Raw genomic sequence first — 68,836 nt, 5'->3', positions numbered from 1 at the left:
ATTTATGCCCCCAACTTGGAAAAATCCATATATATATATATATATATATATATATATATATATATATGGATTACAATATACAATATACTGTGTACAATAATACTAGGAGACTTTAACACCCCACTGACAGCAGTGGACAGATCATCTAAAAGGAAAATCAATAAGGAAACAATGGTTCTGAGTGACACACTGGACCAAATGGACTTAATAGATATATGCAGAACATTTCATCCTAAAGCAGCAAAATATACATTCTTCTCGAGTGCACATGGGACATTCTCCAGAATAGATCACATACTGGGACACAAAACAGCCCTCAACAAGTAAAAAAGATTGAGATCATACCATGCATATTTTCTGACTACAATGCTGTGAAACTTGAAATCAACCACAAGAAATAATCTGGAAAGACCACAAATACATGTAGGTTAAAGAACATCCTACTAAATAATGAATGGGTTAACCAGGAAATTAAAGAAGAAATTTAAAAATGCATGGATGTAAATTAAAATGAAAACACAAAAACCCAAAACCTTTGGGATGCAGCAAAGGCCGTCTCAGAGGAAAGTACATTGCAATTCAGGCCTAACTTAAGCAGTAAGAAAGGTCCCAAATACACAACCTAACCTTACACCTAAAGTAGCTAGAAAAAGGAAAAACAACACCTAAAGTCAGCAGAAGGGGGATAATAAAGATTTGAGAAGAAATAAACAATATAGAAACAAAAACAACAGAATAGGTCAATGAAACCAGGAGCTGTTTTTTTGAAAGAAGTAATGCAGTTGATACACCCCTAGCCAGACTTATCAAAAAGAAAAGAGAAAGGACCCAAATAAGTAAAATCACAGGTGAGAGAGGAGAGATCACAACCAACACCACAGACATACAAACAATTATAAGAGAATATTATGAAAAACTATATGCCAACAAATTGGGCAAGCTGGAAGAAACGGATAAATTCCTAGAAACATATAAACTACCAAATCTGAAACAGGAAGAAACAGAAAACTTGAACAGACCAATAACCAGCAAAGAAATTTAATCAGTCATCAAGTATCTCCCAACAAAGTCCAGGACCACATAGCTTCACAGGGGAATTCGGCCAAACACTTAAAGAGTTAATACCTATTCTTCTCAAATTGTTCCATAATATAGAATAAGAAGGAAAACTTCCAATTTCATTCTCTGATGTCAGCATTATCCTGATACCAAAACCAGACAGATTCTCCACTAAAAAAGATAATTATAAGCCAATATCCCTGATGAACATGGATGCAAAGATTCTCAATAAAATACTAACATACTGAATCCAACAGTACATTAAAAATATCATTCACCATGATCAAGTGGGATTTATCCCTGAGCTGCAAGAGTGATTCAATATTCACAATCTATCAATGTGATACACTACATTAATTAAAGAAAGTATAAGAACTACATGATCCTTTCAATAGATGCAGAAGAAGCATTTGACGAAGTACACCATCTATTCATAATAAAAACCTTTGAGGATTGGAGGGAACATGCCCCAACATCATAAAAGCCATATACAAAAACCCCACAGCTAATATCATCCTCAATGGGGAAAAACTGAGAGCTTTCCCCCTAAGGTCAGGAACACAACAGGGATGTCCACTCTCACTACTGTTGTTCAACATAGTGTTGGAAGTCTAGCCTCAGCAATCAGACAACAAAAACAAATAAAAGGCATCCAAACCAGCAAGGAAGAAGTTAAACATTCACTATTTGCAGATGACATGATACTCTATGTAGAAAACCCAAAAGACTCCATTAAAAAATTGCTAGAATTGATACATGAATTCAGTAAAGTCACAGGATACAAAATCAACATACAGAAATCTGTTGCATTTTTATACACCAATAATGAAGCAGCAGAAAGAGAAATCAAGGAGCCAATCCATTTACAATTGCACCAAAAAAAAAATATACCTAGGAATAAACCTAACCAAAGATGTAAAGGACCTGTACTCTCAAAACTATAAAGCATTTATGAAAGAAATTGAAGAAAACAGAAAGAAATGGAAAAGCATTCCAGACTCATGGATTGGAAGAACAAATACTGTTAAAATATCTATACTACCCAAAGCAATCTACATATTCAATGCAATTCCTATCAAGATAAAACCAGCATTCTTCACAGAGCTAAAACAAACAATCCTAAAATTTGTATGGAACCAGAAAAGACCTCGAACAGCCAAAGCAATCTTGAAAAAGAAAACCATAGCTGGAAGCATCACAATTCCAGACTTTAAGATGTATTACAAAGGTGTATTCATCAAGATAGTATGGTACTGGCACAAAAACAGACACTTAGATCAAGAATATCCAATGGAGGGGCGCCTGGGTGGCGCAGTCGGTTAAGCGTCCGACTTCAGCCAGGTCACGATCTCGTGGTCCGTGAGTTCGAGCCCCGCGTCGGGCTCTGGGCTGATGGCTCAGAGCCTGGAGCCTGTTTCCGATTCTGTGTCTCCCTCTCTCTCAGCCCCTCCCCCGTTCATGCTCTGTCTCTCTCTGTCCCAAAAATAAATAAACGTTGAAAAAAAAAATTTTTAAAAAAAAGAATATCCAATGGAATAAAGACAGTCTTCAGCAATCGGTGTTGGGAAAGCTGGACAGCAGAAGAATGAACCTGGACCACTTTCTTACACCATACACAAAAATAAACTCAAAATGGATGAAAGACCTAAACATAAGACAGGAAGCCATCAAAATCCTAGAAGAGAGAGCAAGCAAAAATCTCTTTGACCTTGGCCGCAACAATTCTAACTAGACATTGTCTCCAGAGACAAGGGAAACAAAAGCGAAAATGAACTATCGAGATAAAAACTTCTGCACAGAGAAGGAAACAATCAGCAAAACTAAAAGACAAATGACAGATGGGAGAAGATATTTGCACATGACATATCAGATAAAAGGTTAGTATCCAAAATCTATAAAGAACTTATTAAACTTAATAACCAAAAAAAAAAAAAAAACAAATAATCCAGTTAAGAAATGGACAAAAGACTTTAACAGACACTTTTCCAAAGAAGACATTCAGATGGCAAACAGACACATAAAAAGATGCTCAACATCACTCATCATCAGGGAAATAAAACTCAAAACCACAATGAGATACCACCACACCTGTCAGAATGGCTAAAATTCACAACTCAGGAAACAACGGATGTTGGTGAAGATGCAGAGAAAGGGGAACCTCTTGCACTGTTGGGAATGCAAACTGGTGCAGCTGCTCTGGAAAACAGTATGGAGCTTTGTTGGAAAACTAAAAATAGAACTACCCCACAACCCAGCAATTGCACTACTAGATATTTATCCAAGGGATGCAAACATCCTGTTTTGAAGGGGCACATGCACCCCAATGTTTATAGCAGCACTACCAACAATAGTCACGTTATGAATAGAGCCCAAATATCCATTGACTAATGAATCAACTGAAGAAGGTATGTGTGTGTATGTATGTGTGTGTACACACACATACACACACACACACACACACACACACATACACACACACACACTGGAATCATATATACTCAGCCATAAAAAAGAATGAAATCTTGCCATTTGCAGTGACATGGATGGAGCTAGAGTGTATTATGCTAAGTGAAATAAGTCAGGCATAGAAAGACAAATACCATATGATTTTACTATGTGAATTTAAGAAACAAAATTGATGAACATAGGGGAAGGGTGGGGAAGGAGAGGGAAAGATACCATAAGAGATTCTTAAAGACGGAAAACAAACTGAGGGACGATGGAGGGAGGTGGATGGGGGATGGGCTAGATGGATGATGGACATTAAGGAGGGCACTTACTGGGAGGAGCACCGGGTGTTATATGTAAGTGATGAACCCCTGGGCTCTACTCTTGAAACCAATACTATACTATAAGTTAACTAACTAGAATTTAAAGAAAAACTTAAAGAAAATGATTTGTGAACCCAAAGGTGAAAAGGGAATTCTCCTTTTCATTCAATTAGAGTGGATGGGATACTATACAACCCAGCCCCCACCCCATCTGGCCAGGGAAAGCAGACTGAGAAGCTCACACAAGCAGAGGACAACTTTATTCCTGCAGATCCTCATATCATTGCTGTGGGTGCTGCCTTTCTGACACTTGGGATGCAGCCTTGGACGTTCCTAACACCTGCTTTTCTACAGACTACTCATCAGGGTTAGCGCTCCTTTAGTTACTACTCATGCAATGTCCTCTTGCCCTACTTCCTCAGGGTTTCAAAGTAGTCTGTAATATGCCAAGAGTGGATTAAATAAACCTCAGCACAATGTGAGCTACTGGTATGATCATGAAGTAGCCCCCGTGAAGAACCCACTAAGATCACAATGCATACCTGTTTAAAGCTGGGTAGTCCTTGAGGGAGGATAATATCCAGGGCCCTGTGTCTTTCTTAGGAACCATGCAGATAGAGCCCACAGAGATGTTGCACAATGTAGACAGGCTAGACGGTTAGCCTTATAGCCTCCAATCAGAAAGAAAAAGTGCCCCCACCCTCCTGATTAACCTGACTAACCTCTTTGGATATCAGAGGTAAAACATCCCATGAATCGGGCGCCTGGGTGGCGCAGTCGGTTAAGCGTCCGACTTCAGCCAGGTCACGATCTCGCGGTCCGTGAGTTCGAGCCCCGCGTCAGGCTCTGGGCTGATGGCTCGGAGCCTGGAGCCTGTTTCCGATTCTGTGTCTCCCTCTCTCTCTGCCCCTCCCCCATTCATGCTCTGTCTCTCTCTGTCCCAAAAATAAATAAAAAACGTTGAAAAAAAAATTAAAAAAAAAAAAAAACATCCCATGAATCTGCACCAAATGCCTAGCAAGCAACATTTGAACAGGACCATGGTGACAAAAACTTTGGAGGTGCCCAAGCTGCTGTAAAACAAGGCTGCCATTGGGGTCCCTGTCTCCTTCAGGAGATTTAAAAAAAATTTTTTTAATGTTTATTTATTCTTGAGAGAGAGACAGAGAGAGACAGAGTATGAGTGGGGGAGGGTCAGAGAGAGAAGGAGACACAGAATCTGAAGCAGGCTTCAGGCTCTGAGCTGTCAGCACAGAGCCTGACGGGGGGCTCAAACTCACAAACTGTGAGATCGTGACCTGAGCTGAAGTCGGACACCTAACCGACTGAGTCACCCAGGTGCCCCCCACTTCAGGAGATTTTATTAAAATTTGTCTTAAAAAATTTTAGTAGCAAGGCAGTCACATGATTCTACAAACAGTAAAAAGTTTTACAGATACTTCTGCCCTAATGTTATGTATGTATCCCTGGGGGAAAGAAATTCACAAGTTGCAAAACGTCCACAGAAATAATAGGGTTTATAGTGGAAAATAGTGTTTTGGCAGCCAACTCAAAATCTACACACCTCTGTGACCACAATACCAACAAAATGATAACAATTCCCAGCACAGTTTGGGAAAGACGTGTTAAACTCCTAATAGATAAAGATTATAACATGAAATAAAGGGCTTTACTGATATAAAAGGCAAAAGTAAAGATCTCTTGAGAGTATGAGGGAAGAAGGAAGCTGCTGGTTCATGGAGACAGGCAGAGGGACATTACCACTTGTGTTTCAGGACAGGGGCATCTGGGTGGTTCAATGGGTTAAGTGACTCCTGTCTCAGCTGAGGTGTTATCTCAGGGTGATGAGGTGGGCTCCGAGCCAGGCTCTGTCCCCGGTGTGAAGCCTCCTTTAAAAAAACAGCTCTTTTGGGGCGCCTGGGTGGCGCAGTCGGTTAAGCGTCCGACTTCAGCCAGGTCACGATCTCGCGGTCCGTGAGTTCGAGCCCCGCGTCAGGCTCTGGGCTGCTGGCTCAGAGCCTGGAGCCTGTTTCCGATTCTGTGTCTCCCTCTCTCTCTGCCCCTCCCGCCGTTCATGCTCTGTCTCTCTCTGTCCCAAAAATAAATAAACGTTGAAAAAAAAAAAAAAAAAACAGCTCTTTGGGGCGCCTGGGTGGCTCCATCGGTTGAGCAGCCGACTTCGGCTCAGGTCACGATCTCGCGGTCCGTGAGTTCGAGCCCCGCATCGGGCTCTGCGCTGACTGCTCAGAGCCTGGAGCCTGCTTCGGATTCTGTGTCTCCCTCTCTCTGTCCCTTCCCTGTTCATGCTCTGTCTCTCCCTGTCTCAAAAATAAATAAAACGTTAAAAAAATTTAAAAAAAAAACAGTTCTGGGATAAGCAGTTGAGGTTTTGCCAGTGATGGTAGGCTCTGGCTCACCGCCTTGTGCTTGTTTCTGTTTGGCTTAAAAAAGACATCTGGGTTCATTTTGCTGTCCTGCTACCTTCTCTCCTTAAGAAGCAGCTTAGAGGGGCGCCTGGGTGGCGCAGTCGGTAAAGCGTCCGACTTCAGCCAGGTCACGATCTCGAGGTCCGTGAGTTCGAGCCCCGCGTCAGGCTCTGGGCTGATGGCTCGGAGCCTGGAGCCTGTTTCCAATTCTGTGTCTCCCTCTCTCTCTGCCCCTCCCCCGTTCATGCTCTGTCTCTCTCTGTCCCAAAAATAAAAATAAAAAACGTTGAAAAAAAATTTTTTAAAAAATAAAATAAAAAAAAAGAAGCAGCTTAGAGAGCTCCAAACACAACCTTACCCCAGAAGTGCAGTCTGCCCAGCAGCGGTCACTTCTTCCAGTGCACACACGTCCTATGCACATTTCCCGTGGAAGACAGCAGGGAGAGCTCCTGGGGGGCAGCCTAATGAAGACTTCCTGCTGCACTTTTGAGGGCCCGCACAGACTCAACTGTGGCTGCTCTCATGCAGGAAGGGTCTGCAGCAGCATATTAATACTCTCATTCCCAAAAAAGGTGCATGATGATTGGGGGGGGGGGGGGGGACGTAGTAAGCATTTCAAAATGGAGGATGTATCAGGGCTCCTGGGTGGCTCAGTCGGCTAAGCGTCTGACCTCAGCTCGGGTCATGATCTCACAGTTCATGAGTTGGAGCCCCACATCAGGCTCTGTGCTGACAGCTCAGAGCCTGGAGCCTGCTTCAGATTCTGTCTCCTTTCTCCCTGCCCCTCCTCTGCTCATGCTCTGTGCCTCTCTCTCTCAAAACTAAATAAACATTTAAAAACTTTTTAAACAGGGACTGTGTCCAAAAAGAGTGAGGAGGATGGAGGAGGGGTGAACAGCATCACACACAGCCCTGTTCTTCCGTGGCCGGCTCTGTTCAGTTGTGTTTGGTACTTTGCTGAGCTGGGACGCTTGCGTGTGGCACAGTGCGGCTTCCATACTTTGCTGACACTCCCCTACTTATTCATTTGCTGTAAGGAACACTCACTGCCTCAGTAGGGACAGGAAAGTGTCCTGCCCCTGCTCCTGTCCACCATTTGTGCAGTTCACTTCTCGTCCTCAGACACATAGCAACTTTCTTTAGTTTCTTGTGTATCTTCTAGTTTATGAGAATATCAATAGAGTCTTTGTTCCATCCTCTTTTTTAATACAAAGGTAGCCTATCATACACTGTTCCTCATCTTGCTGCTTTCACTTAGGAATGTACTTGGAGATCTTACCAAAAGTACACAGAGAACTGCGCTGAGATTAGTTTTTCATTGAATAGGATTCCATTGTGTGAATACATGAATGGGGGAGAGGTCCAAAACTGATGGACACATGGGTACATGTGCCAGGACACATGTGGGATAATGTTTATAGCACTGTTGACCATAATAGCAAAAAGATGGGGACAGACCAAATTCCAGGAACAGTAGAATGAAGAAGAAAAAAATGCAAATTGTTCATATCTGAAATACACACAGCAATGAAAATGAAAGCATCAAACCTAAATGCATCAAGATGGTGAATCTCAAAAACAAAGACAAGTCACAGAAGAACACATGCAGGGGGATTTCCAAGTACAGAAAGTTCACAAACAGGCAAAACCAGACAAGGTACTATTTAGAGTTACAAACATGTATAAAAAAGAAGCATAAAGAAAAACCAAGGAATGATGATCACACAAGTGCAGATTGATCCTTATGTCTGGGGGAGACCACGAGTGAAATACTGCTTAGGGACACATAGTGAAAGGTACTGGGAATGTCTGATTTCTTAAATGAGAGATGAATGCCAGAGCCTACTTTATTACCTTACCATTAACGCTTTAAAACCTATAACGTATTATGTATACTCTTGAACACATGGTATATTTCACAGTTTTTAACAGACTGAGAGGAAAGGAAATGCAGAGAGCAGGTACAGACAAGATTTTCAAGTTATAAGGAACAGACACGAGAGAAGGGCTGGCTGAGGAAAAATGATTGAAAAACTTAGATATCAAGGAATGTTTCTCTTAACGGGAGATATTATATGTTTATGCTCACGAATTAGTGAAAAGGTAGAAAATGCTGGAGCAGGAGATGGGATATTTGTGGATGCAGAATCTCAGAAAACAGAGGGGATGGGATCCAGCCTTGTCTGTGGTGGTGTCTCCCAAGATGGCTCCAGCCTTGTCTGTGTGGTGTCTCCCAGGATGGCACAATAGTCACAGAGGTTCTGCTGCAGGAGAAGTTACTGGAACTTCCCAGAAATCCACCGTCTTGGGTGCAGGAGAAAGCCGTTCACACCAGGAACACTCCAATATAAAGCCACCCAAGCGGGGTGCCAAGAAGCTGCTGGTGGCTGTGAGTTGCTGACCATCATGCATTGCAGACACTGGATGTTAGGGAAGTTTCTGGTGCTTTGGGAGCTGGTGCTGGGAAAGCCAGATGCCAGCTGCAGGAGCCTGGCATGGAGCACACCAGAACTAGGAAGCAAAAATCATTTTCTTCCTTCAAACACAGAATAAATAAACTGGTTTCTCCAACAAATTAATAGTGTGAACCTAAAGGATTATTATAGATAAAAAGAACATTAAAAGACATGATAATAAAATGCCATATATTGTCAAAGGATAATTTTCAAAAAGTTAAAAACAGTGGTCCTATACAAATATAAACTGAGCATGTATCAAAGTTATATTAACATGGGGACCAGTAAAAAAAAGAACTATTCCAAAGACATTTCAAAAATCAGAGCACACATGCACATTGAATGCACGTATATTATATCTCTACTGAACAATATTCATTGGCATCGCTACTGACCAAGAATCACTTGCATCTACGTCACTTTCCATGAGCTAACATCTGCCCAGAGAGAGTCCTCCAAAAATCCTGCCATGGTAAGTCCAACAGGGCTGTGCTAGAGAATTAGATCGTTGCTTTGTGGGCCTGTTGGAAAATGCTCCAGTGTTGCTCAGAAAGCATACACAGTCATCATTTTGCCCATTTCCAAGTTTGGGATTTTTTTCCTTAATAGTGTGGCCCTTATTTGCATATGGATTGAGACAACTTAATTGTAAAAAGACATCTTTGAGAAAATCAGGAGGTTTCAATATAGTCTGGGTGCTAAAAGCTATTATGAAAATATTGATTATGTGAATACTTTTACTCGGTGAGATGGTGGCATTTTGGTGATGTAAGCAAATGAAATCCCCGTGGTTAAAAGAGTTAACTTTTAGCTTTTTCTAAGCTTTTTTAGATAGCTTTTTCTAGCTTTTTTTTTTAATTTTTTTTTAATCTTCTATTTATTTTTGAGACAGAGAGAGACAGAGCATGAAAGGGGGAGGGTCAGAGAGAGGGAGACACAGAATCTGAAACAGGCTCCAGGCTCTGAGCTGTCAGCACAGAGCTCGACGTGGGGCTCGAACTCACAAACCGCGAGATCATGACCTGAGCCGAAGTCGGACGCTTAACCGACTGAGCCACCCAGACGCCCCTCTAGCTTTTTAAGATAGTCATTTATTCTGGTCCTGATGCAAAGGCATCCTTCGTATGAAAGATTCAGACAAATGCTTTGCATCTTTACCAATGGAAACCTCATATTTTCAAGGACTTTTGTTTGCAGGCCTCTTTGCAAGCACTCTAATATTCTTAAAGCCTTGAGATTTACAGATGCCACATTTTAACTCAATATATTTATACTGTGCAAAGTCAGTTTTAGAGGGGACCCCCTAGTTCTTCCTGAGGTTAAACCTGGGTTGCTCCAGGAACATACTTACAACATCCTGTTGCTTAAGATTCTCATTTCAGGGGCACATGGGTGGCTCTTTCAGTTAAACTTCCGACTCCTGATTTCAGCTCAGGTCATAATCTCAGGGTCTTGAGTTCAAGCCCTGAAGTGGGCTCTGTGCTGGGTATAAAGCCTACTTAAAAAAAAAAAAAGATTCTCATTTCAAATGGAAGTAATTATACTACACCCTTTGGCCTCCCAACACTCACCGTTCCAGAAGTTTTATATGTACTATCTTATTTAATCTTCACAGCAGCTCTGTGAAGTGGGTATAATATATATTATCTTACTTAACCCTCACAGCAGCTCTGTGAATTACCATCTCTATTTTGCAGAGAAAGAGCCTGTGGCACATAGAGTTTGAGCAACTCTCCAAAGTCACACCAAAAGTAGCTGAGAGTAGGATTCAAGCGCATGTAGAGCCAAACAGAGACTTGACTCCAAAGTCAGACATCTAATCAGCCGCATTTACTGCACTGGACTCCATCTGGTGTGAGCACCGGACCAGAAAACTGGAAGAAGGAATTTTGGCTGTGTTCCGAGAAAGGCGGGAGGCCAGTAAGTCTGAACATGCAGCAGCCAGAGAGGATAGTACTACCCTATGCTGCTACAAATCCATCTCTAACCACAAAACAAGGCCTGGAGTCAGCATTTCCACTGCTGTAACTCAGACCTGAGAAGGTATGGTGTGCTGAAGTTCATGACCAATACTGCAGCCAGGCCGGTTGACACAGCTTCAGAAAGCTTCCAGAAACGCCCAAGCAGAGATCATTCATTCAACATACATTTGCTGAGTGGCAGGCAGGTGCCCGGAAGGAGGCAGGGAACGTGTCCACTCTCATGGGACGCACAAGCCGGGCGGGCAGAGACACCGACAGGAGAGTAAGATGCTTTCCAATGCTGACACGTGCATGAAGACAGTGACAGAATGAAGGCCAGTCTAAGACGCCACCTGAGCCGCTAACAAGAAGAGGGCAGCTGTGTGAGGGGCAGGGCAGAGTGTTTCAGGCCAGACGGGTTGAAGCGCAGGGACAGAGACAGAAGTGGCTCAGAGAGATAAGTAGGGTCTTCCTGCGTCTCTAAGTGGGCAGGGAAGGTATCATATAATTTGAAGCCGGGCAGGGGACCTCTATGGCTACAGAATGGCCTCTGAGTGGGGCAAGGGTCAGGGACAGGGAGAGGACACACCAGTAGCACGGAATCACTTAAGGAGCATTTTACGCACGCTTTCTCCCACAACACCCACCACAAGACCAGGTGGCAGCAGTTTCCAGGCTGTGCTGAGACCACACCCAGAGCCCAGGCCGGCCCGCGTCCTGTTCAGAGGGTGAGGACAACACCCCTCCACCCCAGAGAGGGGCTTCGAGTGGCACCGCGGCAGAAAGGGAGAGAAGACTGCCTGGCGTGGGGGTGGGGGCGTACACGGAGGTCGAGAAACAAGGGCGCGTAGGTCTGAATGGCCCACCGCGAGAGGGCCAGGGGCGGGCAGGTGCTAGGGTTTAGGACCCCGCCAGCCACCCTCTTACCCCTACCCTGACCTTCCGGCGCCCTTAGAGGCGGAGACACGTTGGCGGCTGGTGCGGAGCCTGGGCGCACGCGCGGGCGCCGCCACGGACCCTCCCCACCGGGGTCTCAGGGACTCGAGTGTCCCGCATCCAGCCCCGAGGAGGAAGACAGCAGCCCTGAGCGGGGCCCGGGAACCCGAGCTCTGGGAAACTCGGTGTTCCCTTCTTTCCAGTGGGAACAGTAACGCCGTCCTGTTCAAGGGTATTCTGTGTACGGCCCCTCACTCGTCGCAGGCGCTTCGAAAACAGCAGTTAATTTTTGTAAACAGCGCCCATTAAGTCTGTGCTTGCTAAGGGCCTTCCGGGTTCCGGAGGCGAATTTAGGCCACATTGGGGGCGAGGAGGCCTAGTTGAGGCCGAGCGCCTGGTGCGCGCCACCCCGCCGCAGAGCCCCCTCCGACGCCGACCCAGCGCAGGGGGAGACAAGGGATCCAGTCGGAATCCTGCAAACCAGCCGCCAGGTTTCGGAACCGGGTCCAGCCATCCCGCCGCCGGGAGCGCGCCCCGCGTACCTGGGCTCCGCCCGGGCGCAGGCTTTCCCCTCCCCCGCCGGGCTGGGCCCCCCGATGCCCCGCCCCCTGCAGAGACCCGCGGATTTGCCCAGTGATCAGTGACGTAGCAGAGCTGCGGGCTCCCATTGGGAGACGGAGTTTGGCAGCAGCCAATCCGAGCGCTGATCCGAGAAATCTCGGAGCCGCGCCCGGCGGATCCCGGAGACCGCGCGGCGGGGACGCGCGGGGATCGCGATCCGGAACCGTCCGCCGAGCGAGAGCAGCGCCCCCGGCCCGGGGCTCGCGGCGTGGAGATCGGCGGTGGGGTGAGTCGGCGAGGAGGGGGGACGGTGCGCCTGGGTGCGGGGCCACTGCCCTCCCCGGCCCTCTTGGAGCCGGCAGGTGGCCCGGGGCCCGCGTCGAGGCTGCTTCCGTCTGCTCGTCCGCCAGGCGGGGGAGGGTTTAGTCGGAATGAACCAGGTTAGGCGCCGGGCTTGGAGCTACACGTTCACTCCATCCTGCAGCCGGTTCGCGCTGCCCGGTTGACTTCATACCTCGTTCGCCTCAGAGAACAGGCTGTGTCAGTTCATCCTGGAGGAGCAAGTGGCGGGGGGGGGGGGGCAGACGCTTCCAGATTCCCGGTGCGCCCCGGGTTGTGTGTGACACCGCCCGCTCTGCGTGTGCGCCCCGGCTTGTGACACCGCAAGCTCCCCGTGTGCGCCCCGGATTGTGACACTGCACGCTCCGCCTGTGCGCCCCTGTTTGTGACTTCCCACGGGTCCTAACCCTTTCCTCCCGTCTATTAACATCTTACATGTGGCACATTTGTTACTGCTGATGAACCGATATTGATACCTTATTGGCCAGAGTCCATAGTTACTCCGAGTGACTGAGTTTTCACCTAAGCACTTGTTCTGTGTCATGATCCCATCCAGGTCACGAGGTGACATTTGGTCAGCATGGCTCCCTAAGCCCCCTTGGCTGTGGCAGTTTCTCAGACTTGTTTGTGATGATGTTGACAGTTTCACTGCCTCCTGGTGATCTGTGTTCTGGGCGCCCCTCCACTGGAATCCCTGTGATGTGTTTCTCCTAAGACTGGCTGCAGGTGATTGGGTGGAGGACCCCAGAGGAAGGCCGCCCACAGTGTCAACACGATGTACGACGTGCTGTTGATTGTGACCCGTTGGCATCGTGTAGCCAGGCCCCTCAGGTGTAAAGTCACTCTACTACATTTCATACTGAACTCTCTGGAAATGAGCAACTGTGTGCAGCCCACTTCCAAGGAGGGGGGTGTGCTCCTCCTCCCTGAGGACAAGTATCTACATATATTACTTGGAATTCTGCAGGGGAGTTTAGTCTCTCGTGTTCCTTATTTATTAACTCAGTCTTTTATTTGTATCAGCATGGACTCGTGGATATTTGTTTTATACTTTGGGTTATAATCCAATACTGCTTTATTTTGATGCTCAAATTGTTGCAGCTTTGGCTTTTGGGTGCCCTGTCAAGTTGGCTCCTGTGTCCTTGCTAGCATGTGTTTATAGAGCTTCTTGCTGTTGAAAGCACTTTATGCTTCACTTGAACTTCACACAGTGCAGTGAACTTGACAAGACATTATTATTCTTCTCATGAAGTGGTAAGGAAACTGAGGCCCAGGAGCAGTGAATGACTTCTTAGATGTCACTTCCCTGCAAGGGAGCAACACACTGGTCTCAGACAAGGGCTGACCACCCCAGAAAACCCTGCAAACTGCAGAAGGAAGTCCGTAGTCCAAGCTGAGGTTTCTTGGGGCGCCTTCAGCCTTAGGCCCCAGGATCAGAACAGAAAAGATGGAGAATGGGAAGATAATGGTTTTGGAAAATAAAGGCTTAATTTGAGTGGCATCCAGGAGGAAGTACCACCTGCCAGATCGGTAGACATGAAAGGTTGACCTTCTCCCCAAGCCGGTGTGTGTCGAGGGAGGCGAGGGGCAATCTGGGAAGTGTTTGTGGTCAGAGCGTCTCATCTGAGGGGGAGGGAGGGGTGGGCAAGTGTGGGGGGAGCATGAAGAGGGTGGTGCTCGGGAGACAGTTGACAGACCTCCTGCCTTGTGCCCAGTGCTGGAGCTGAGAGGGTCAGCGAGGAGTGGTCCTTGGGCAGAGCCATTAAGCTCTGAGCACAGGGAAGGTCTCACGAGGGGCTGGCCTGTGTCAAGTCCTCAGGGATGAGCAGGAGCAGAGACAAAAGCGGGTACAAGGACCAGGGGTGGGGAGCAGGGGCCCTGAGGACACAGCTGCGTTCCTGGCTCAGGGCAGGGGGGCCAGCTTGCAGGAGGCTTTGTTTGCCATGCAGTGCAGGAGAGCCCCAGGTCGAGAGCTGTGTTAGGATGGCCCTGGTGGCCCTTTGTAGGACATCTGCTACGTTCCACCAAATCGTCAGTGCTGTCAGTTTAGGTATGTTCCACACAGAACACAAATCCTGCCAGCTGAATCAGGATGTGCTGCTGATCACACTTGAGAGACTGAAATGTGATGCCATGGGCATCTGAAATTTGACGGAAAGTTGTAAATCACTCACCAGTTGCTCAGATCCCTCCGTCGTCTGGGAAGTGAACAGTCAGGATATCTCCATCTCACTAACCCATCACTGGCTCTTTCCTGCCTGATAGCCAAATTGTGGAAAACCAGCACAGGGGACGCCTGGCCTCCATCTTTCATCTGTGCTTATTCTGCGTTGCTTGCTCCTGTTAACGGCCATGACTTTGTGTGGCACATCAGGTATGCTGCTGTGCTCGGCCAACGTCTGTTTCAGTTTGCCCTGTGAGAGGCCTGGATGTTCCCCCCGACCCCCATGTCTTCCTGGTGATACCGAGCTGTGTAGAGGTCAAGAATGTAGCCGCAAGCTCTACATCTGAGTGACTGCAGCTGGGTGAAAATCCGGGTTTGCGTGCTGACCCAGGAGTCCTCACTGTCGGCTTTGGTTAGAAGGACAGCCCGGGGTGAAAGAAGGTTTTGATGGTGTTTCCTCGCACCATCCAGGAGCCGTGGGAAAGGGCCGTGGTGGGCCAGAGCAGGCTGGAGACCTGGCTGTCCTGGCAGGTTGTATTCCACCTGTGGGGCCAGAGAGGGAACTGCTGCCCAGTGTCTGCCCTTCTCTGGATGAATAGGCTTTTTTTTTGGTTGTTCTTTTTTTCCTCACAAATGCTTTGTATAGTTCAGCCTAGTAACCTTCAGCAACTTCCTGTGCTGTATCAGTCAGGATTCCTTTTTTTTTTTTTTTTTTTTCAAATGACACACAGGTCCAATCTGGCTGGGCATAAAGGGCATTTATTGGCTCACGTGATGGCAGAACTCAAGGGTCAATCTGGCTTCAGGCACACCTTGATACAGGGTTTTACAGGATGTCCTCAGGAACCAGTTTCTCATACCTCCTCTCTGGGTTGGCTTCACTCTCAAACAGGCTTAGCAAAATTGCTCATGTAGCTCCAAACCATATGACCTCACCTCTTGCACGTTCTCGAGAAACCACAGAATCTTTTCCCCATCTAAACTAGGTCTCCTTGTGACTATCAGTCCTTGAGTCATGTTCTCACCTCTGAAGCAGGCACCGTGGCCAAGGCGACATCACATGCACTCTCTCGCTCCACCCTTGAGCTGAGGGAGAGCTCTGCCCTAAGCACATAATCCCCAGAAGGGAACTGGGAAGAGTTAGCAAAGGAAGGAAGAATGGAAGCTAGGGGGACCGCTCGCCCAAAGACCGAGCTCTTGCAGCACTTACCGCCAGGACCAGGGAGCACCGTGCTGTCGTCTGCTCTCGTCTGCTGCGGTGGGACTCCTCAGCCAGTGCTCGGCCTCTCTCATGCTGCTTCCCTTGCGCTCCGTCTTGCTTCCTCCCTCTGCCTTCAGCGTCACTCGCATATATGCACACATCACACACATATGCACACATCACGCACGTATATGCACACATCCTGTTTCCCATCCTCCACACTGGCAACAGTTTAGAAGCTGATAGTACCCGGTGTTGACAGGGCCGTGGGGCAGCATGGATGCCTGTAGCCTGCTGGTGGCAGCATACAGTGGTACAGTCAGTGTGGAAACAGTGTGGCTTGATCTGCTTAAGGATGTGTTTGCTTGCTTGTGTGTACCAGGACACGGTTGCAGAAACGTTCACAGAACCGTGTTTGTAACTGTCCCGAGCAGGAAACGGTCCAGGTGGCCATCAGAAGCAGACTACATGCATACCTGTTTTCTTTGCAGATACTGCATTATCACAAACGGAAAGTTTGAGGTAAGCCCACATCAGGCAAGGCTCTTAATGCCACTTCCCATCGGCCTTTTCTTGCTTCGTATGTTGGCGTCACATTTTGGCAATCCTCACAGTATTTCCAACCTTTGCATTATGGTTACAGTTGTTATGGTGATCTGTGACCAGCGGGGACACTTACCCTGAAAGCTCAGACAACAGTTGGAATTGTTTACATACGGTATTTTTAATTAGGGAACGTACGTTGCTTCTTAGACATAACGTGACTGCACGCCTCATAAACGACAGTATAGTGTAAACACAACTTTTTTTTTTAATAGGAAATTTATTGTCAAATTGGTTTCTATACAACACCCAGTGCTCCTCCCAACAGGTGCCCTCCTCACTACCCATCACCCACCCTCCCCTCCCTCCCACCCCCCATCAACCCTCAGTTTGTTCTCAGTTTTTAACAGTCTCTTATGGTTTAACACTCTCCCTCTCTAACTTTTTTTTTCCCTTCCCCTCCCCCTGGTCTTCTGTTAAGTTTCTCAGGATCCACATAAGAGTGAAAACATATGGTATCTGTCTTTCTCTGTATGACTTATTAAACACAACTTTTTCATGCACCGGAGAACAAAACGATTGCTTTGACTTGCTTTATTGTGATCTTCACTTTACTGTGGGAGTGTATGACTGAACCCCCAAATCTCCAAGGTGTGCCTGTTCGTCAGAGGTAGAAATATAGTGTCAAAAAGCAATGAACATGAATGACCTCAGCTCACAATCACATGAATGCACCTTACAAACATGCTGATGATACCCACCCCTGCAAGAAGAGGTACCAGCTGTAGGATGAGAGGGGAGTGATTTGTCACCTGTGTCACATATGCCACGGCATCTGTCTCCCCAGACATGGGTCTCCCTCCTCTCCCAGTGTCTACATCCCTGCAGCCAGACCCAGGCACCTCGACAGGAGGGTGCTGGTGATGTGGTCTTGCTGGTCTTGCTGTGGAGAATGTGGAGAAATCACCCCTCTCTCCCTCTGCTACTTCGCCGTCTGGGTGGAGGGGAAAGGACAGGTGGCTGCAATTGCTTGCCCTTGTACAGACATGTGGGAAGCATCTGTGTGCATCAGATGCCCTGTGCCCGTGCTTCTTCACCTCCTGGCTAGGAGGTGCTGGCACTGGGCTGGATTCTGGGCATAAGGCAGACAGTCTCTGTCCAGATGTAATGAGGCTCATTAGCCAGGACTCAGCACTGCAAAGAAGTGCAGGGCACAGCGTGGGACGCTCTCAGGCTTTGTAAGGGAAAGAGCCTGTGGTCTCAGTCTGTCTGGTCGGGAAAGAATGGCCAGAGGAGGTGGCATTCAGCTAAGCGGGAAAGGAATAGTGTTCAATGCAGAGAGAGTAGCATTTTCTAAGGGCTCAGGCAGGAGGGAGCATAGCATTTTGGGGGACATGGAGAGGGTTTTGAGTTGGCTATGCGGTCGGGTTAGGGTGGGGGTGGCAGGAAATGAGACTGCAGACAAGGGCTGGGCCTCGGTTCCTCGGCCTCAGGGAGGACTGGAAGGGGTTTTGACTTGATCCCTGGGGCACCAGAAGAAAGCCACCGAAGGGTGCTAACCGGGCTGGTCGCGTGGGCACACCTGCATCTGAACATGCGGTGGAATGTGCGTGCCGGACGGGAGGCCGGCCTGGGGGACCAGAACACAAGCAGCAGAGGCAGGAGGTGTTGGGAAACCCTGGAGGGCTGTGTATCAATCAGCTCCAGTCTCAGCTTCCAAAGGGTCACGCACGTGCATCACTTGGTTGGAGCTCTGGGAGGGCAGGGACTTTGCCACATTTGTCCTGTGCCGTATCCTCGGTGCCTGGCACGTAGCAGGTGTCCGGGACGTGGGGGAAGCGTGACAGCCTGCTACATACAGCCTGCAGTGGCACGTCAAAGCCTGTCCCATCCACCACCATGGCTGCCACAGCCCCTGAGCCCTGGGGTTTCCACTGCTCACAGAGCAACTCAGCCCAGCCCCACTGCGTGTCAGAGCACCACAGACGCCGGTCCTGTGGGGACAGTAGCCCACGTGTGACCTCAGGAGTGCACTGGCCGCACAGCCTGTGTCCCCCAACGCTGTGGCCCACCCACCAGCCACAGCCAGGGCTGCAGGACCTGAGGGTTCCATCGTCAGCCAAGATGCGGCCACTTCTCCGCAGCCAGATCCAGATCACTTGGGTTTTGCCCTGAATTCTGTCGTCTCCAGATTTATAAGGCATCACAGGTGTTTACTTCTAGGAGAATTTGCTTATTTCGGATGAAGAATTGGGGCTTAGCCTGGGGCCCCAGGAGCCCTTAAATGGGATTCCCATGGGGAATGGAGCCATCAGCTGAGTGCTTTGTGATTACAAGCAAGAAGGGGCTCCTGTTTACACCCCACGCGTGGGCTTGGCAAGCAGCCTGGAGGCCACTGGCAGCTCTGGGCCGTGAGGCCCACAGCTGGGACTTGGTGCCTTCCAGGTCCCTTTCAGTGGCATCCGGGAGCCCAAGGCAGCGGGAGGCAGGGAGGACAGTGTGGGGCAGCTGAACTACAGAGAGCTGAAGGGGAAGTTAGGACCTGCGGGGGCGGAAGACGGTTTCCATGAAGAAACAAGGGACAGTTGGGCCAGGGCAGGGGCAGAGCGAGGGGTGTGCCTGCCACCCCAGAGCAGTGGTGCGTGGCCGCTGGTACCAGGCAGGCCACGAAATGATCTCAAGTGTCAGAATTCTCACTGAGGGTAATGGGGACTGGGTGGATGGTATGGCCTGGAAGGGTTTCCAGCTCTTTCCGTGGTTCCTTCTGCCCCAGAGCAGGACCATTGCCCCTCCATACTGTGGAATCCAATGACATAGAATGTTCCAGAGGCATTGCACAAGACAAAGGGCAGAGTCTCACTGGCGTGAGCAGGTCCAGCCTGCCAAGGCTCCTGCACTGGAGCCCTCTCCGAATCTGAGCTGCTGTGCTTTTGGTCAGTGCACACACTGGGCAGCTCACAAAGCGCTTCCATGTGGATGGCCTCACCTGAGCTCCTGGCGTTTCCCAGGGAGCCAGCCGAGGAGGAGGATCCAGTCGAGCCGCCGTAGCGCTGTGCCCCTGGGCACACTGCTTGACCTCACTGAGCCTCAGTTTCCCAGAAGAGTGTCCCGAGAAGCTGGTCACCTGGCTCTGGGGCCCCAGACGTGACCCTTGGTTGTTGGACTGACCAGTTTACACATCCAGTCGTGTGTGCAACCGGCAGCGTGAGCTGTGTGTTTGGGATGGAATCTGTGTAACCGGGTGTGGGATGGTGCATGGAGACACCGAGCCTCGATTGCCTGCTCAGGCCAGGCTCACAGACATGGGGTTCGCACAATTCATGTCACCTTTGGTTTGCCCGGGCCCACCGCCTGTGTGCCCACACTGAGCATCCACAAGGGGGCAGCGGCCTTGGTCATTCCAGACCCTTGTACACATTCCTTTAAAAGTGATAGAAAACCAGAACGCCCTCCTCAGGAAATGATTCTAACTTTGTATGATGTTTCGTTGAACCATTTAAAAGTGATAGTCCTTAGCCCCAAATACGGCAGGATGAATCACCTAAACGTAGATGTTCCCCTTCATCACCTCAGTAAACACTGTTAAAAATTAATGATGATTTTTTATGATCCAGAACCCAGGCTTTTTTTAATGTTTATTTATTTTGAGAGAGAGAGAGAGAGAGAGCACAAATGGGGAAGGGACAGAGAGAAAAGGAGAGAGAGAGAATTCCAAGCAGGCTCCATGCTATCAGCTCAGAGCCTGACCCAGGGCTCAAACCCATGAACCATGAGATCATGCCCTGAGCCGACTTCAAGAGTCAGTCACTTAACCGGCTGAGCCACCCAGGTGCCCCTAGTACTGTGTTTTGTCAGAGTTCCTCTAGTTGTCCCAAAACTATTTTTGTAGCTTTAAAAAAAACCAAAACAAAACGGGTGCCTGGGAGGCTCAGTCGGTTAAGCATCTGACTGCAGCCCAAGTCATGATCTCACGGTCCGTGGGTTTGAGACTTCGCCTCAGGTCACGATCTCATGGTTTGTGGGTTCGAGCCTCACATCGGGCTCTGTGCTGACAGCTCAGTGACTGGAGCCTGCTTCTGCTTCTGGGTCTCCCTCTCTCTCTGCCCGCCCCCCCCCCACCCCCACATTCACACTCTGTCTCTCTCTGTCTCTCAAAAATAAATAAATGTTAAAAAAAAAATTTTTTTTAACAAACAAACAGGATCCAGTCAAGGTATTTGCATTTGGCTGTTATTTCTCTTCGGTCTACGTCAAGAACAGTTTTTTGCTTTTTTCCCCATGACATTGACTGATTTAAAGGCTGGGCCAGTTGTCCTGTGGAAGGTCCTATATTCTGAATTTATCTGATTGTTTCCTAATACTGTGGTTTAGTCTGAATTTATCTGATTGTTTCCTTATCCTGTGGGTTAGCTCGTTTCTCTGTCCCTCATCTTTTCTGTATGTTGGAAGCTAGGTCTACAGGCTTCATCAGATCCTTTCAGGTCAAACATTTTTGGCAGGATTCCTTCACAGGGGATGTCGAGTGTTCCATATGGTGCCGTACTGGGAAGCCAGTGCCAGTCTGTACCTCTCTGAGCGATGCTGGGTTTGGTCGCTGCTTGGGGTGATCACCAGATCCTCCCCTCATCAGGGCACATTGGGAGGTCATCCACGGGGAGGGCCTTCAGCACCATGGGACTTACCGTGTTCCCTAATACCTTTCTTGCTTGTAGCATCTACTGATAATGCGGGTTGCAACGTGGCGGTCTTCTGTTACCCCTGGACAGCCTCATGCATCTGCTACATGTGTGGGCATTTTCATGCAGTGTCGGCATGGGGCCTGGCTGTGACCATGGTCAGGTGCGCAGGAGGTGCTGTCACCAAGCTCCCTGCGGTCTGCTGTTCTCAAAGCAAGCTGCAGCCGTACGTCCCAACCCCAAGGACAGCACGTTCCGTCCCCAGCAGCAGTAACAGTAATGGTGCCCCTTGCCAGAGCCCGGCACCGGCCAGCTTCCTCTTGGTGAGGGACCAGCAGTTCCCAGGGTCTATCGCAGCCTCGCTGACACCCCAGACACAGCCGTCTGTTCTTTCCCGTGAGCTCTGTGTGTGCGTGGCATCCCTCTAGGCCACAGCCTCTGAATCCGTGCTGCTGTTGGTCATCAGCATTAGGAGCATCCCTTACGTCCGCACGGTACTCACAGCCTATGAGGCACTCTTGTAATTGTCGCATTGCATCTCGGGGACAAGACCTTATTCCCGTGTCATTTCTCTGGGGTTCATCTCCAACTCCTCCCAGCTCGTCACCACAGGGCAGGGCCTCCCCGTCACCGGGCTGTGACACACTCTCCCCGCACACAGCCACTAGTGGTAGTGACTTACCTGTGTCTGCAGGTGCCTGCTCCAGCCTTGCGGTGACCCATGTGCCCTGTGGGCTGGCTGTCTTCCCCAGCCTGTCCTGGTCCCTGCCCCTCGGGGACTGTAATTGAAGCACGTGCCACTGTGGCTGCTGCGTCCTCACCTCCTCTCCTGCTCTGTTCGTGCTTCGAACTGTCACCAGGTTTGGGAACCAAGGGTTCTGACTTCTGTGCCCGCCTCTGTGTCCTGTGCCCTCAGTAATCCTTTGTCTCCGCCCATGTAGAAACTTCTAGGTAAGCATCAGTGTCCCCATTTTATGGATGAACAGACCGAGGCTCAGAGTACTTGAGAGGCGTCTCTGTTGTCACACAGAATCAGGGGCAGGGGGCCACTGTTCATCAGCTATGCTGAGGCTCCTTCCCCAGACAGGAGGTGGGCCTGGCCATATGGGTAGACAGGACGAGTGTCCTCTCCAGCCACCCGGGGACTCCTCCCACATCAGTGTCCTGCATGAGCACCCCCGGGAATGGTTGTGCAGCCGGTGCACAGCTGAGGGAGCACCGTGCACACAGGAGGCACCACAGGCCTGTGTGTGTTACAACACACTTCCACCACATAGTTAACACGCGTCTTACTCTGTCGCACTCGGTATGTCAGAGCACTTTCCCAACACTAAGGGATGGAGAGGGTCTTAGGCCAGAGCGCTGCCCCAGCAGCATGGCCTGGGCTGCTGGTGCTGTGCTCCCCAGCCTACCAGAGTGCCCTCTCTGGGCCTCCCTTTCCTCATGTGCACGATGTGGGGCTGGCCTGGAGGGTGGGTGAGGTCCTCTCACCCGCATGCTGTGGGCTCTGGTAAGCCTCTGCTGACTGTCCCCGGCAGTGTGGGCTGCCACTCTGCGCCCCAGCCCCGCCCGCTCTTGACACCGTGTCTGGTCCCCAAGGCAAAGAAGCCCCCGTGAGCCGAGGACGCCATGGCCACGTCGGCCCCACTGCGCAGCCTGGAGGAGGAGGTGACCTGCTCCATCTGCCTGGACTACCTGCGGGACCCCGTGACCATCGACTGCGGCCACGTGTTCTGCCGCGTCTGCACCAGCGACGTGCGCCCGGCCCCGGGCGGCCGGCCCGTCTGCCCACTCTGCAAGAAGCCCTTCAGGAAGGAGAGTATCCGGCCCGTGTGGCAGCTGGCCAGCCTGGTGGAGAACATCGAGCGGCTGCAGGTGGACAAGGACAGGCAGCCCGGAGAGGGGGCCCGGGAGCAGGCGGACGGCAGGCTGTGCGAGCGGCACCGCGAGAAGCTGCACTATTACTGCCAGGACGACGGCAAGCTTCTGTGCGTCATGTGCCGCGAGTCTCGGGAGCACCGGCCCCACTCGGCCGTCCTCGTGGAGAAGGCTGCCCAGCCCCACAGGGTGAGCCCTCCACGCCCCTCCCCCACACGCCCCGCGGCCCCACCTCCCTCCCCAACCCGGAGCACCCACCTGTCCCCACCGCCCGTCTCCCCACAGGAGAAGATCCTGAACCACCTGAGCACCCTCAGGAGAGACAGAGACAAGATTCAGGGCTTTCAGGCAAAGGGAGAAGCCGACATCCTCACCGCCCTGGTAAGTGAGGCTGTCAGCACAAAGCCTGAGGCAGCTGGCTGTGCGGAGGGGGAGCTGGGAGGCTGTGCAGGGGAGGCTGTGCCGGGAGGCTGAGCAGGGGAGGCCCTGCCGGGAGTCTGACCAGGGGAGGCTCTGCGGGGAGGCTGACCAGGGGAGGCTGTGCTGGGAGGCTGAGCAGGGGAGGCTCTGCCGGGAGGCTGTGCTGGGAGGCTGAGCAGGGGAGACCAAGCAGGAGTGGCTGAGCAGGGGAGGCTCTGCCAGGAGGCTGAGCAGGGGAGGCTGAGCAGAGAAGGCCCTGTTCAGAGGCTAAGCAGGGGAGGCCGAGCAGTGGAGGCCAAGCAGGAGAGGCTGAGCAGGGGAGGCTCTGCCAGGAGGCTGAGCAGGAGAGGCCAAGCAGGGGAGGCCCTGCCAGGAGGCTGACCAGGGAAAGCTGTGCTGGAAGGCTGAGCAGGGGAGGCTGAGCAGTGGAAGCCAAGCAGGAGAGGCTCTGCTGGGAGGCTGAGCAGTGGAGACCCTTCCTGGGAGGCTGAGCAGTGGAGGCCAAGCAGGAAAGGCTGAGCAGGGGAGGCTGTGCTGGGAAGGCTGAGCAGGGGAGGCTGAGCAGTGGAAGCCAAGCAGGAGAGGCTCTGCTGGGAGGCTGAGCAGTGGAGACCCTTCCTGGGAGGCTGAGCAGTGGAGGCCAAGCAGGAAAGGCTGAGCAGGGGAGGCTGTGCTGGGAAGGCTGAGCAGGGGAGGCTGTGCTGGGAAGGCTGAGCAGGGGAGGGTGAGCAGGGGAGGGTGAGCAGTGGAGGCTGTGCCGGGAGGCTGAGCAGTGGAAACCCTGCCGGGAGGGTGGCTTTGGGCTGGCGTCCTCATCTACTGCAGGAGTGGCCCTGTGTCAGCTAAGGTTCCTTCTGTGTGACTCACCATAGTTGTGGGTCCCGTCTGGCAGCTGCCGCTGTTGTGCTAGGGATGGCCTGGCTGAGTCCTTCCTGTCAGAGGGGGAGGGAGATGAGATTCTGACGGTGGAGGGGAGCCGGAGGGTTTGGGAAGAGGGAGGAGGCCAGGGACGGCCTGAGCGGCTCTGAGAACACTGTGGATGCTGAGTCCTGTCCCAGGACCGCCGCCCACAGTCAGAATGCAGAAGCAGCACAGCACGTGCATGATTAGGAACGGGTCAGGAGGACATGTTCCAGGTTCCTGGGGGAGCGTCAGTGTCAGGGAGCTGTGTGCTGCAGGGATATGGAGGCCCCACAGCGAATGATGAGACCCTGGGGGAGAAGAGTGAGGCAGGAGCTGGCCCAAGTCCAAGGAGCCCCTGTGCCCTGACTGTGCATGGACATCAGTCAACAGGGGTTCTGACTCTGGCCAGACTCCAGCCTGCACTAAGCAGGGAGATGTGGACGCAGGAGAGGACATGGTCCCTGAACACAGATATTCCATGGTTTCACTGAGGGAATAGGATACAGTCCAATGAGGCAGAGCTCGGGGACATATTTTGTACGTCAGACATAAGCTGGGGGGGGCCCTGGATGGGGGCAGGAGCAGAGCCTGCGGGGATTCTCCACTCCACAGCAGAGGAGTCATGCCCTTCTCCCCTTCTTGTGCCCGCAGAAGAAGCTCCAGGACCAGAGGCAGGACATAGTGGCTGAGTTTGAGCAGAGCCACCAGTTCCTGAGGGAGCGGGAGCGGCACTTGCTGGACCAACTGGCGAAACTGGAGCAGGAGCTCACAGAGGGTAGAGAGAAGTACAAGACCAAGGGTGTCTCAGAGCTGGCCCGGCTAGCGCTGCTCATCTCTGAGCTGGAGGGCAAGGCCCAGCAGCCAGCAGCAGAGCTCATGCAGGTGAGCAACCTTCCCAGGGTAGGGGCGGGAGGCCAGAGCGCTGGGTCTCTGCCCCACCGCTCACCTGCGGGTCCTGGGGACACTCACCCACTAGGTCTCTGCCCCACCGCTCACCTGCAGGACCTGGGGCACTCACCACTGGGTCTCTGCCCCACTGCTCACCTGCGGGACCTGAGGACACGCACCCACTAGGTCTCTGCCCCACCGCTCACCTGCGGGTCCTGGGGACACTCACCACTAGGTCTCTGCCCCACCGCTCACCTGCGGGTCCTGGGGACACTCACCCACTAGGTCTCTGCCCCACCGCTCACCTGGGGGACCTGGGACACTCACCACTAGGTCTCTACCCCACCGCTCACCTGGGGGACCTGGGGACACTCACCACTAGGTCTCTGCCCCACCGCTCACCTACGGGACCTGGGGACACGCACCCACTAGGTCTCTGCCCCACCGCTCACCTGCAGGACCTGGGACACTCACCACTAGGTCCCTACCCCACCGCTCACCTGCGGGACCTGGGACACTCACCACTGGGTCTCTGCCCCACCGCTCACCTGCGGGACCTGGGGACACTCACCACTAGGTCTCTGCCCCACCGCTCACCTACGGGACCTGGGGACACGCACCTACTAGGTCTCTGCCCCACCGCTCACCTGGGGGACCTGGGGACACTCACCACTAGGTCCCTACCCCACCGCTCACCTGCGGGACCTGGGACACTCACCACTAGGTCTCTGCCCCACCGCTCACCTGGGGGACCTGGGGACACTCACCACTAGGTCCCTACCCCACCGCTCACCTGCGGGACCTGGGACACTCACCACTGGGTCTCTGCCCCACCGCTCACCTGCGGGACCTGGGGACACTCACCACTAGGTCTGCCCCACCGCTCACCTGCAGGGCCTGGGGACACGCACCCACTAGGTCTCTGCCCCACCGGTCACCTGGGGGACCTGGGGACACTCACCACTAGGTCCCTACCCCACCGCTCACCTGCGGGACCTGGGGACACGCACCCACTAGGTCTCTGCCCCACCGCTCATCTGTGGGACCTTGGGACACTCACCACTAGGTCCCTACCCCACCGCTCACCTGCGGGACCTGGGACACTCACCACTAGGTCTCTGCCCCACTGCTCACCTGGGGGACCTGGGGACACTCACCACTAGGTCTCTGCCCCACTGCTCACCTGTGGGACCTGGGGACACGCACCCACTAGGTCTCTGCCCCACCACTCACCTGCGGGTCCTGGGACACTCACCACTAGGTCTCTGCCCCACCGCTCACCTGTGGGTCCTGGGACACTCACCACTGGGTCTCTGCCCTACTGCTTACCTGGGGTACCTGAGACACTCACTGATTCTCAGGCCTGGGTTTTCTCTCCCGAGACGTAAGCAGGATAACCCCACTGCCCCCACGTATTCCAGCAGTCAGGTGAATGTAAGATGACATGACTGGCATATGCTGTCACTTCAAAAAGCAAATTTTCTACGAAAAAAAGTGTAAGAATTTTAGAAAGTGCTGTGGAAGTGGAAGGGAAGGTCATTGCTCTTTCCATGACTGCTCCTGTCCTCAACTCTATCGTTCACAAGTCTGCCTGCTAGCCAGTCCAGTGGGGGCTGATTCTTGTGGTTTGGAGCAGACGCAGCCTGGGTGGGGGGCTGAGCACGAGCTGAATGGCAGCTCCTCTCAGGGACCTGAAGGACTAGAGGATATGGGCAGCTGGGGAAGGAGACTGAGATGGGTGAGGTTTTTTCTGCAACTGTAGTTACCCCCAGAGGAAAAGTCAGAGAGCAGGCAGGGAGCCTCTGGAGCACTTCCTGGAGGAGGCAGCTTGGATGCTGTCAGGGGGAGAGTCCTGACCTGAAACAACTCTGTGACTCCCTGCTCCTGAGCCTGTCTGAGGAGTGCCCCCTCCCTGATCAGGGCTCACAGCCTCTCTGAGGTGTCCCACCTCCCTGATCAGGGCTCAGTGCCTCTCTGAGGAGTCCCACCTCCCTGATCAGGGCTCAGTGCCTCTCTGAGGAGTTCCACCTCCCTGATCAGGGCTCACAGCCTCTTTGAGGAGTCCCGCCTCCCTGACCAGGGTTCAGCGGCCTCTCTGAGGAGTGCTCCCTCCCTGATCAGGGTTCAGAGCCTCTCTGAGGTGTCCCGCCTCCCTGATCAGGGCTCAGTGCCTCTCTGAGGAGTCCCGCCTCCCTGATCAGGGCTCAGTGCCTCTCTGAGGAGTCCCGCCTCCCTGATCAGGGCTCAGTGCCTCTCTGAGGAGTCCCGCCTCCCTGATCAAGGCTCACAGCCTCTCTGAGGTGTCCCGCCTCCCTGATCAGGGCTCAGTGCCTCTCTGAGGAGTCCCGCCTCCCTGATCAGGGTTCAGAGCCTCTCTGAGGTGTCCCGCCTCCCTGATCAGGGCTCAGTGCCTCTCTGAGGAGTCCCGCCTCCCTGATCAAGGCTCACAGCCTCTCTGAGGTGTCCCGCCTCCCTGATCAGGGCTCAGAGCCTCTTTGAGGAGTCCCACCCGTTGACCAGGGTTCAGCGGCCTCTGGAAGGGTGTGCTTGATCTTCCTCCCCCTCCCCGAGTCAGGAGGAGGCCTGGGATGGTCTCACTTGCTGGTGTGCAGTTGGGCCTGTGTGTCTGCGGTGGAGCCCCCAGGGTCTCCTCCAGGAAAATGCTGTCTGTTCCGGGCCAGCAGCCTCAGGGAGAGACAGCAAGGCAGGCCCTCCAGGTGTATGAAGAGATGGCCTTGGCCGGCCTCTGTGCTGCTGGGGATTCCGCCCCATGAATCTGGACCCGCGGCCCTGTGCCCACATGCTGGCACACCTGCTGGCCACGCGGGTGCATTCGTGGCCTCTCTGAGCTGGCCGTGGTGTACGTGTCGGGGGGGGGACAGATTAGAAGGATTTACTGGACACTCACAGCTAGTCTCTAGACAAGCGCTTCAAGGACGGGGCCCGGCCTCCCCTGCCTGCCATCAGTGTCCTGTCTGTGTACCCGTCTGTGTCCCCGCTGCCCCCTCTGCCCCAGTCTGCAGGACTGGGGCATTAGGGCAGCTGCAGTGTCAAACCCAGTACCCTGGCTCAGAGAGAACACTTTCCCTTCTTCCAGGAACCGGGCGGCCAACCGTGAGGTTATCCTGGAGGCTGGGTGCCTCTACCTGCTGGTTCCACCTGCTTCAAGGGGTGTGGGTCTCAGCTACGACAGCACCCCAAAATTTCCTCTCTGCTTCCTTTCACATCCCATTGGCTGCACTCGGTCATGTGACCAGGCCTGACCACAAAGTCATCTGGGAAGTGTAGTCTTATGCTGGGTGGCAGTCTGCCCACTGTGATCCCAGGGCTTCTGCTCTTCAAAGGAAATAGGGGCAGGGGGTGCCTGGGTGGCTCAGTCGGTTAAACGTCCAACTTCAGCTCAGGTCATGATCTCGAGGTCCATGAGTTCGAGCCCCGCATCGGGCTCTGTGCTGACTGCTCAGAGCCTGGAGCCTGCTTTGGATTCTGTGTCTCCCTCTCTCTCTGCCCCTCCCCTGCTCGTGCTCTCTCTCAAAAATAAATAAACATTTTTTAAAAACTAAAAAAACAAAACAAAACAAAAATAAAGGAAGAAGGGGAGGAGGCACCACACACATCATGAGCCACAACCTCTTGACCCAGCCATGCCACTGGGTGCCAGAGCCATGGGGAAGGGACTGTGCATGGGTGCCCTGGCTCCTAACAGACCTGTGACCTGTGACCTGTGAGTGGGGTCTGATCGAACCCCACTGACGCTGTGCTTTCTCCTTCCAGGACAGCAGGGACTTCTTGAACAGGTAAGAGAGTTCCCTGTGTCCCCCCTGCCCTTCTACTAACCTGACCTGTTTGATGGTGTCCGTGTCCTGTGGCTCTTCCCACCACCTTCCCTGCTGGGGAGCAAGAGCACATCCTTGAGAAGTGCAGGCTTGCGGGTTCTGCGTGACCCCAGCTGTGCTGGGTGGAGACAGGACAGGTGACCAGGGGCCCAGTGCACAGCAGCACGGATGTCCAGTCTGTAGGTGGTCTCAAGTCCTGGTTCAGCTGCAGGCAGTCCCCTCTGCCTCTGAGCCCCTGGTTTTCTGTCATTTGAGTGGGGATGGTCATACCTGTCCTTCCCGCTTCATAATTGTTGTGAGAATTGAAAGAAATGCAGGGGGACCTAAGTAACAGCGTCCCTGTGTCATTTCCCTAGGTATCCGCGGAAGAAGTTCTGGATTGGGAAACCCATTGCTCGAGTGGTAAAAAAAAAGACAGGAGAATTCTCAGAAAAAGTGCTGTCTCTGCAGCGAGGACTAAGAGAGTTCCAAGGTGAGGGCCAGGGTGGGGCACTAGGGTAGGAGTCAGGCCGGGAGGCATTGGGGTCGGGGATCAGAAGCCAGGCAGGGAGGGCACTGGCGTGGGGGGTCAGGAGCTGGGAGTCGCGAATCGAGTCGGGAGCCAGGCAGGGAGGGCACAGGGGTGAGCGTCAGGAGCCGGGCAGGGAGGGCACTGGCATGGGGGGTCAGGAGCTGGGAGTCGTGAATCGAGTCGGGAGCTGGGCAGGAAGGGCATAGGGGTGGGGATCAGGAGCTGGGCAGGGAGGGCACTGGGGTGGGGGGTCAGGAGCTGGGAGTTGCGGATTGAGTCAGGAGCCGGGCAGGGAGGGCATGGGGGTGGGGGGTCAGGAGCTGGGAGTTGTGAATTGAGTCGGGAGCTGGGCAGGGAGGGCACGGGGGTGGGGATCAGGATCTGGGCAGGGAGGGCACTGGGGTGGGGGTCAGGAGCTGGGCAGGGAGGGCACGGGGTGGGGGGTCAGGAGCTGGGAGTCGCGGATCGAGTTGGGAGCCGGACAGGGAGGGCACTGGTGTGAGAGTCAGGAGCCGGGCAGGGAGGGCACTGGGGTGAGAGTCAGGAGCCGGGCAGGGAGGGCACTGGGGTGAGAGTCAGGAGCCGGGCAGGAAGAGCGTGGGGGTGGGGATCAGGAGCCGGGCAGGGAGGGCACGGGGGTGGGGGGTCAAGAGCTGGGAATCGCGGATCGAGTCCAGAGCCAGGGCTCTGTTTGGAGGAGTGGAATCAGCTCCTTGCTGTCACCTTGTTCGGCCTTACTCCTGGGTCTGCTGGTTGTTTTCTCTTCTCTTCTTGGGTCTCAGGGATGGGGGCCTGTCAGGAAATGATTCCTGTCCTAGTAGGACACAGGCCCATACGTGTGTGGGGCTCAAGGGTCACTGCTGTGTTTTTCCTCCCCAGGGAAGCTGCTTAGAGACTTGGAATACAAGACGGGTAAGTGTCCGAAGGGCTGTCCCAGTTCACCTCCTGTAGAGAAAAAGAACGCCCTCCCCCCAGAGAGGCACCCTGGTCCTGCTGTCCCTGGCCCCTCCCTCTTGCAGCGAGATTTCCCAGCTGCTGGCCTGAGCCCCCGCGTTGTGTCTGTAATCAGCCACAGAGGCCTGTACTTGATCGTCTGACCCTCCTCTGCAAGACATGCAACTGGCCAGAGGCCGTGTGTGCCCCAGGCCCTGCTGTCAGGTCGTGTCCTGCATGCCCCTGAGCTGGGATTGGTCCCCCTGGGCTTATTCAGTGGCCAGCCCTGGAGACCTGCCTCCCGCCTACCGGTGACTCCTGGTTCTGCTGTCCCCGCAGTGAGTGTCACCTTGGACCCGCAGTCGGCCAGCGGGTACCTGCAGCTGTCAGAGGACTGGAAGTGTGTGACGTACAGCGGCCTGTACCAGAGCACTTACCTGCACCCGCATCAGTTTGACTGTGAGCCGGGTGTGCTGGGAAGTAAGGGCTTCACCTGGGGCAAGGTGTACTGGGAGGTGGAGGTGGACAGGGAGGGCTGGTCCGAGGAGGAGGAGGAGGGGGAGGAGGAGGAGGAGGGGGAGGAGGAGGAGGAGGAGGAGGAGGCCGGCTACGGGGACGGGTATGAAGACTGGGAGACAGATGAGGATGAGGAGTCTTTGGGGGAGGAGGAGGAGGAGGAGGAGGAGGAGGGGGAGGAGGTCCTGGAAAGCTGCATGGTGGGGGTGGCCAGAGACTCTGTGAAGAGGAAGGGAGACGTGTCCCTGCGGCCAGAGGATGGGGTATGGGCCCTGCGCCTCTCGTCTGCGGGCATCTGGGCCAATACTGACCCCGAGGCTGAGCTCTTCCCTGCGCTGCGGCCGCGGAGGGTGGGCATCGCCCTGGACTACGAGGGGGGCACCGTGACCTTCACCAACGCCGAGTCACAAGAGCTCATCTACACGTTCACGGCCACCTTCACCCGGCGCCTGGTACCCTTCCTGTGGCTCAAGTGGCCTGGGACACGCCTCCTGCTGAGACCCTGAGCCCCGCGCCCCCCCCCAGTCCATGACCCCCGACGCCCCCCTCCCCTGGGAGCCCTGGACTGTGCTGGGAATGGGGTGTCTGGCCATCGCACCTGGAGCAGGTGGGCCTCCGCCCCCCATGGCCGGGGCCCGTGAAGGCTCGCTCAGTGCTGCTGCTGTGCCATACAGCCGTAGTCAGGCTCTTCCCCCAGCCCCCGGGGCTCCCCATGCACACTTCCAACCCGAGGGCCACGGGGCCCCTCTTCTGCCCACTGCCTTTGACCCAGCTCTGCACTCTCCATGCTGAGTTAGAGGAGAAGCAGTGTTCTGCTGACCCGTCCAGCATCCCACGCTGACTCTTCCTAGGAAAAAGCAGGTGACTGTGAGGCCCAGTCCACATGCTTCCCGCTTGCCCAGACCCTCTCTGCTGCCTGCGTTCCCCGGCACTTGAGACAGCCGCACTGCCCCCCAGCTCAAGAGTCTCAAGCACCCACACGCACGCTAGTGGACAGGTCAAAAGCCCGCCACGGTTTCCGGGCTGCGTAATAAGCCTCCTGGAGTGCCGCCGAGTCGGGGGTCAGCATGGGCTCCATGCTTCTCCAGGAGAGAGCTGAGCGTCTGATGTGTGTGCATTGAAGAAGGCGGGACCCCCTGGAGGACCTGTGGACTTGGGGGAAGGATCTGCGTACGTGTGGCTTTGGTTCACCACTTGTGACCAGTGATCAATATAACCCGTGGGTGTGGCCACAGGAGGCAGATTGTCCAGGGCGTCCAGAATATCCTGCTCTTGACCAGTCCTCTGAAAGCACCAGGGCAAATACCGCTGAAGCCACACCTGGAATCCGGTCCCCTCCCTGGCAGCCTGGACAAGTCTGCTGCAGGCTACGAAGCAGGAAGCCTGTGTCGCGCCTGACTCCACACACACAGTCTGTTCTCCTGGGAGAAGGGCGGTGGTGGGCACAGGAGAGGTCACCGGGTCCTCGGGTCAGGAGAAGGTTAGAGCCTGGCCTCGTACGCCCAGGCCCAGCCCCGTCCCAGCCTGTGTCCAGGGCCCTCTCGTGGCCAGCCCCACAGCCTGCCAGCAGCCTGCCCCAGAGACCACGTGTCCCCAGCCACTGGCCTCCACACTGTCTGGGACTTGCCCCATGCATGTGTCCCGTGCTGCCGGGTCACACATCCACCTGATCCTGCCTCTAGGTTTGTAAGGTCCCGGAGGGTGGAGACCGTGTCTTCTCCTCTGCACTCCCTGCGGCACCGCCTGCAGTGTGGGCACATAGTAGGTGCTTAATAAAAACTTGATGAATGAGCAGCCTGGGTTTACACATATTTTATTATAACTCAGATACCCCCAGACCTTCTTAGTCTGGCTACAGAGAGGTTCCACGGACAGTGGCCCCAGGCTTTGCTCCCCCACCCCTTCTGGGACGTGTACCTGCAGCTCTGCCCACCATTTGCTCACACACTCTTTGCACATAACACTGTCCTCTGTTTGTACACACACTCTTTGTTCACAGGCTGTTGGCACACACGCTGTTGTCTGCACACACATTCTTTGCACATACGCTGTTTGCTCACATGCTGTCTGCACACACTTTGCTCTCATGCTGTTTGCGCACACACTGCTTGCTCACACACTGTTGCACATGTGCTGTCATTTCTGCTCCCCCAGACAAAAGCCCCCTTACCTGCCTTCCCACGGGGCCAGCCCTTGGTTGAGCCCCAGCATCCGCAGAGTGCATGATGGGGCTGTGAGAAGGTGACATTGATGGCACTCCCAGAATCTTTCCTCAGAAAATAAGCAGTGCCCAAAGGAAATACAGCAGAGACTCTGTCCTGCTGTGTGACACATTCAACTCTCTGTTCTGGCCTCTTTCTGATTTTTTTAAACTGCCATATTAAAGGTGGAAACAGAAGAGTGGGATAAAGCCCCTTCAAGATCTCGTTTATGACTCATTTAGGTTCTCCCTTTTTATTTAATTGTTCTTTTTACTTTTCTTTCCAAATACAGATATGCAAAATGTGTCAATTATAGACATACAATGTGCGTTATCAGTTATAATAAGATCAGTTAATCTGCATTTGAGTCCTGAGAGACAATAATCACCAGCATATGCTTGAAATTCTTGAAAATTTATTTTGTTGGTTGATGTGAATTGTTCCCTGAAATTATACTCTACTAATCTTTTATTTATGGAAAATTTTCATAATTCTCAAAATGCCTTTTCTCCTTTCTTGGAAAGAATTTTTATATAATGAGGTTTCTGAAATGTTTTAAGGTGATCATTGTATAATTAAAAGCTCATAGTTATTAAATAGGGAACATTTCCATTTGAACAAAATATGAATGCCTTCAGGTCATTGTTGCTTTACCGAGTCTCACAAGGGTCATACTTCCAGGATAATCTGTAGACGAGCAAGTGTCAGCATAAAACGGCCTTGCAAAGTCATAAACAAAACTGCATACTGGGTGACACCATCTTAGAACAGAAAGTTACCAGCAGGGTACTTACTCAGCAAGTTCTCTGGAACCTTTCTATTTTGTAAGTAGTTTTTATACGTGAGCTGCAACTACACATATGGTCCAGTCTGCCTTCCGTGTTCCCACAAAGGACAAAGAACACTGCCTGCCCTCCCACCCCCCACGGCAGGAGGGGGTCGAGCTCTGGGCTCCCATCCCCACCCACCCTGAGCTCAGGCAGCTGAGTCCGGTGTCTGTGAAAGCAGTTCACACCTGGACCACTGGCAAACGTGGCTGCTTTTCCTTCCTGTGCGGCTTCGTCTTCCCTGCTGTAATTGCTTCTTTCTCCCCTTTTGCTTCATCTCCTACATCCTTGTTACTAACTGAACCCCAAAGACTTGGCTGGGAGTCAGGGTCCCTCAGGGTGCTCACTTCCCAGGTTCTCTTCTCAGTACCGTCTCTGCCGCCTCCTGACCTTCAGTCTGGGACGGCTGCCCCTCACCTGTGCCCCTCACCTGTGCCCAGCCTCCTGGCTCTCTCTTCTCTGCCGTATTGGAACCCTGGCTTTGGTTTCGTTTTCTTATCCTATTTTTTCCCTCTTCTTCATTTACTTCCTTCTGGTGAAACACCACCCCCTAGCTTCCTGAGAAATGGGGCATGTAAGTCGAGTTTTTGAATTTGTAAACATCGGGATGTATGTGTCCAACCTTCCCCCACCATGGTGCTAATTAACTCAGTGGACCCTGTCATTCTAGAAATTCATAAGCTTTCGGTTCTGGGAAACATTACTGAATTATTTCTTGATGGTTTTTCTCTCCTTCATTTTCTCTGTTCTCTCAAGTCTATTCTTTGCCGCCTTCGTATAGCTCCTGAATTCGTTTACTGAGTGCCTGTGAGAAGCCAGGATGTGTCTAGGTTACAATAGCAATAAAGTAAACAAAGTCCCTGCATGGAGTTGATATTCTAGTGGAGGGTAATGGGCAGTGAGTGAGAGTAGAAAATACAACAGCAGTTAGCACCCTGCAGAGACCTAAGATAGGAGGATGATGTGTAGTAAGCCAGATGGTCAGCGCCTCTCTCAGAAGGTGGCATTAAAGCTGAAATCCAAATTCCGAGAAGGAATTCTAGGATGGCACCAGCCAGAGTCACAAGGCAGGGACAAGCTGGGCACAGGAAGATGGGGTGTCTGGAGTGTGATATTGGACAGCAGGGAGAGGTCAGCAGAGGCGACTCATGCTGGACCATGTGAGCCTGAAGTCAGCACTGGCGAGGGGCTGTGCTGACCCCTGGGGTGAGTGTGACGTCAGCACGGGGGAGGGCCGTGCTGGCCCCTGGGGTGAGAGTGAAGGTCAGCACTGGGGAGGGCCATGCTGACCCTAGAGTGAGCTGACCCCTGGGTGAGAGTGAAGTCAGCTCGGGGGAGGGCCGTGCTGGCCCCTGGGGTGAGAGTGAAGGTCAGCACTGGGGAGGGCCATGCTGACCCTAGGGTGAGCTGACCCCTGGGTGAGAGTGAAGTCAGCTCGGGGGAGGGCCGTGCTGGCCCCTGGGGTGCCCCAGCACCTGCCAGAGGGCCAGGCAGAGGAAGGAGCAGCAGCCAGCCAGGTGAGAAGGAGCCCGGCGAAGCAGCAGGTGGAACTGGAGAGGTTAGATGCTTCGGATTAATAAATAAACCTTTCAGGCATTTATACTTTTAGAAAACATGATTATTCAGTTATTACCTGGGCCGTTATTGTCTGGCAAGAAAATCATGTAATAAAGCAGGCACTGTACAGACTAAAAGTTTCACCAGATTCTACAGACTGCAGTCGTTAACGGCTGGAGCTGAAGAACCCTGGAAGAAAGCCTCGTTACGGCTAACATGGGCAAGATCAGCTCTATGACAGCAGAGCACAGAGCGCGTGGTCGTGGTTAGAGGCTTCCCTGCAGCCCCACACCCTGAATGGTGATGTTGCCGTGGACACCCATGGCCAGACCCTCCTCAGAACAAGCAGGAGAGGTCCCCAGGCCCTAGCACGAGGATTCCACAGGTTAGGAGCAGGGGAACAGGGCAGAAAGAGAAGGTCAAAACTTAGACATGGAAAAAAGTTTGAAACAAATGGGGGGGGGGGGCAGGCATGCAATGTTTTGCTCTGACAATGATACTCCTGTCTGACTTTGGTACCTAGGTCCTGGTCACTCTTTTCCTAATGTTCCATGAATGTTCAAAAAGACTGTTTCCTGTTAAGTCTATGGTTCCACATGTGATCATTAGATGAACTTTATTTTGTTATTCCAATACACTGTATCTTTATTCCGGAAATCTTATTTTGTGCCTCAAATATTCTATATATCTTTACAATTTTTTTTGCCTTTTCAGTGACTGAAAGAAATGTGTTTTAAAATCTGCTATTAAGTTCTTTTTGTAACTGACCATGAATTGTTAGATGTGTTAGAGCTTAGAATTGTTAGTTTCCAGATAAATTGTTCCTTTTACCAGAATGTAGTGTCCCTGTTTCTTGCACCAAATAATACTTCTTGCATTGAAGTATGTTTTCTCTGATAGTAATACAGTTACATCAACTTTCCCATCACTATCATTGCCCAGTATATTATTTTTAATCTTTTTTTGTACTTTTTTTTTTTAATCTTTGTTGGGTTGGTTTTCTTTATTCCATTGTTTCTCCTCTCCTGGTTTGGAAGTTACATATTTTCTCTCTCTTTATCTATAAAATTTTACATGCATACTTGAATTAACAAAAAATAAAGCATATCAATGTCCCTCTGTCCTTCCAGCAACAGAAGACCTTGGAAAGTTTTAACTGGGAACACACCTTCATCTACATGATGCTATTATTCACAGCTTTGTCCCACATCTGTGTTGTTTCCAGTCTCGCACTGTGACAACAATGCTGCTAAGTGGGCACCTGACTTTCGCTCAGGTCATGATCTTGCAAGTTTGTGAGTTCGAGCCCTGCGTTGGGTGAGCTGGAGCCCCATTTCTGGTAAAACAGGAGCCCTGTGTGAGCCCCACCTTCTCTCCCCCCCCCTTGTGAGACTCTCTGTCTCCGTCTCTCTCTTTCTCTCTCTACCCCTCGCTCACTTACACCCTGTCTTTCTCTCTCAAGACAAAACAAACAAAAAAAAGGGCGCCTTGGTGGCTCACTCGGTTAAGAGTCTGACTTCAGCTCAGGTCATGCATGATCTTGCAGTTCGTGGGTTCAAGCCCCGCGTTCCACTCTGTGCTGACAGCTCAGAGCCTGGAGCCTGCTTCAGATTCTGTGTCTCCCTCTCTCTGTCCCTCCCCCGCTCAGGCTCTGTCTCTCTCTCTCCCAAAAATAAAACTAAAATAAAAAACCACTGCCGCTAAGTATACTTCTGCATCCCTCCTGATGTATATGCAAGGGTTTATCTGGATATGCACGTAAGTGGAATTTGGGCCGTGATGTGGTATGTTTTCTTTACCAGGTGTATGTTGGCTTTACCAAGGTGATGCCAAACTGGTTTTGAAAGTGGTTGCATTAGTTCACACTCACGCTGGTATCTGAACCTCCTCACTGCTCTTCGTGTTTGGTAGCGTCAGCCCTGGAAGCCTGTGCCCAGCGGCAGGTGTAACAAGCTCACTGTGGTTGCTGTTTGCGTTTCCTGGGTTGCTAAAGATGGTGGCTTTGGGTTTCCTCTCTGGGTTCTGCCTGCTCACATCTTTTGTATTTTTCTCTGCAGTTCGCTTGCAGCTTGACATGCAGTTTCTATATACTCTGGATTCTAGTCTTTTGTCAGTTACATGTATACAGTCAGTGTCTTTTCCTAGTTTGTGACTGACCTCTTCACTCTCATCTGCTGTCACGATCAGTTCTTAACTGTAATGCTGGGGAATTGATAGATCTGTACGTTTGTGGTGATTGCTTTATTCACTTATTTACTTACTGGTCTTACGAGATCTTCCCTTACCCCCAGGTCCTGGGGATATTCTCCTGTCTTACCTTGTAAACGTTTTACAGCATTTCCCTCACACTTTGATGTGTACCTTACCTGAAAACAGTCGTGTGCACTCTTTGTTTTGAATGCCTCCAAGTAGTCCCTGTTACCGCTGGTCTATAGAATTAATGCTTCTTTATATTTGCTCATGTTTACCGGTTCTGAGCTGCCAGACAACATTGGCGGCAGCAGCAGCAGCATCGCCGAGTCTTACCCTGAGCCACGCAGTGTGCCCAGCACCATCACGTGTGGTGAGATAGTAAGACACATAGATATAGGTCTCTGCCCCCGGTTCCTGGTGCAGAGCTCCTAAAACCCTCGCAATTTCCTAAGTGCAAGGAGCATTAGGAGCACCTCTTGTTCTGATGAGGGGACTCTGGGTGGGCTTCTGGGTGGGGGCTGCTCACCAGAAAGGCCAAACCATGATTAGAAGCTTGGAATCCGCGACCCATCCCGTACTCTCCAGAAAGGGAAGAAGGACTGGAAATGGAGTTAATAGTTCATCCTACCCGCATGAGGGAGTCTCCATAAAACCCAGTAGTACAGGGTTGAGGAAGCTTCCAGGCTGGTGAATACACCCATACCTGGAGGGTGCTGCACCCCAAGTCCATGGGGACAGAAGCTCCCATGCTCAGGACCCCATGCATTCCCTGTGTCTGTTCATCTAGCTGTTCATATGAACCCTTTATCATGTCCCTAAATAAACTAGCAGACAAATCAGTGTTTATCCGAGTTCTATGAGCCACTCTAGCAAATTAATGGAACCCAAGGAGTGGTCAGTCAGAAGCACAGGTGATAATCTCAGCATCTGAAGTGGGGGTGGAGGGACAGTCTTGCGGGACTGAGCCCTCCCCTAACCTGTGGGAATCTGATGCTGTCTCCAGGTGGAGAGGATCAGAATTGAGTTAAATTATAGGACACCCAGCTGGTGTCGCAGAGAATTGTTTGATGCAGGGAGAATTCTCCACACACCTGGTGACCAGAAGTGAGTTGTTACATGTGAGTAGGACGGAGACTCACGGTAGGGAAAAGCTGCATGCTTCTCTCCATAGAAGGAAAAATCTGCATTTCTCATTGCACATGTATCGTCTCATTCCCTCCTTATTACAACGCTAACGTACGCATTTGTTCCTAGTTTACAGACAAGGAGAGCAGAAGTTTAGGGAGATTAAGTAAACCTCCCTAAGCTCACACCAGTAAAACGTGAGTCAGGATTTGAACCAGGGTCTCCCTGTTTCTAGAGCCCATGGTTTCCACTGAGCACAAAGGTATGAGGTCATTGCTTCGCCAGGGGACCTGGGTGAAAGTGCATGAACTTGGTCCCCAGTCCTAGGAGAAGCAAGGTGACGCTTTAGGGGGTAGAGGCCCACTCCTCAGGCCCTAAAGTGCACAGCTCCATGATAGGCATTAAGACTCACAGATGGGAGGGATCCTCCAGTTGTTAGGCCCCGGGCAGATGGGAGGATCCATCCCTGAGGTTGAACCATCATCAGGCCCGGAGCAGGGCCCTCACATCCCCAGGCAGGCACCCTGGTTTGTGTGCGTACTCACCGTCACTTCTGCATGCTTCTCGGGGGCACCCAGCCACCCTCAGGAATCTATACAAAGAGACTTCTGTGAGCAGATGACACTGGTGGCAATGGCTTTATTGTCATGAGGATAATTAGCTCTGTGTCCTCCTTCTGAAGGGGGCGGGAAGGAGAGAATATACAAAGATAATACTCACTGGCGAAGGCCACGTAGTCCAAACCAAAGGTAATGTACACAGCAGTTCTCACTATAGTGGTTTTGCTCTTCTGTAGGTTTGAGCACGTTTTTAATTCCCTGTTATGACTCTCAGTCAGTGAAGCCGCACCGCTCTTTGAATTCAGGACATAACCAGACCCAGAGACACAGGAAAGTTGGGCATGGCCACCCCTGGCCCCATTCTCTCCTTCCTCCGTGGGGCTGTGAGCTCTGCTACCCAGTTCTCTCCGTCTGGAGTGTTGCCTGGACTAACTTAGGCCAGATTTTTCATTTTGACCACAGCCTTTTCAGTTACATGTGAGAAAAAGAATGGATAAGTGGAGATCTCCCTGCTCCTAAATAGGTCCTTTTTGGTGCACATTTAAAGGTTCACACCAGTTTGACCCTGACTCTGAAGACCACTCACTGAGCCTCCTGGCAGGGTCTCATTCTAGAGGAATTTGTCCCAAGTCCAAACACCAGCATTAAATGCTTACTAAATGCCAAACAGGGTACCAAGCCCATTACATGTTGTGATAATGCGATTCAGTCATACAACCAAAATACAGTTCTCGTATATATTTGGTCTTTGTCCACAGTTCCTGGCTCACAGCTCCCCAAACCTTGCAATTTCCTGAGCCATTTTGTTACAATGGTGGCTCTCTTATCCTCAGTTTCTGAAATCTCTTCAGAGTCGTAAAGGAGAAACGGGTGTCCTGTGGTTGATAACAGGCCCCTTTCCTCCACAAGTGGCCTTCTGTTAATGAGGGACTTTGGGGAAGCATGTAAGGAAGAGAGCTGGTTGCCAGAGGGAAGAACCATGAATCAGGAAGCAACCTCATTTCTGGGGAGCGGAGGGGAGGGGCTGGAAGCTGACTCAGTCCCTGATGGCCGGTGATCTAATCAGTTATGCTCCCACGTGCTACCATACTGGTCCCCAAGCTTCACAAAGACAGAAGTCCCTTTGTTTGAGACCTGACTTATACAGCTCTTCATCTGGCTGTTGATTCAGATCTTTTAACATCCTTTGCAATAAATCAATAATCTAGTGAGTGAACAGGTTTCCTGAGTTCTACGAGCCACTCTAGAAAATTAATTGAGCCCAAGGAGAGGGTCATAGGAACTTCTTTTTTTTTTTTTTAATGTTTATTTTTGAGAGAGAGAGAGAGAGAGAGAGAGAGAAACAGAGAGCCTTCGGGGGAAGGGCAGTGAAAGGGAGACACAGAATCCGAAGCAGGCTCCAGGCTCCAAGCTGTCAGCACAGAGCCCAACACAGGACTCAAACTCACATACTGCAAGACCATGACCTGAGCTGAAGTCAGAAGCCTAACCAACCAAGCCACCAGGTACCCTGGGAACTTCTGATTTACAGCCAGTGAGTCAGAAGCATAGGTGTCAGCCGGGGTTTGTGATTGGCATCTGCAGTGGAGGACAGTCCATCAGCACTGACTTACCCTGTGCAATCTGGGTAGATAGTGTCAGAATTGGGCTGAATTGGGGGACACCCAGCTGGGGTCAAGATAATTGGAGCTGGTGTCAGGAAAACCCATGTACCTACTTTGGGATTGGGTTCCAGTATCATATTACACGTATCAATCCATGTAAACCACACAATAATCCTATAGAATAGGCATTTTGATCTCTTCCTCACATGAGGAGACTAAGATTCAGAAAAATTAAGTAACTTGCTTCTGGCTGAGCTAGGATTTGAACTCATAATAACCAAGCCAAAGGGCTATGAACCATACCAGGTCCTGCTGGCCACATGATCAGCCCTGAGGTCATTTTCAAGGGTCACCGGACACTCACAGGCTAGTGACTTGCAATCCGGCATAAAAGTCAGTACAGAGACGACCAAAGCCTCTCAGGAGTTCGGGATTTGAAGTTCAGGTCTGCCAGTGACAGCTGTGATCTAAAGCCCTAACTAGAGTAGAGTCCTCCTTATACCTGTGAATCAGAACTTGCACTTGAACAAGTCAACACTAAAGTGTTTAGTTTAAACGCTAAAGTTTGCAAAGCAGGGCAGGGGAGGGGCGGGTAGATGGTGGCAGCTCAGCCCAGAGGGTCCTGCGCAGGTTAAAGAATGTGTATGTGATTGTGAAACACTTCAACGGGCTACACTGTTATCACATAGAGTTCACCTCTGACAGGCAATGATAGTCTAACATCAGAAGATCTGACGTGGGATGACCACATCCATGGACAGACAGAAAAATCACAACGCTTATCTCAAAACGTGAAAAGAGGTATTTGATAAAGCTTAACCCCAGGTATTATTTGAAAAACTCTAAGAAAACCAGGAATAGAAAACCACTCTTTAACTTGATGAAGGCTCTCTACCAAGAAATCCACAGTCAGTATACTTAACGGAGAAACCTTAGAGAGCTTATTCTCATGTTAAAAAGGGACAAGGGGGGGCGCCTGGGTGGCACAGTCGGTTAAGCGTCCGACTTCAGCCAGGTCACGATCTCGCGGTCCGGGAGTTCGAGCCCCGCGTCAGGCTCTGGGCTGATGGCTCAGAGCCTGGAGCCTGCTTCCGATTCTGTGTCTCCCTCTCTCTCTGCCCCTCCCCCGTTCATGCTCTGTCTCTCTCTGTCCCAAAAATAAATAAACGTTAAAAAAAAAAAAAAGGGGACAAGGGTAGCCTCTATCAACACCGCTCAGCAGCATGTTGCAGGTCCCCTGCCCACACAGCAGGGTGCAAAATGGCAGTAGGAGTTACACAGATTAGAAGGAAAGAGTCAAAATTTATTTTCAGATGATAAAATAGTAACAATTTTCTACGTAAGTGACCCTATGAATTAACAAACTATTAGAATTCATAAGAATGTGGCAAAATTACTAAAAAGACTATCAAAATCAATATTGTTCCTTCATATCAGCAATAACAAATACAAATTATAATTTTTTAAAGGAAAGTTTTATAATAGCAATGCGAGCCTTGTAAATATCATAGCTTCCCCAAAAGGTACAAATTTTAGGAAGAGCAAGTTTTGGTTTTCCTTATGAAGTATTTCAGATCTGCAGAAAAGTGTTCTAAGTAACCTAAGGAATAGTCACCACTCAACTCCATCAAACTCTTATCCCTTGATGAACATAATCTAGTTTCCCCCCCCCAGAAAATAAAACATTACACATACAGCTGAGAGGCCCTGTGTGCACAGTCCTTTTCCAATCACAAGCCGCCTGCCTTCCTGACCAGAAAGACCCACCGGCTGGGTTTGGTGTGTGCCCAGGTGTGCTTTTGAAGTGTATCCATACAGATTCGTGTAGCTATGATTCATACATTTCATTTTCACTGTTGTATGGTACTGTATTATATGAATAGACCACAGCTGATTATCTGTTCTGTAATTTAAACTGTGCTGTATAAGAGACTCTTAAAAACTGAGAACAAACTGAGAGCTGATGGGGGGTGGGAGGGAGGGGAGGGTGGGTGATGGGTATTGAGGAGGGCACCTGTTGGGATGAGCACTGGGTGTTGTACGGAAACCAATTTGACAATAAATTTCATGTATTTTTTAAAAATTAAATAAATAAATAAATAAATAAATAAATAAACTGTGCTGTGACAAACCATCATGAGGTGTTTCATTGCACATTTGTGTGAACGTTTCTCTCGAGGGAAAGTTTCCGGGTCAAAGGACAGGCATGTTACTAGATGTTGCCAAACTGTTCTCTGGAGAAAATCTCAAAATCCCATTAAAGACACAAAACAAGATCCAAACAGCTGGAGGGAGATAACACGTTTATGGATAGGATGACAATGTCCATTTTCTCCAAATTAATTTCCCTCAGTCCTCCAATTCAATAAAATTTCAATCAATGCCAACGTAAGTTCAGTTAAAAGAGCACCAGCATTTTTTTTTAAAGAATCTGACAAATTGATTCTAAGTTCATATGGAAGCATAAATGTCTACAGACAACTGAGATATATCTGAAAAAGAAGCTAAGGGGGTAGAGCCGTCCTATTAGACATTAACTTGCACTACAAGGTTGTCGCAATAAAAAACAGCATGAACTGGCCCAGGAGGAGACAAATAGATTGAGACAACAGAGTAGAAAGCTCAGAAACAGCTCTTTCATTCCTGGGAAGCTGGTGTAGCAGAAGTGGTCCTACTTGTCAGTAGGACTAAGATGGATTATTTAAGTAAATGGAGTTGGAGGAACTGGCTTACTCTATGGAGAAAGGCGGCGTCCTCCTAACTCCAGATAAACTAAAGATTTCATGTGCACAGTAAGTTATAAAACTAGTGGAAATTGGGGCGCCTGGGTGGCGCAGTTGGTTAAGTGTCCGACTTCAGCTCAGGTCATGATCTCGCGGTCTGCGAGTTCGAGCCCCGCGTCAGGCTCTGGGCTGATGGATCAGAGCCTGGAGCCTGCTTCCGATTCTGTGTCTCCCTCTCTCTTTGCCCCTCCCCCATTCATGCTGTGTCTCTCTCTGTCTCAAAAATAAATAAACGTAAAAAAAAAATAAAAAAAAAAAACTAGTGGAAATATATATAAACACACACTGATCTTGTGGTGGTGAAAAAGATCTCAAAAACATAAATCACAAAGTGAAAATTTATTAAATTTATCGTGAAAGTTCAGGATTGCTATCTAATTAATAACACCACCAGCAAAGTTAATAAATGAGTGATATTTTCAAGCCTAAGATGAGCAAGAGATTAACATCTAGAATATGTAAGAGATTCTTGGAAGTCAATGAAAGGAAGAGGGGAACCTGAAAGATAGGGAAACAGCATAGGAAAGTCCAGAAGAAACGCACACTTTACAGGAAGAAAAACACAAACATTTTAAAAATACGTTATCAGTTTACAGTCATCAGATTTGCAGAAATGAGCAAGTTTGATGGCACCCATTTGTGTGGGGGGGCTGGGAAGCAGGAACCTCTGTGCCCCTCCAGCAGAAGTATAAGTGGGTACAGCCATCTTGGGGAGCAACTGGTGGTACTTAAGGAAATTAAGTGTGCAAACGCCAGCCATCCCCTCCTGGGGTATATCTTAGGTTCACAAGGGAAAAGCATGAGGCTGTTCATCATCAATGTTGCTCATTGTCACAGGCAGACGGAGGTAACCCAGACATTCTTTGCCAAAAGAAAGCAAAGTAAACGTGGTTGACGTGTTCTATAGAATACTATTCAGCGATTAGAAGCCATAAACTAGATGTATATACAGCAACATGACTAGATCTTAAAACCGTGGTACTAGGTTTAAAGAAGGAAGAAACAGTCCTATACTACTTGTGTGTGCAAGGACCCCTCTGTATACAAGGGTATGTGAGAACATTCGAGAGCCACTGCCCACGGGGTGAAGAGAATGGGAATGGGACTTGGAGACAGGGGAGAAAGTATAAATAAAACAAGAAGACCCTGCACAGTTTTGCACCCAGAACCATGGAGTATGACTGAGTCAGCTGTCTGCACTGGGGGTCCAAGGAAAAGGAAAGAACGGAGATGCGTGGGGAAAACGGCATGAGGAAAGCCAGCAAGCCTGCGGAGCACGACCAGGGCACAGAGGCAGTGCTCTGGCCTGGGTGTCCCTCACATCCTGCCTGCTGTAATTACTGTTCTTGGGCTTTGGACAGACTCCACCTGGGCCGCCCTGGTCCTCAGGGGCACGTCCCGGTGTGTGACAGCTCCTCATGTAAACCAGCAGCCACACACTTGTTTTGTGGAGTCTCTGTTTGCCTCCTGCCCGGTAGTGAACAGTGCTCAGCCTCTCACATTCCAGATTCCCGGAGCCCAGCAAGGCTTCCAGAAGCATCGAGCCCAAGGTCAACTAGGCTGAGGCTCCTGTGCAGGCGATAAAGGCCGGTTTTACATCACAAACATTGCAACACAAATATTTTCAGGTTTTCCAGTGGGGCCACCAAGTGGATTCTTTCCCTCGAGGCAGCTCCAGTCCTCAGACTCAACTTTCCCCTGCAGCCTCTGAATCCTACTTTCTTCCTTATGCAGGGCAATTTAATTTTGGCCCAGGGCCTCCCTAGATGCATACCCACAGCCTAAATCACTGGACACTCACCGTGAGAGTAGCAGCACTAGACGTGGAAATACAGTGTAAGCAGCTCATTTGTGTTCTCAACTTCATACCGGCCAAAACGCCTGGCCTGCCCAGAACACGAGTTGAGTGCAGGGGAAGTGAGACAAAGCCTCATCATCCAACAGGAACGGGGATGATAATACATATTTGAGAGGTTAGTTGGACCTGAAAGCAAATGTCACTTTATTGAACAGTGGGGTCTGGTAAATCAGGAAACTCGGAGTTACAAGGAGGGACAGGCTTGTGTCGCGGTCACAGATTCCGTTGCCTTTTAAGTTTTCAGCGTCTGGCTGGTTCGTCGTACACTGTATTAGGACGCCCTCTAAGAGAAAGAAACGACCCGAATGTCAGAACGGAAGGGAGTCTGGGTCCACCCTGCGCCCCGCAAAGACGGGAGCATGTCTGCGCGCATGTCAACGGAACAAATTAATGCAGGCCCAACGACGTTGTTTTTCCCCACGACGGTTATTTTGAAGCTTTGGCAGTTTCTATTGTACTGGTGTTTGGTTTCGTTTTTCAAACTCGCGCTGGCTCCCCGAGCCGTGCGTGTGTCCGGGAGCAGCCCCTGGGCTCCCGAAAGCTCGGCCGCTCTCCGCCCCAGCGCCCCTCGGACTCCCCCCTCGGCCCTTCGTTCTGTTAGGAGCCTGTTTCCCAGACAGCTCCGACCGACCGAAGGAGGTGGCGAAGGCGGGGGCGGGCGAGACGGGGCAGGGCACTTGCGCGCTGGGCAGAGCAGGTGCGAAGCCCTGGAGGCCTGGTGCCGGTGCGCGCGCGGCCGAGCTCAGGCGCCCCCCACCCCCCCTCCCGCCTTGCTGCCCGCCCACGCGCCCGCCACGCCCACCGCCTACCCGCGGGCTCTGGGCTGCACTTGCACATGCCCGCGGGGGCGCCCGGAGGTGCCGCCGGGGCAGCCGAGCGCCAAGGGGACACCCTCGGAGCTCCAGGGGCAGTGAGGCAGGTCCTGCTGGTCCCGGGTGAACCTCGTCGGCTTCCTGTCCTCGGAGAGGGCCGTGCTCCAGCTGGCGGCCGGAGGGTCCCGGGTCCCGGCCCCTGGGGGAGGAGAGCAGGGCGTGGAGGGGAACCCTGGGGCGCATGCGCCGCTCGGGGTGGGGCAAAAAGCGCTCCAGTAGGTGCCACCTGCCAGCGCCTTTCTGTCCTGAACCTCGGCTTCCCCTTCTGTTCTGTAAGGACCGAGGCGGGAGCAATGCTACCCAACACGCAAGTGCTGCTCAGCTGTGAGATTTTGTTTTTCAAAGTGCAGCCCCTGAACGGCCTCGCCAGGGAGCTTGTAAAAGTGCAGAATCCTGGGGGTGCCTGGGTGGCTCATTCGGTTAGGCGTCTGACTCTTGGTTTTAGCCCAGGTCATGATCTCCCTGGGATCAAGCCCCACATCAGGCTCTGCACTGACATTGTGGAGCCTGCTTGGGATCTCTCTCTCCCTCTCCCTCTCTCTTTTCTCCTCCCCCGCTTTCTCTCAAAATAAATAAACTTTTTTTTTTTTTTGATGCAGAATCTTGGGCCCCATCCCTACTGAACCAGAATCTGCATTTTAACAAGATCCCCCGGGTGGTTTTTCTTGCACATTAAGTGTGAGAAGCAGAATGTGGTGATATTTGTGGAAATAGTTTCTTCTTTAAGCACCAATCTCAAAGTAAATGCTAGGTTTTAAATTATACAGTATCTGTTCAAGTCAGCAGAGTCTGGCACAGTGCCGGGCATTACACACACACACACACACACACACACACACACACACAAGAACTTCATAGATATTTGGGGGGAAATAATGCCTACACAAGTAACAAACATTGAGCCCTCACTATGTGCCAGGTGCTACACTAAGGCTTTTGCATCTACTGCCTCATTTACCTGGTGGCTACGTATGGGGCTAGAACCAGTGTGTTTTCCATTGTCTCTTTCCATTTCCAGTGAAGAGACTGGAACAAAGAGGCTTAACGGCTTGCCGGATGCCTCTTACCCAGCGAGAGCTGGAGCAGAGAGCCCAGTAACCAGGCTCCAGACTTGGTGTATTTAATTGCTCTGTTTGCTGCCTTGGGTTGAGTGAGTGAATGAGAGAAAGGCTCCCGAAACCCCCAGCTGTTTACCTGAGTCTGTTTCCAGATGATGCACCAGGCTTTCTGAGCGAAGCAGAAATAGAAAGGTATGTGACTTGCCATTTCTTACAGGTACTCCCCAGGGCAGACCTGGGACCCCGTGGGGAAGGAGGAGAAGGCATCTGCTCCATGCCTCCTGCTGTGCTCTAATGGCACAGGAGCAGCCCCCACCTGCCAGTGCATGTCCCTGGGGAGAGAAGATCTCTGAGGAACGGTCCCTCTGAGCAGAGCAGAGTCACTAAGGGAAGGCTTGGGCGGAAGACAACTGGAGCCAGGCTTGGAAGGCAGGGGAAGGTGGAGAGGGATGGGGGGGCAGAAGGGCAAGCGGTGGAGGGGGGAGGGAACAGCATGGGGAAATCTGTTACCCCTTCCCCTTTACCTGAGAAGGTCCTCAGCATCTCTGGGAGGGGCAGGATTTTCCTGTGAACATCTCGGATCTTCTTGACAAGGGCAGGAGAAATGGTCTCTGGACTCACAAAAGTCTTCTCACACCTACAACCAGTTCCTCCAGAATTAGAGGAAGGTCCTTTAGGAGAATGTCTGGGGCTTGTGGAGGCTGCAAGAGGTCGTTACCCTGTTTGCCTCTAGAGGACAGTACAGGGTCACTAGGAAAAGGAGAAGGCGCTTGAACTCCTCTGTGACTTGTGTGCTGCTCATTACTAGGGGAAAGGGGATGGGGGAGAACAGCGGGATGGAAGAAAATGTGTCCTGGCGGGTCACCCGCTGCATGACCTTGACAGCACCCCTACCCGCTCCCCCAACCCCTCAACCCCCAAGCCCCTTCCCCCACTTCCTGGTCTCCGCTTCCTCTGCAAACCAGAAGGCCTGCAAAGCCCATCTAGATCGGAATCTCTAACACAACTTGAAAAGTATGTTTGGAGATGCTTCTTGGGTCATGGGCCCCCAGGGTAGACCCCCTCCGGGGTTCAGGCCCCTGTGGATGCATGACCCACGGCTGTGACAGCTGCTCCCTAGCAGAGCACCGGGAAGGCGCAGGCACTTGGAGCAGAGGAAGGGAGAGGAGCTAATATTCACAGTTCCAGCGGCTGCCCCTTGAGAGTAGTGTTTGTAAATTCTGAAGGAAATGGGGCAGTTGAGGGGGGAAATGGTTGAAGGCAGGCTGCCTGGTCTTTCCACGTTCCGTGCTGACTGTACTTGATAGAAGATGTTCCCCTCAGAATTACGTTTTGGTGTTAACGCTGCCTCGAGCACTAATAATTTCGGGAATTAAATGGATGTTCCTGGATCAGCCTAAAAACCTGATTGTTGTTTGTTTCTTCACTTTTAAGGGGAAAATGTGTCCCTGATACCAAACAATCAGTTTTAAAAACGAACTCTTGGAACACAAACCTTTGAGTGGAGGCTGCCTGTGTGTGTGTCTGCCAAAGCAGTTTTGTGTTTCCGCGCAGCCCGCTGGAGGGCGAGGTCAGAGTGCCCCCCAATGTCCGTGCCCAGGGGACACAGGTGACGGATACAAAGTATACACCCCATGTGTGAAGGAAGCAGGACTGGGAGGAGGCCCTACCTGCTCTGGCTGACGCCCACATCCTACAAAAGAAAAAGAACATGCACTCAGTGTCCTCAGGTCCTTCCCGCCGGAGAGCCTGCACATCCGTTCTTCGTAACGCATTGGCTCAAAGTTCTCCTCTTGAAGAAAGTTCTGTGTGTCTAATGACCTACCCATCAGACTATTCTTTTGCACCATGCCTCCCTACTAATGTGGGACTCTGGCCAGATCATTCAAGCTCACTTCTTTGTCTTAGCCTCATCTTGGGAGCGTGTTCTGCCTCCAGTGATTGAGAGATGGTGGAGAACAGGGTCCAGGCCTTGAGTTACCAGCCGAACCTGATGTGACGCAGGATAACGTGAGGACCATCGAAACAGACGCCACTATGGAGTTCTCTCTGTGAACCAGGACCATGCGAGGCATTTGGTACGGATTGTTTATCATCTTTGCAGGAGCTCTAGGAAGGAGGTGCTACTGTTATCCCCATGTTTAGGCGGGCGCAAGGCTTGCTGAGGCCACACGGCTGGAAGAGCCTGCCCTCAAACCCAAGAACGGCTGATTCCAGAGTCTTTGACACGACCGCAGTGCGGGGTCAAGTCATCCAGCCTTTCGGGGTCTGCCCCTCTGTAGCGTCTCTGGGCTGAAGAAACCCGACAGCTACCAGTCCTTCCTAGCAGAAGACCTATGCTCCCCTCTCCTGCCCCTCTGCAGCATCTCCCAACCTCAGCTGCTGTCCCTGCCTGAGCAATCCCTCTCCCATCCCACGAGGCAGGTTGTGGACAGCCCCCCACATGTAGCAGGACACTTGCCAGCTGCTGGCAGTTCTCCAGCTCCTCGGCCTCGGCTCTGTGCCTGGCAACCTCCTCGGAGAACTTGGAGATGTAGTCTTCTCGCTCCTCACAGACCTGCACCTCCAGCCCCCTCAGCCTGGCCAGCAGGAGGCCCCGCTGTTCCCTCAGCTCCTGCTGCAACTTCTCAAACACGGCTTCTACCTGCTGCTTCCTGATTTCGATGTGAGTCTGTGAGAGGCAAAAATATAGACGTGGCCAGGAGGAAGCTCAGAAGCTGGGTTCCAGGAGGGTCATCGGTATTCTTACTGTTAAGAGTGATAAGGACTAACTAAGTCTCTTGTATAATATGATGGGTCTCAGGGTAAACTTAACGTGATGAGGGCTATGTTCTTGTCCTACCTGGAGATTCTACCCGTCATACACATTATATCCTCTGAGCCACACTGAACTTTCACACTAACCTCACCCCACCTCCCCTAGGGCCCAGGGGAGATGGCAGTAGTCATTAATCGGAGAGCCACGCAAGCGAAGGAAGTGAGGTTACAGGCAACGCAGAGTGTGTGGCATTGGTCTTAGCCTCTGACATTGCCTCCTGTAGGGCACACTCTGAGGGGGGCACAGGGATGCTGGAGATCCCTTCCTGTCCCAAAACTTGTCTCTTGGTCAGGGTACCAGAAATTCTCATACTGCAGCTTTCCTCTTGGATAAATAACCATGTAGCTGGGAGCAGGGAGCCCCACCATTCACCTACCGTGCCCAGGGACACCCTCATGGTCTAGGGTCAGCCTCACGGCCAGACTAGAGGGCAGACCCTTGTATACATTTCCTGGCCCCAAGCTTCCCATCTGAAGGCGATGCTTTCAGGCACTGAGACTGGGATGGGAAGGGTTGCTGAGGGCCAAGGTTCTACAGCCATGTCAGCGTGAACGTGGGCTTTGCTGTGTGGCCTTGGGAGCATCACTTTCCTGGACCTCAGCTTTCTGCTCTGTAAAGTGGCTGATAAGTGGATCTTGGGCTAGAAGTCATCACAACCATTTCCAGCTGTGATGCTCTGGGATTCCAAAACCTTGACCCCAAATGCCCTTGTGCACACATAGGGAAGTGAATGAGAACAGTTTGCCTTTCTCACCTGCCAGGCCCCCAGTCTGCTAAGAAAACCCCCAGAGGACAAGGTGCCCAGAAGCTCTTTACCAGAAGCATTTGGAACTTCTGGTCTTCCCGACTCTTTATGTCCTCAATCTCTTCTCCCTCCACCCTCAGGGCTTCCAACTGAGTCCTGACACCGTCCTGTGGGGAGAAGAATGGGCAGAAAGGGGTGGCTTAATTCACAGAGACAAGTTGTCTGCTGGGTCCCAGGCACACGGCTGACCACTGAGGGATTCAGCGGTGGAAAGGGCTGACCTGAACAGACCAGCACCTGAGATGAGTCAGTCACGACGACACTGGCAGCCGAGGTGGGAACACAAAGGGCACAGGGGGGATCTCAGAGACAGAAAGCACGTACAGTGGGTCTAGAGGGGTGGAGTGTACTGTGTGTCCCTGGACTGCACACGTAGAAATTGCTGAAATGGTTTAAAAAGGAGTGGGGGGAGAGAGAGCCGGGTCGGAGGAAGTAGCTACGTGAGAAGGAGCCGGAAGCAGGAAGGAGCAGGTGCCCAGCCGCCAGTCCAGCTGGATGCTCAGGTCCTGGGAGGGGCGGCTGGGAGATGAGGGGCACGAGGGAGCCACAGGAGGGTTTTGAGCAGGGAAGCAACGTGGTCTGCTGTGTGTTTGCGGAAGATGTACCTCGTGGAGGGTCGGAGGGTGATCGGAGACAGAGAGAGTGGAGGCAGGGAGCACGTCCGAGGCCGTCCAATGTCTGGGTGAAGCACTGAGAGCCTGGATTTGGTGGCGGTTGTGGGGATGAGGCCGAGTTAAAGACCCAAGAGGTGCCTCTGAGAAATCGCTTGCAGACCTGGTGACTGGATGATGAGAGACATCTGGGGGCAGACAGAGGGGGCAGCCTCCCTGAGACTGGATGGGCCAGGTCATGCCCACTCTCACAAGGAGGAGCCCTGCCTGCCAGTAGCCCTTGCTGGCCCCTCCCGCCTCATCCCTCTGAGTCCAGCAGCCAGGGCTTTGCGAAGTCTCCAGTCTGGGTCCCGGGAGGCCTGGCTCAGCCTGCACAGTGGGTGGATTGTCCCAAGGGCAGCCAACTCATGCTTACAGTTCTTGGCGTCCATCACCGAGGGGCCTCTGAGGCTGGAGTTGAAGTTCCTGCAAGACTGTGAACAGCCACACAACCAAGTGACCCATGGCCCTCTCCATCTGGAAGTGTCCCCCGCGTCCCTACGCTGGAGTCCCCTGATGTGGCAGCCAGGGCCTTCACCTGGACCCCTATCCCATTCCCTCCACTACGTGTGACCAGACACCGTCCCACCCCCAAAGGCCCGAGGTAAAGCCGTGCTTCTTACCTGGTTGGGCTGGCAGGCCCCGTCCAGGAAGCCCACGGCGTGGGTGTGGTGGGAGGGGCCCTCTCGACAGCGCGTGCACAGGAGCTGAGCATCATGTCCGCAGAAGAAGCATACCTTCTCCCCGTGTTCCTCACAATGCATCTCCTCCAGAGTGCCCAGCGGCACGGGGACTGTGACAGGGTCTGTGTGCCCCTCCTCCTTGCACCATGGACACAGCAGGACCTTGCAGGAGGGCTGGGCCCCCATGCCAGAGGGCAGATGAGGCACGGCCAGCAGGAGGTGTGTCCACAGGTCCTTTGTGGGGCCTCTTGCAAGCCGGACAGGTGGCCTCCTCGTGGGAAGGGGCTGAGGGCATCACGGTGCCTTCCCCAGCCTGTCCACTGAGGCCTCTGCCTCAGGCCACACGAATGTCCTTCCCCAAGATGAGTCACGTTTGCGTGAGTCACTGAGGGAAGACCACGGGAGGCTGAGACGGGGAAGCCACGTGTGCTTCCCCGGAACCACCCATCAGCTGAGTGGGTTCAAACTCCAGCATGGCTCGAATCACCCAGCATTTCCCAGCCTGGTCAGCCTGCTCTCTGTTCCTGGGCTGGGGAGCCGAGCACGGTTTCCTGGAACCACTCCCTGGACCACGGAGGGTGGAGAGACCTGGGAAGAGACTCCACTTCCTGTCCAGCAGAGCAGGTGGGAGCCATAAACCTCCGGCTCCGAGGTGTGTCCGGGGCGGCAAAGTCCATCCTGGGGCACGAGGTGCTCTCGGGGGCCCCTCCTCTGCCCAGGCTGGCCTCCTTGGCTTGTGCGCCCTGCCAGCCCCAGAGCCAGTGTCCCCAACAGGGTGACGCTGGGTCACGTTGTGCTTCAGTTTTACTCCCTAACTTCAGGCGAGAGAAGGCGAGAAACTGCAATATGAATGATTTGTATTGATAAAATTTGCAAAACCCAGCCCCAAAGGTAACAGACATTTGTGTTGGCTTAGTATTCTCATATTATTGTGTCCAATCTAATACCAACCCTTTGGGACAGGGATGATTACTCTCTTTTTACCGAAGAAGACATGTGAAGTCACGAAGCTGGGAAGCTGTGGGGCTGGGATCAGTCCTGGCCTCCAGTTCGGGCCTCCTTTCCTGGCCTCCTATCCCGGCCTCCTTTCCCAGCCTCCTCTCCCGGCCTCCTCTCCCGGCCTCCTCTCCTGGCCTCTAGTCCCAGCCTCCTCTCCCAGCCTCCTCTCCTGGCCTCCTCTCCCGGCCTCCGGTGCCAGCCTCCTCTCCCAGCCTCCTCTCCCGGCCTCCTCTCCCAGCCTTCTCTCCTGGCCTCCAGTCCCAACCTCCCCTCCCGGCCTCCTCTCCTGGTCTCCAGTGCCAGCCTCCTCTCCCAGCCTCCTATCCCGGCATCCAGTCCCAGCCTCCTCTCCCAGCCTCCTCTCCTAGCCTCCTCTCCCAGCCTCCAGTCCCAGCCTCCTCTCCTGGCCTCCCCTCCCGACCTCCTCTCCCGGCCTCCTCTCCCAGCCTCCTCTCCTGGACTCCTCTCCTGACCTCCAGTGCCAGCCTCCTCTCCCAACCTCCTCTCCTAGCCTCCTCTCCCAGCCTCCAGTCCCAGCCTCCTCTCCCAGCCTCCTCTCCCAGCCTCCTCTCCCGGCCTCCAGTCCCAGCCTCCTCTCCCAGCCTCCTCTCCTGGCCTCCAGTCCCAGCCTCCTCTCTCAGCCCCCTCTCCTGGCCTCCAGTCCCAGCCTCCTCTCCCAGCCTCCTCTCCCAGCCTCCTCTCCCGGCCTCCAGTCCCAGCCTCCTCTCCCAGCCTCCTCTCCCGGCCTCCTCTCCTGGCCTCCAGTGCCAGCCTCCTCTCCCAGCCTCCTCTCCTAGCCTCCTCTCCCAGCCTCCTCTCCTGGCCTCCTCTCCCAGCCTCCTCTCCCAACCTCCTCTCCCGGCCTCCAGTCCCAGCCTCCTCTCCCAGCCTCCTCTCCCGGCCTCCTCTCCTGGCCTCCAGTGCCAGCCTCCTCTCCCAGCCTCCTCTCCTAGCCTCCTCTCCCAGCCTCCAGTCCCAGCCTCCTCTCCCAGCCTCCTCTCCCAGCCTCCTCTCCTGGACTCCTCTCCTGACCTCCAGTGCCAGCCTCCTCTCCCAACCTCCTCTCCTAGCCTCCTCTCCCAGCCTCCAGTCCCAGCCTCCTCTCCCAGCCTCCTCTCCCAGCCTCCTCTCCCGGCCTCCAGTCCCAGCCTCCTCTCCCAGCCTCCTCTCCTGGCCTCCAGTCCCAGCCTCCTCTCTCAGCCCCCTCTCCTGGCCTCCAGTCCCAGCCTCCTCTCCCAGCCTCCTCTCCCAGCCTCCTCTCCCGGCCTCTAGTCCCAGCCTTCTCTCCTGGCCTCCTCTCCCAGCCTCCTTTCCCGGCCTCCTCTCCCAACCTCCTCTCCCGGCCTCCAGTCCCAGCCTCCTCTCCCAGCCTCCTCTCCCGGCCTCCTCTCCTGGCCTCCAGTGCCAGCCTCCTCTCCCAGCCTCCTCTCCTGGCCTCCAGTCCCAGCCTCCTCTCCCAGCCTCCTATCCCGGCATCCAGTCCCAGCCTCCTCTCCTGGACTCCTCTCCTAGCCTCCTCTCCCAGCCTCCAGTCCCAGCCTCCTCTCCCAGCCTCCTCTCCCAGCCTCCTCTCCTGGACTCCTCTCCTGACCTCCAGTGCCAGCCTCCTCTCCCAACCTCCTCTCCTAGCCTCCTCTCCCAGCCTCCAGTCCCAGCCTCCTCTCCCAGCCTCCTCTCCCAGCCTCCTCTCCCGGCCTCCAGTCCCAGCCTCCTCTCCCAGCCTCCTCTCCTGGCCTCCAGTCCCAGCCTCCTCTCTCAGCCCCCTCTCCTGGCCTCCAGTCCCAGCCTCCTCTCCCAGCCTCCTCTCCCAGCCTCCTCTCCCGGCCTCTAGTCCCAGCCTTCTCTCCTGGCCTCCTCTCCCAGCCTCCTTTCCCGGCCTCCTCTCCCAACCTCCTCTCCCGGCCTCCAGTCCCAGCCTCCTCTCCCAGCCTCCTCTCCCGGCCTCCTCTCCTGGCCTCCAGTGCCAGCCTCCTCTCCCAGCCTCCTCTCCTGGCCTCCAGTCCCAGCCTCCTCTCCCAGCCTCCTCTCCCAGCCTCCTCTCCCGGCCTCCAGTCCCAGCCTCCTCTCCCGGCCTCCAGTGCCAGCCTCCTCTCCCAGCCTCCTCTCCCGGCCTCCAGTGCCAGCCTCCTCTCCCAGCCTCCTCTCCTAGCCTCCTCTCCCAGCCTCCAGTCCCAGCCTCCTCTCCTGGCCTCCAGTCCCAGCCTCCTCTCCCGGCCTCCAGTCCCAGCCTCCTCTCCCAGCCTCCAGTCCCAGCCTCCTCTCCTGGCCTCTAGTCCCAGCCTCCTCTCCCAGCCTCCTCTCCTGGCCTCCTCTCCCGGCCTCCGGTGCCAGCCTCCTCTCCCAGCCTCCTCTCCCGGCCTCCTCTCCCAGCCTTCTCTCCTGGCCTCCAGTCCCAACCTCCCCTCCCGGCCTCCTCTCCTGGTCTCCAGTGCCAGCCTCCTCTCCCAGCCTCCTATCCCGGCATCCAGTCCCAGCCTCCTCTCCCAGCCTCCTCTCCTAGCCTCCTCTCCCAGCCTCCAGTCCCAGCCTCCTCTCCTGGCCTCCTCTCCCAGCCTCCTCTCCCGGCCTCCTCTCCCAGCCTCCTCTCCTGGACTCCTCTCCTGACCTCCAGTGCCAGCCTCCTCTCCCAACCTCCTCTCCTAGCCTCCTCTCCCAGCCTCCAGTCCCAGCCTCCTCTCCCAGCCTCCTCTCCCGGCCTCCAGTCCCAGCCTCCTCTCCCAGCCTCCTCTCCCGGCCTCCAGTCCCAGCCTCCTCTCCCAGCCTCCTCTCCTGGCCTCCAGTCCCAGCCTCCTCTCTCAGCCCCCTCTCCTGGCCTCCAGTCCCAGCCTCCTCTCCCGGCCTCTAGTCCCAGCCTTCTCTCCTGGCCTCCTCTCCCAGCCTCCTTTCCCGGCCTCCTCTCCCAACCTCCTCTCCCGGCCTCCAGTCCCAGCCTCCTCTCCCAGCCTCCTCTCCCGGCCTCCTCTCCTGGCCTCCAGTGCCAGCCTCCTCTCCCAGCCTCCTCTCCTGGCCTCCAGTCCCAGCCTCCAGTCCCAGCCTCCTCTCCTGGCCTCCAGTCCCAGCCTCCTCTCCCGGCCTCTAGTCCCAGCCTTCTCTCCTGGCCTCCTCTCCCAGCCTCCTTTCCCGGCCTCCTCTCCCAACCTCCTCTCCCGGCCTCCAGTCCCAGCCTCCTCTCCCAGCCTCCTCTCCCGGCCTCCAGTGCCAGCCTCTTCTCCCAGACTCCTTTCCTGGCCTCCAGACAGGTGCTCCTCCTGAGCCCCAGGCCCAGGTGACGGTCAAACAACCATGGTTCTTCATCCGATCCCCTGCGTCCTTGGATAAAACCAAAGAAAACTCCCATTGTCACATGGACTGCTCACCCCTTCCCACCGGCCCGCCCCTCCGGAGGGTGCAGCCCTCAGTCCCCTGCGATGGCCAGGCCTGGAAGTGTGGCCAGTTCCAGCTGAGATGTGCCACAGTGTAAAATACACCCCGATTTCAAAGACTTAGCACCAGTTAGAAAGAGCACAAAATCTCTCATTTCTTATCTTTAGACCACCACGTGTTGAAATGATAGTATTTGGGGTTAACAAAACATTAAAATTAATTTCACTTTTTAGAATATGGCTACTAAGGAAGTTTGCTTGCATCTGTGGCTCACGCTGTATTTCTACGTGGGACACACAGCTCTGAGTGCATATTATGGCCGTCCACCTTCCTCCTGCTGCCTTGGGCAAGAATAACCCAGCTTTGCCCAAGCTCCACGCTGACAGCATGGGTGTCATTGGGCTGGGGGGTAGGAGTGTGGGGTGTGCAGTCACCATAAATGAGTGCTGGCCGCTGCTCTTTTTCTCGGTCTCCCCCACGCGGGGTTTGGTGCAGCCTCCTTGGAAGCCTGTGGCAGGCCGCTGGGGGCATCACTGGGGAAGCCGTCTGGGCTGTGTCGCCCTGAGCACCGCCTTATCTGGGTCCCGACACCCCCTGCCTGCCCACTGCTTGCCCTGGGCCCGCTGATACCTGTAATCTCCCTGGGCACAGCTGGCCATGTTGCAGGGGCTGGGCTGGCATCTCTGCTCTCTGACTCAGTCTCCCTCCCACCCCCAAAGGAGGGACCTATCTGTCAAGCGTGGGCGGCCGAGATAGCAGCACTGACGTGCGTGTGGATGAACAGGAGGGAACGCTGAGCCCCAGGCTGCTGACACCAGCCCAGAGAGTCACCTCTGCAGCTGCGGGCTCTTCGTCCCCCCTCTCCTCTGCTGCTTGTCCGTCTGTCTTGGACCGTCGCATCTGTGGTTTTGGGACAGGGACAGAAGACCCCGGGCGTGTAGGCGGATGCCTTGCCTCTGGGCACGTGTATGTGCAAGATGACCATGAGGGTGCCCGTGCGTGTGTGAGATGTGCCGTGTGTCCTGACCGCTTCCCCAGCCAAGCAGAGAGGGCGACCTTGAGGAGCCAGTGGGCACAGCAGCACCATGGCCTCGGCCGCCTCCGTGAGCAGTCTGGTGGATGAGGTCAGCTGCCCCATCTGCCAAGGCACCCTCAGGGAGCCGGTCACCATCGACTGCGGCCACAACTTCTGCCGCAGCTGCCTGACCCGCTACTGTGAGGTCCCGGGCCCGGAGCCAGAGGAGTCCCTCGCCTGCCCGCTCTGCAAGCAGCCCTTCCGCCCCGCGGGCTTGCGGCCCAACTGGCAGCTGGCCAGCGTGGTGGACAACATCGAGCGCCTCAGGCTGGCGCCCCCGCCGGGCCTGGACGAGGAGGACGTGTGCCAGGAGCACGGGGAGAAGATCTACTTCTTCTGCGAGGACGATGAGGCGCAGCTGTGCGTGCTGTGCCGCGAGGCCTGGGCGCACCGGGCCCACACCGTGCGCTTCCTGGAGGACGCAGCCGGGCCCTACCGGGTAGGAGTCTGTCTCCCCCACTCTGTCAGCATGCAGGCAGCTCCGGGTGCAGGGCCGGTGTTTGTGCGTCCGCACGTTCTGAGCTGTTCACTCACGGCCGACATGTAGCTCGGTGAACGTGCACCGAGCGACGGAGTGGCCATGACGTGAGAGTGTGTGTCCGCACACGGGGCCTCAGGACACAGGGTTTGTATGTGAGGGGATGAGGCCCAAACAGTACGGGACAGGCAGGAGTGTTTGCGTGTTCACCAGTGCGCGTGGGAAGGTGGAGGGGGTGGCTGACTGAGTGTGTAAGTGTACTGTGGGAGTGGTCATGTCTGTGAGTACATGCATGTTTGCACGCAGCTTGGGTACACGTATGCGGGGTGCAGCTTTATCTTTCATTAAATCTGAGCACCTTTGAGTCACTCACACACTGTGTTTCAGCAAACGTGGGTGTCTGCACGCATTGGACGGCGAGGGTCCTAACTGTACTTCCGAACGTACACCTACGTGTGTGTACCTCTACCCAACTCTGTTCTAGAGCAAGCAATGTTTAAAACAATTACGGACTATTTTCACATCATCCGAGTTTCTTCTCCCTTCCGGAATCACACGCAGGAAATTGACTGTATTCACAAGAAAAGGTTGTTTGAATTCGTTTCCTCAAGATCAGGGAGAAAGTGGGAATACTTTCAAAGCAGGGCTTGTCGAGCTCAGGACAGTCCCACAGACAGCTTACCAAAGACGAAACAAGTCGGGGTGCTTATCCTGAAGACAGGAAGGCTCAGGGGGGGAAACCAAGGCACAGCAGGTGCTGGCACAGGTGAAGAGGACAGCTTCGATCACAATTCTTGGAAAGCGAAGCAAGAAGAAAAAGACCCCGCAGGCCACCAACCCCTGGAGGCAGGGGGTTGGATGGGATGACCCCTCTTTGCAAGTCGATGTTTCCGTCTTAAATGGTTTATGCTCTTTCTCTCCAGGAGCAGATACAGAAGTGTCTTGAGGGTCTAAGAAAAGAGAGAGAAGAGATTCAAAGAATCCAGGCAAGAGAAAACCAGAGGACCCAAGTCCTGCTGGTAGGTCCGTGTCCCTTCCCAGACCCCTTTCCTCCGTCCGGACCCAGGTGGCCTGGCACGGAGGGCTTCCAAGTCACTCTGCGTGTGAACCCTGACTTCCTCGTGCAAATCTCTGTCCCGAATTTATCTTCCTGTGAGATTAAAGTCGTCATGACCTCATGGAATTGCCATAGAACCGAATGAGATTGTGTGCATAACGAGCTCAGTGCCGTGCATAGAGTGCGCGTTGTGAAGGGCAGGGGATTGGGTGTCCCCATCACCTCCTCATCGCCTCCCCTCAGCCACGTGTGTGCGTAGAAGCCCCGGCAGGCGGGGCCACAGCATGCTGGGGGATCAGTGCAGCGGCGGGAGGGATGCCGTACCGTACTGTCTAGGGACCTGGGGGTTGGGGCTCTGAGTTTCCACCAAGCCCCGGAGGGCATGAGCCTGGGCCAGAGGGAGAAGGCAGTGAACCAAGGAAGGAAAAGAAAGCTGAGGAAGGGAAAGAAGGAAGAGAAATGACCCCCCGGCCTCTCCTCCTGCCCCTTCAGTCGCAGGTGGCCACCAAGAGGCAGAAAGTGACTTTCGAGTTTGCGCATCTGAGCCAGTTCCTGGAGGAACAGCAGAGCGTCCTCCTGGCCCAGCTGGGGGCGCTGGACGCGGACATCTTGAGGCAACGGGAGGAGTTCGACGTGCTGGTCGGTGAGGAGCTCGGCCGCTTTGGCAGCCTGATCTCGGAACTGGAGGAGAAGAATGAGAGGCCAGCGCGAGGGCTCCTGACGGTGAGGCCTGGTCCCCCGTGCTCGCCTCTGAGCCCCTGCTCCTGCACCCCCTCCCTCACAGGCCTTTGTTCATCCCACTGCCCGTCGGCAGGGAGAGCTCTGCTCGTGCCGACCTCTCGGGTGGTTTGTGAGGGTCCAACAGGAAAGTGCGGCTGAACGCGGCACTGAGCCTCGAGTGCCTTGCAGGCACCAGGAGCTCTTTCCAGGGCACCCTGTGCCACGTCACCCCCACCGGGCAGGAAGTTCTTCCCGGTGCATTTCACTTCTGCGCACGGGAGGGAAGACACGCGGCTCCCTGCTGGGGTGCTGAGAAAGCAGGGGGCCTGGGCCTCCAGCCGGCAGCCAGCTCGCTTAACTGCATGGATCCAGAAGATACAGGGCTTGGTGTCTGGGATCCTGATGCCCTGTAAGCCCCAAAGCTCTGTGACTCCTACCGGGGAACACGGTATTTGTCTTTTCTGGGTATAAGGAAGTGGGGACTGATCTGCTCTCCCCTCTTTCTCGCAGGACATCAGAAGCACTCTGCTCAGGTGAGTCGTGGACTGCCCTCCCCACTCCCGCTTGCGCACAAGCACGCTTCACCCCATGTCTGCACACGGCACCCTCAGGTCAGGGGCGAGAGCCCTCAAATGCGTGTCCACACGCAGCTGCCGAGAGTAGGTAGTGGGGTCCATCCCAGAGGAAGAAGCTCTGCCCATGGGAACTGCACCTTCACGCCTGGTCGGCAGGCAGCCGGCTGAGTCTGGGGACATTGCCACGGGGAACGATTCCCAAACCCCGACCTTCGTGTGCCCCTAGATGTGAGACCAGGAAGTGCCGGAGACCAGAGGCTGTGTCCCCCGAGCTGGGCCAGAGGATTCGGGACTTCCCGCAGCAGGCCGTCCCACTGCAGAGGAAGGTGAAGCTGTTTCTGGGTAAGAGGACCCGTGAAGCCTGGGCTGGGAATGCCCTCCGCGTGCCCTGCCCCATGCTCGAGTGACGTCTGGCAAGGCTTATGCCCCTCTCCTGTCTTATCCGCACATCTTTATAAAATATGCTCGTCAGCGGCACCTGGGCGGCTCAGTCAGTTAAGTGTCCGACTTCGGCTCAGGTCATGATCTCACGGTCCGTGAGTTCGAGCCCCGCGTGGGGCTCTGTGCTGACAGCTCAGATCCTGGAGCCTGCTTCACGGTCTGTGTCTCCCCCTCTCTGCCCCTCTCCTGCTCATGCTCTGTCTCTCTCAGTCTCTCGATAATAAATAAACGTTAAAAAATTAAAAATAAAATATGCTTGTCAGGATAACGTGACAATGAGAAGAGATAATGAAGATGAAGATTTCTGAAAAGATTTAACTGATTTTAAAAATAATTAAATAAATCTGGTCTATTGGCATTAACCACTATAAAAAATAATGGTTAACAAAACCTGTCATTCTCAATACTTTAAAAAAAGAGGCATTTGTAATGCATGATAAATTTTTTTTAATTTTTCTTAATGTTTATTTTTGAGAGAGAGAAAGACAGAACACTAGTGGGGGAGGGGCAGAGGGAAAGGGAGACACAGAACCCAAAACAGGCTCCAGGCTCCCAGCTGCCAGCACAGAGCCTGACGCGGGGCTTGAAGTCACCAGCTGCAAGGTCATGACCTGAGCCGAAGTCGGACACTTAACCGACTGAGCCACCCAGGTGCCCTGCATAAGTTTTTCTTATATAAAGTTTACGTATTTATTTTGAGAGAGAGACAGGGAGAGAGCAAGCGGGGGAGGGGCAGAGAGAGAGGGAGAGAGAATCCCAAGCGGGCTCCAAGATGTCAGCTCCGAGCCCGACGTGGGTCTCGATCTCACAAACCGTGAGCGTCAGAGGCTCAGCTGACTGAGCCATGCAGGCTCCTCTGCACGATAAGGTTTTGATGGTGAACACTGCTCATTAATAACCAGCAGCACTATTTCTCTCTGCCCTGTGTGGCTGACCTGTCTCCCTCCCCTTCCTCCCACACGGCCGGGCACACGGGTGGGAGACCCCAGAAAGGTTGTGGTGACGAGAAAAGGTGTGAATGCTCAGAAGCGGGTCAGGCCTGTGGCTCTCAGCCCACACCCACAGGACCTCAGGAACGCTGCCCCTGGTCTCTGAATGGCCCGCCCGGAAGAGGCCTGCACTCAGTCCATCCTACAAGTCTGCCCAGAGGGCTGGCAATGAAGAGCATTTTACTCTCATCAAAGGCTGGCCGTTGCCTATTCCAGAAATCATTTACAAGGAAAACAAGAAATAAATTAACCCCTCATCTGCTCTTGGAGTAGACGTTTCCGGAGCACCTCACATGTCCTGAGCTCAGTGAGGTCCACCCAGGGCAAGGGCAGTGACCCACGACCTCACCTGGGATCCTGCTAGGAGCCCATGTCCTCGGCCGTCCGAGTCGCAGTCAGGCTTTGGCAAGCGCTGCAGGGATCTGAGGCCAGGTTTTGAACCACTAACCCTTTGTCCCTTCCCTTTCTGGGGCTCAAAGTTTCCTCTTTGTGAAATGTTCTGTGGTTTTGTGAGACTAAGGGAATCTCATCCTGTTTCGCATCCTCTCTACAGAGAAACTCTGCCTCGAGTTGCACTATGAGCCAGGTGAGCAGCGGGTATGGGAACGGGAGGGCATGGGGAATCTGAAATCGAAACGGAAAATTTTGCAGGGCTCTACGCTGGGCACGGCCAGAGTCCCCTGCCCACACGTGAGGAGGGGGGAGAAAGGTTATATGGGACTGGAACAAGGTGTTATCAAGGAAGGCTTCCCGGACGAGGGGCCTCTGATCTGGTTCTACAATTAACAAGTGACCCAGTGACACACACACTGCTGTGCCTCATGTGCACAGTGACTCCAGCAGGCGGGAGGGAGGGCCTTCAGGTCTTCTCTGGAGGTGCTGAGTGAGTGGCCATCTCTGTCCCTCCGGGCTTTCCCCGCAGCGTGCCTCTCTCTGGACCCCCAGACCTCGCACCCGAAGCTCCTGCTGTCTGAGGACCACCAGCGGGCTCAGTTCTCCTACAAATGGCAGAGCTCGCCGGACAACCCAGAGCGTTTCGACCGGGCCACCTGCGTCCTGGCCCGTGGTGGCTTCACCGGGGGGCGGCACACGTGGCTGGTAAAGCTGGACCTGGCCCACGGGGGCAGCTGCACGGTGGGTGTGGCCCGTGAGGATGTGCGGCGGAAGGGGGAGCTGAGGCAGCGGCCCGAGGAGGGCGTGTGGGCCGTGAGGCTGGCCTGGGGCTTCGTCTCGGCTCTGGGCTCCTTCCCCACGCGGCTGGCCCTGGAGGAGCAGCCCCGGCAGGTGCGGGTGTCCCTGGACTACGAGGTGGGCTGGGTGACCTTCACCAACGCCGTCAGCCAGCAGCCCATCTACACCTTCACTGCCTCCTTCACCCAGAAGGTCCTCCCCTTCTTCGGGCTCTGGGGCCGAGGCTCCAGCTTCTCCCTGAGTTCCTGAGAGGGCATGGCCGCCCTCCTCCAAGTCCAGGCTCACCCGGGGGAACAGAAATGTGTCGGTTGAGGACTTTGCAAGGACCAGGGGAGTGCCCTGCAGTCTGCTGACCCACCTCTCTCTGGGACCCCCAGCAGAGGCCAGCGCATGCCGGGGGCAGACCCTGGCGAGTCCCAGGTCTGGAGCTCTACCCCAGCCTGAGACCAACCGGCTGTGTGATCACAGGCAGGGCACAGGCCTACGTCACGTCTTCTCCCAAAAACATCGGGTTCGTTCCCTCGCACCCTCCAGAATCATTTAGTGTGTGCTGACCGTGAACCAGGCAGGATGGCAACCTCTGGTGGTCTGAAAAGGAAAAGGAAAAACTTCAGTATCTGAAGGAACTCACACACCAGACAGAGGACATGGGAGTGATGGAGGCTGCGGACGGGCCGCCCTGGTGGTTGGGGAGCTCAGAGGATGGGCCCTGGCCCCCCGGGAGGGCTTTCTGGAAAGGACGGCTCTGAGAGATGAGTGTGTTCAGAGGGGGAAGGAGGGATGGCTGACTGGTGGCCCCAGGCCATATTGGGCCGCAGTCCTTGTGAGACCCTGACGCCACTGAGGCCTCCCTCCGCTGGGGGGCTCTTTCGCCTGAGACCAAGGTGTGGGCCCTGCTGGGAGGCGAAGCCATAACCCACGGACCCTACATTCCCCTGCAGAGAATCTTACTCCACTCTGCTGATCGCCACCTGGGGCCTGGAAAGGGTGGGCAGGGGTGAGGCTTAGCTGTGGAGCCAAGATGCAGGGGTGCAGAACAGCAGGTGGGGGGGGCGGGGTGCTGGGTAAACTGCACCAGAGTTCATGCAGCTCCAGGCGTCAGGGGGAGAGGAGGGAGCCAGCTCAGGGAAGGGCACGTGCAGGACGCCAGGAGAGACCAGGCCGCGTGGGGCCGCGTGGTACGGGGGATGCCGTCCGGTGCGGACCCGGGACGGGCACGAGCACTAGAGTGTGGAGAAGGACTTCAGTCGCCCCGGGTGGAATGTTAACTCCTGTGTGCGATAAAAGCATTGTCTTCATGCATTTTAGTCACTGTCTTCCTTTCTGCCTGGACATAGCCCTCACCACAACCTCTTAGTGTTACCTGGGTTCGCTCTGCTTCCACACCAACGAAATGTTGGGCCACCTCCTCACTGGCGCCCAGGTTGGCAGGTGGAAGAGGCGAGGGCACCAGGAGCTGGAACTGCGGGGGGACTGATGGCTCCCTCCAGGCGCATTCATAGTGTTTCATATAAAATGTTGTATATTCAAAACAACGGACACATAACAAGTCTCTGTATGATGATAATACACATCCAAAACCCCAAGACCCGGGGTTCCACCAGAAAGCGGATTGTGTTTTTCTGTTTATTTTTACTGGTGTTAGCGGGGTCCCCACCTGCAGGGGGCCTGACACGCATCACACCCCCTAACCTTGGCCACTCCATGAGGCGCATCCCCTTCGTGTCCCGTCTTCAAGGGAAGGAAGCCGAGGCCTGGTGAGTTTGGGCTGTGTGTGCAGCAGAGGTGGTGCTCCCAGGGCCATAACGCACGTCTGACTAACGGGTCTTAACCCCTACACGGCACCGCCCTGTTCCGAGACAGGTGCGGTGGGTCCCGGTGAGCAAGTCGGTGCGGCCACAGTCCGCATGACGACTGGGACTCAGGACGACAGGACCTATTTCTCATGCTGAGCAACACAACCACTCATGCGTGAAAACGCTCACACCGCCGCTCCGCTGCTCCGCCCCTCACCCCTGCTGGTGACGCTTACCTGACCTGGAGGGTGGTGTCCGTGCAGGGGAAGAGGGTAGATCCTGAAACATGGTGACTCCGTGCAGCTCCGTGCTCTGCTAGTCACAGATCTGCTCTCGGGGTCCCCCCTCGAAGGGCTGATGCTCCGGATCACCTCCTCCAGGACCCCACAGGTCTGCACCTGAGTTTTCACAACTTACACTCCACTCCACGACCAAGAATGGAGGCTCTCTCAAGTTAGTTCAGAATACTAGGAAAACAGACATGCAAATAAGGAAAATGGGATTTTCCACCCCAGGCCTCATGGGAAGCTACGGCCGGGGCGCCGGGAGCACAAAACCAGGCCTCAGAGCAAGGACGAGAGATTTTAAAATGCTAATAATAATAATAATAGCAGACACACGCAGCCCTCCCTCTGGCCTGTCACCACATTGAGTATTTTAAATTTTTTTTTTCAACGTTTATTTATTTTTGGGACAGAGAGAGACAGAGCATGAACGGGGGAGGGGCAGAGAGAGAGGGAGACACAGAATCGGAAACAGGCTCCAGGCTCCGAGCCATCAGCCCAGAGCCCGACGCGGGGCTCGAACTCACGGACCGCGAGATCGTGACCTGGCTGAAGTCGGACGCTTAACCGACTGCGCCACCCAGGCGCCCCCACATTGAGTATTTTATATGCTGACTCCCACCACAACCCTGCAGGGTCGGCGGACAACCGTCCCCGACGGGCAGGTGGCTAAGGGCAAGCGGGCACGTCCCATGGCGCACACTAGGGCTCAAGTGATGTGGCTCCACGTCGACGCTCAGGGCCACCACCCAATACTGCATTTGTGTGTCTGGAACTGCCAGAAAAGGACACGAGGCCCAGAGACAGGGCGACCCTGGGGCCACTCAGCAGGACGCGTCACCACACTTGCTCCAATACGTGGCTGCGTGCTCTGCTTTCTTCTGCTACAGCTCCTCCGGTGCCTAGTGACACGTTCATCATGGTCCCACTTTGAATTTCCAGGAGAACCTGATGCGCAATGAATTATCATCCCTCACCCCACAGGCTGGCCTGGCCGTGCCTCTGCTGGTCAGGCCAGTGGAGGACAGAGAGCCGGGCAGTCACCTGCAGGGGGAGTGAGACCCTGAGGCCTCCAGCCTCTTCCCAGCCCTGGTGGGATATTTGTGGACAATTCTGTGTGACATTAGTCCTAACCACGATGCAGGTGTTCTCAGCTGTCACCTGCAGGGCTGCTCTTGGCTAACGTCCTGTTCCCTGATTCCAGGTCTCCTGTTCCTCTGACTCCTACAGCTTCCTGCCAACTCACTGTCCCCTCTCTTTTCTGAACATCCACACCAGAGCCTTCTCAGGCCCCTGCCCCAGGTCCCCTACTCCCTGCCCCCACTCCATGCCATGCAAGAGTCAGAGAGGTTTACCTTGAATGCTTTGACACCACATGAGGGTCAGAGGGCATGATGTGACCCAAGTCTCACGGCCAGCAAGCCCCAGGACAGCACCCCTCCCAACACACACACCAGGCTGCTGCAGAGACACACAGGGGCCAGAACAGGGAGCCAGACCCCGCCTACAGATGCTTGGAGGGGGGCCTTCCCCAGACTCCGCAAACTTCACCGGACCTGCAGACAGTCTCTCCTCTTCCTGTGCCCTTAGCCAATGATGTTCTGCCATAACTTTTCCTAGCTTCAGGTTCCTGTGGTGGAACCACTTCTAGAGAGATGTACATGCCTGTGTGTCAGCCCCAGAGAGGCAGGTTGCTGGAGGGGGCAGATATGGTGGCCCTGAGCCCAGGATGAGGAAGAATAAAATTCTGCCCAAAACCAGAGAGTCCTAGAGGCACCAAGCTTGGGGTGAGAGGACCAGAGCTCACTGAAGGGAAGATGGTGGGGTGAGAGGACCAGAGCTCACTGAAGGGAAGATGGTGGGGTGAGAGGACCAGAGCTCACTGAAGAGAAGATGGTGGGGTTAGAGGACCAGAGCTCACTGAGTGGAGGACAGTGGGGTGAAGGGAGCAGAGCTCACTGAGGGGAGGACGGTGTGAAAAAGCAGTGGGTAATTTTTTAAAGTGTTTACTACACAAAGAGAACATAGTAACAGAACATTTTCCCCTTGACTCAGGGTGTTATTCTCCTAACACCTAAATGCCATGTGCTGATTCCCGGGACTCTTCACCCCAGGGAAGCCAGTCTTGCGGGACTGACTTAGCAGTTGTGCAGCCTCTGGTGCCGGGTCCCCCCCCCTGCCGCCCCAGTCCTGGTGATGGTAGACCAGGGCCTCTGTGGGACACAGACCCACAGCCCGAGGAGGCTCAGCCTCTGTCTGATTCTTAAATCAGCATCTCGTTGGGTCCCTGTGTCCCTGAAGCTTGGGACATACTCAATGGTTTCTGTTCCTAAAAAAAGTTTGCTTCCAGGTTTTTGATAAACAAAAATGAAGAAATCTGGTGCTGATGTCGACATAGGCCTTTAAGAATTAAAGTAGGGGCGTCTGGGTGGCTCAGTCGGTTAAGCCTCCGACTTCAGCTCAGGTCACGATCTCACGGTCCGTGAGTTCGAGCCCCGCGTCGGGCTCTGGGCTGATGGCTCAGAGCCTGGAGCCTGCTTCCGATTCCGTGTCTCCCTCTCTCTCTGCCCCTCCCCCGTTCATGCTCTGTCTCTCTCTGTCTCAAAAATAATAAATGAACGTTAAAAAATTTTTAAAAAAAAGAATTAAAGTAGAAGGAGAAGGTGCGGGTGTCGCTGAGGGCTCTGGAAACATGCTTTTCGTAACCCTTTTTAGATCGGTTACCAAAGGCACAGAAGACCCACAAAACCATGGTGGTGATGCTGTATGGTACTGGGACAAGATCACACAGAAAACAGAAGAAGGCAGAGCTTGCAGACAGACCTATGTTTACAAAGGAGGTTGCATTTCGGACATAAATCAGTGAGAGAAGGGACAGAATCTGGACAAGACCATGTTGTGAAAACTGGCTTCCAACAGTAGAGAAACATCCAGCCAGTTCCTCCCTGGAGCCACATGTGAAGGTCGCGTCTGGGCGGGTTAAAGACCCAAGTGTGAAAGTGAAACTCTTAACGTTTGTAGAGAATAATGTTAGAGAACAAACTGTGGCCTGAGGGTAGGGAAAGACGTCTGAAAAGGAACCCCAAAGGCACACACTATGAGGGAGTCATTTGATTACATCAGCATCCAATACTGCGGTCCAGTGACAACAGCAGGGACAACGCTAACAGGGAAAGGCCAGGCTGAGAGATGATACCCACACGTGTGAAGCCAAAGAGACTCGGGTGTGGAATATAAAAAGGAAAGCCTACAAATCAGTAAGAAGGCAGGAACCTGACAGAAAAGTTTGCAAAGAA

The 68,836-nt window shown here is 53.6% G+C and overlaps 3 protein-coding genes across 4 annotated transcripts; 2 read left to right on the top strand and 1 right to left on the bottom strand.

The window, feature by feature from the left end:
- The first annotated feature begins 12,348 nt into the window (after nucleotides 1-12,348).
- Nucleotides 12,349-36,491, top strand: LOC124528100 (tripartite motif-containing protein 26). Of its 2 annotated transcripts, XM_047101460.1 has the most exons (9): nucleotides 12,362-12,456; nucleotides 16,366-16,396; nucleotides 22,693-23,160; nucleotides 23,257-23,352; nucleotides 24,946-25,176; nucleotides 28,957-28,979; nucleotides 29,375-29,490; nucleotides 30,409-30,441; nucleotides 30,802-36,491. In XM_047101460.1, exons 3-9 carry the CDS (start codon nucleotides 22,723-22,725, stop codon nucleotides 31,482-31,484), a joined length of 1,620 nt encoding a protein of 539 aa, XP_046957416.1. In that variant the 5' UTR covers nucleotides 12,362-12,456; nucleotides 16,366-16,396; nucleotides 22,693-22,722; the 3' UTR covers nucleotides 31,485-36,491. The 2 variants fall into 2 exon arrangements, with proteins under 2 accessions (XP_046957415.1, XP_046957416.1); XM_047101459.1 differs by lacking the exon at nucleotides 16,366-16,396 and having other exon boundaries at nucleotides 12,349-12,456.
- Nucleotides 36,492-45,817: 9,326 nt separating this feature from the next.
- TRIM15 (tripartite motif containing 15) lies at nucleotides 45,818-57,593 on the bottom strand. The gene is made up of 9 exons (XM_047103087.1): nucleotides 57,541-57,593; nucleotides 52,513-52,840; nucleotides 51,251-51,346; nucleotides 50,060-50,287; nucleotides 49,287-49,309; nucleotides 48,141-48,253; nucleotides 47,753-47,785; nucleotides 46,496-46,697; nucleotides 45,818-45,969 (listed from the first exon to the last, which is right to left on the bottom strand). Exons 1-9 carry the CDS (start codon nucleotides 57,591-57,593, stop codon nucleotides 45,927-45,929), a joined length of 1,119 nt encoding a protein of 372 aa, XP_046959043.1. The 3' UTR covers nucleotides 45,818-45,926.
- A 119-nt stretch (nucleotides 57,594-57,712) lies between these two features.
- Nucleotides 57,713-65,067, top strand: LOC124528817 (tripartite motif-containing protein 10-like). The gene is made up of 7 exons (XM_047102634.1): nucleotides 57,713-58,448; nucleotides 59,411-59,506; nucleotides 60,037-60,267; nucleotides 60,775-60,797; nucleotides 61,066-61,181; nucleotides 62,823-62,855; nucleotides 63,192-65,067. The coding sequence occupies exons 1-7, from the start codon at nucleotides 58,020-58,022 to the stop codon at nucleotides 63,707-63,709; spliced, it is 1,446 nt and encodes a 481-aa protein (XP_046958590.1). The 5' UTR covers nucleotides 57,713-58,019; the 3' UTR covers nucleotides 63,710-65,067.
- The last annotated feature ends 3,769 nt before the right edge of the window (nucleotides 65,068-68,836 follow it).

Source organism: Lynx rufus, unplaced genomic scaffold (genome assembly GCF_022079265.1).
Source record: "Lynx rufus isolate CCGP_SWC_20201006 ecotype Redwood Valley unplaced genomic scaffold, mLynRuf1.p SCAF_6, whole genome shotgun sequence".
NCBI lineage: Eukaryota > Metazoa > Chordata > Mammalia > Carnivora > Felidae > Lynx > Lynx rufus.
The sequence above is the reverse complement of the archived record's forward strand: the minus strand, read 5'-3'. Positions and strand labels throughout refer to the sequence as shown.

Bases quoted from the DNA above. Each gene is read 5' to 3' on its own strand.
- LOC124528100 (XM_047101459.1), top strand. From the start codon at position 22,723: ATGGCCACGTCGGCCCCACTGCGCAGCCTGGAGGAGGAGGTGACCTGC. The intron at 23,161-23,256 runs GTGAGCCCTCCA...GTCTCCCCACAG, and splicing joins AGGCTGCCCAGCCCCACAGG to GAGAAGATCCTGAACCACCT. The intron at 25,177-28,956 runs GTGAGCAACCTT...TTCTCCTTCCAG, and splicing joins CAGCAGCAGAGCTCATGCAG to GACAGCAGGGACTTCTTGAA.
- LOC124528817 (XM_047102634.1), top strand. From the start codon at position 58,020: ATGGCCTCGGCCGCCTCCGTGAGCAGTCTGGTGGATGAGGTCAGCTGC. The intron at 60,268-60,774 runs GTGAGGCCTGGT...TCTTTCTCGCAG, and splicing joins CAGCGCGAGGGCTCCTGACG to GACATCAGAAGCACTCTGCT. The intron at 62,856-63,191 runs GTGAGCAGCGGG...CTTTCCCCGCAG, and splicing joins CGAGTTGCACTATGAGCCAG to CGTGCCTCTCTCTGGACCCC.
- TRIM15 (XM_047103087.1), bottom strand. From the start codon at position 57,593: ATGGCCAGCTGTGCCCAGGGAGATTACAGGTATCAGCGGGCCCAGGGC. The intron at 52,841-57,540 runs GTGGGCAGGCAG...TCCCACGAGGAG, and splicing joins CAGCGGGCCCAGGGCAAGCA to GCCACCTGTCCGGCTTGCAA. The intron at 46,698-47,752 runs GTAAACAGCTGG...CTCCTCCCCCAG, and splicing joins TCATCTGGAAACAGACTCAG to GGGCCGGGACCCGGGACCCT.